Source organism: Rutidosis leptorrhynchoides, chromosome 11 (genome assembly GCF_046630445.1).
Source record: "Rutidosis leptorrhynchoides isolate AG116_Rl617_1_P2 chromosome 11, CSIRO_AGI_Rlap_v1, whole genome shotgun sequence".
Lineage (NCBI taxonomy): Eukaryota > Viridiplantae > Streptophyta > Magnoliopsida > Asterales > Asteraceae > Rutidosis > Rutidosis leptorrhynchoides.
Window position 1 is genome coordinate 164204639 of NC_092343.1, and position 72089 is coordinate 164276727.

The 72089-nt window shown below is 36.0% G+C and overlaps 2 protein-coding genes and 1 pseudogene across 2 annotated transcripts; 2 read left to right on the plus strand and 1 right to left on the minus strand.

The window, feature by feature from the left end:
- Positions 1-22496: 22496 nt before the first annotated feature.
- On the plus strand, positions 22497-24071 carry LOC139875185 (F-box/FBD/LRR-repeat protein At1g13570-like). Its single transcript, XM_071862536.1, has 3 exons — positions 22497-23333; positions 23505-23669; positions 23778-24071. Exons 1-3 carry the CDS (start codon positions 22497-22499, stop codon positions 24069-24071), a joined length of 1296 nt encoding a protein of 431 aa, XP_071718637.1.
- A 5896-nt stretch (positions 24072-29967) lies between these two features.
- Positions 29968-32066, plus strand: LOC139875186 (uncharacterized). Its single transcript, XM_071862537.1, has 3 exons — positions 29968-30301; positions 30537-30688; positions 31941-32066. The coding sequence occupies exons 1-3, from the start codon at positions 29968-29970 to the stop codon at positions 32064-32066; spliced, it is 612 nt and encodes a 203-aa protein (XP_071718638.1).
- Positions 32067-32719: 653 nt separating this feature from the next.
- LOC139875187 (disease resistance protein RPV1-like) lies at positions 32720-36639 on the minus strand (annotated as a pseudogene).
- Positions 36640-72089: the final 35450 nt, after the last annotated feature.

Below are 72089 nucleotides of genomic sequence, written 5' to 3' on the forward strand. Positions count from 1 at the left end.
TTCTTCAATTTAAATCCGTTTTGAGTGAATCAAATTGCTATGGTTTCATATTGAACTCTATTTTATGAATCTAAACAAAAAAAGTATAGGTTTCTAGTCGGAAAAATAAGTTACAAGTCGTTTTTGTAAAGGTAGTCATTTCAGTCGAAAGAACGACGTCTAGATGACCATTTTAGAAAACATACTTCCACTTTGAGTTTAACCATAATTTTTGGATATAGTTTCATGTTCATAATAAAAATCATTTTCTCAGAATAACAACTTTTAAATCAAAGTTTATCATAGTTTTTAATTAACTAACCCAAAACAGCCCGCGGTGTTACTACGACGGCGTAAATCCGGTTTTACGGTGTTTTTCGTGTTTCCAGGTTTTAAATCATTAAGTTAGCATATCATATAGATATAGAACATGTGTTTAGTTGATTTTAAAAGTCAAGTTAGAAGGATTAACTTTTGTTTGCGAACAAGTTTAGAATTAACTAAACTATGTTCTAGTGATTACAAGTTTAAACCTTCGAATAAGATAGCTTTATATGTATGAATCGAATGATGTTATGAACATCATTACTACCTTAAGTTCCTTGGATGAACCTACTGGAAAAGAGAAAAATGGATCTAGCTTCAATGGATCCTTGGATGGCTCAAAGTTCTTGAAGCAAAATCATGACACGAAAACAAGTTCAAGTAAGATCATCACTTGAAATAAGATTGTTATAGTTATAGAAATTGAACCAAAGTTTGAATATGATTATTACCTTGTATTAGAATGATAACCTACTGTAAGAAACAAAGATTTCTTGAGGTTGGATGATCACCTTACAAGATTGGAAGTGAGCTAGCAAACTTGAAAGTATTCTTGATTTTATGAAACTAGAACTTTTGGAATTTATGAAGAACACTTAGAACTTGAAGATAGAACTTGAGAGAGTTCAATTAGATGAAGGAAATTGAAGAATGAAAGTGTTTGTAGGTGTTTTTGGTCGTTGGTGTATGGATTAGATATAAAGGATATGTAATTTTGTTTTCATGTAAATAAGTCATGAATGATTACTCATATTTTTGTAATCTTATGAGATATTTCATGCTAGTTGCCAAATGATGGTTCCCACATGTGTTAGGTGACTCACATGGGCTGCTAAGAGCTGATCATTGGAGTGTATATACCAATAGTACATACATCTAAAAGCTGTGTATTGTACGAGTACGAATACGGGTGCATACGAGTAGAATTGTTGATGAAACTGAACGAGAATGTAATTGTAAGCATTTTTGTTAAGTAGAAGTATTTTGATAAGTGTATTGAAGTCTTTCAAAAGTGTATAAATACATATTAAAACACTACATGTATATACATTTTAACTGAGTCGTTAAGTCATCGTTAGTCGTTACATGTAAGTGTTGTTTTGAAACCTTTAGGTTAACGATCTTGTTAAATGTTGTTAACCCAATGTTTATAATATCAAAAGAGATTTTAAATTATTATATTATCATGATATTATGATGTACGAATATCTCTTAATATGATATATATACATTAAATGTCGTTACAACGATAAACGTTACATATATGTCTCGTTTCAAAATCATTAAGTTAGTAGTCTTGTTTTTACATATGTAGTTCATTGTTAATATAATTAATGATATGTTTACTTATCATAATATCATGTTAACTATATATATAACCATATATATGTCATCATATAGTTTTTTTACAAGTTTTAATGTTCGTGAATCACCGGTCAACTTGGGTGGTCAATTGTCTATATGAAACCTATTTCAATTAATCAAGTCTTAACAAGTTTGATTGCTTAACATGTTGGAAACATTTAATCATGTAAACATCAATCTCAATTAATGTATATAAACATGGAAAAGTTCGGGTCACTACACCAGGTCTACTGGTCTGTTCCAGAAGCATCAGGTCAGTAGGTTTTGGACAGAACAGTGAGTTTAAAAGGGTTCCGGTGGTCTTGGTGCTTGATGTTCATCATGGTTCTCATCCTTGTTGCATATAGCTTCAAGTGTACAACTCATTGATGTATCTACATCATCTTAACCAAGTCTTGACCATCATAACCCTAGTGCAAGTCTAAGACATGAAGCACAACTCACTTAAGAGTTGTATGAAGTTTGATGAACCAAAGTTACATCAAAGTCTTAGATCTAACACATACATGAACTATAAGACTAATAACAAGTTACAAACTTGAAAGTAAACTAACTAATCAAGAACATAAGTAGTAGAACATAGTTCTTAGTTTGATCTTGAAGATCCAAGACTCAAAAGTCTAGATCCAAAGTTATATTTAAAGAAAACTTATTTGTGTGTTCTTGAACTTCCAAGGTTAACTTAATTTGTTCAAGAGATATGAGATCAAGACTAACTTGTAGTACTTGACCATATAAACTAACTACATGAAATTAAAGTGCATAAATTGAAGAAGTAAACTTAAATAAACAAGAAAAGGTTCATGGTTGTTCATACTTTAAAGATTCAAACCAAAGTTTGATCTTTAGAAAGTAAACTTTAAGTTTACTTCAAGAACTACAAGTATGTCTTTCAACCATGAACTTTATAAACTTAGAACAAGTATTAAGTGAAGATCATAAACTAGAGAGTTTATGTCTTGTATGTTCTTGAAGGTTCAAGATAAAAGAAGAATTAAAACTAGAAAGTTAGATTCTTGAAAGTTAATAAAGAATAACAAGTAAGTAAGTAAACAACAATTAGTAAGTATCAAACAACAAATAATGAACAAAAGATGATGATGAATGTGTTCTTGAATTCGGTTTTATTCAAGAGAAAAGGAAGAGGATTAGTTCATAAAACTTACAAGGAAGTAGAGAAAAGTGAGAGAGAATGGTTGAGAGAAAATGAGAGATGAATGTGTGTTTGAATTGTGAAGTGAATACAAGTTAACTAGTAATGAATAATGAACACAAAAACACCCCTAAAGGGAGTCTTGGCTTTGGCATTCTGCAGCAGAAAAGGAAGGGGGAAGGCTAAGTTTAATGGTTATTAGCATGTAAAGTTCATAAAGGTGGTTAATGAATGGTCATGCATGGGGAAGGTGTGCAACTAGATTCTTCATGTCTTCCAAACTAACTAGTTAAGGTTCAAGTAATACTTACACTTTGAAAGAGTGGGCTAAAGGGTCCATTAACAATGTAGGGTGGGCTTGGAAGTCCACTAACATGAGTCCATTACACTAACAAAGCCCAAGTTCAAATAAATCACAAGTTAAACCAATTAAAGCCCAAGTAACTAACTAATAGCCTTAGTTAATTAAAATGATTAATAAATTTAATCATGAATGTAAATAATATCTAAAAATATTATTCGTGAAAGTTCCGGGTGTCACAAAGACGTTTCGGGCCCTTAAAAGTCAAGTACGGGCAATCATGGCAACATGTAAATGTAATAACGTACATTCGTTTAAACACGCGTATTAATAATAGTAATTATTAATAAATAAATGTTGGAAATTCCAGGGTCGTTACATTACCCACCTGTTAAAGAAAATTTCGTCCCGAAATTTAAGCTGAGGTAGATGGAGGAGTCGAGAAAAGGTGAGGATACTTCCGCATCATTTGATCCTCTCGCTCCCAAGTAAACTCAGGTCCTCGTTTGGCATTCCATCGTAATCGGACGATCGGAATCTTGTTACGTTTCAAAGTTTTGATCTCACGATCCATAATTTCAACAGGTTCCTCTACAAAGTGGAGTTTGTCATCAATTGTAAGTTCTTCCAGTGGTATGATAAGTTCTGGTGCAGCAAGACACGTCTTCAAGTTTGACACATGGAAGGTAGGATGAACTGAGCTCAATTGTGCTGGTAGATCCAAACAGTATGCAACGGGTCCAACACGTTCCAAGATTTCAAAAGGACCAATGTATCGTGGGTTCAACTTTCCACGTTTTCCAAAGCGAATCACACCTTTCCAAGGTGCAACCTTCAACATTACACGATCACCAACGTTGAATTCAAAGTCTTTACGTTTAAGATCGGCATAACTCTTTTGACGATCATGGGCAGTCTTAAGTCTAGCTTGAATCTGAGCAATCTTCTCCGTGGTTTCGTGGACTACCTCGGGTCCGGTGATTTGCTTTTCGCCTACTTCGGCCCAACAAATAGGAGATCGGCACTTACGGCCATACAATGCTTCAAAAGGTGCAGCATTAATGCTAGAGTGATAACTGTTGTTGTACGAGAATTCGGCGAGTGGCAAATGCCTTTCCCAGGCCTTTCCAAAATCAATGACACATGCACGCAGTATGTCCTCCAAGGTCTGAATCGTTCGTTCACTTTGCCCGTCAGTCTGAGGATGATAAGCAGTACTCATGTCAAGACGAGTTCCCATGGCTTCTTGCAAGGAACGCCAAAATCTAGAAGCAAAATGGGGATCGCGATCGGAGATGATCGATAAAGGGACACCATGACGAGATACAACCTCCTTGATGTACAGCTGAGCAAGTCTTTCCATTGTATCAGTTTCCTTCATCGCTAGGAAGTGTGCAGATTTGGTAAGGCGGTCAACAATAACCCAAATAGTATCGCATCCACCCACCATCTTCGGCAGCTTAGTAATGAAATCCATTGTGATCCTTTCCCACTTCCATTGTGGGATTTCCGGCTGTTGAAGTAACCCAGAAGGTCTCTGATGTTCGGCCTTAACTTTCGAACAAGTCAAACACTTCCCAACATAAGTTGCAACGTCTTTCTTAAGATTCGGCCACCAATACTGTTCTTTAAGGTCGTGGTACATTTTTCCCGCTCCAGGATGAATCGAATATCGCGATTTGTGTGCTTCATCAAGTATCAGGTTCCGTAGATCTCCATAATAAGTTACCCAAATCCTTCTGGCATAACATCGGAGTCCAGACTCCCTAACCTCGAATCGAGAGACAAGTATGTTCAAATGTTCGTGAGATATGTTCTCCTCCTTGAGAGCCTCAACTTGGGCTACTCTGATCTGGTTGTTGAGGTTCGAATGAATGGTGATGTTCAGAGCCCTAACACGAAGAGGTGCCGTCCTCTCCTTTCGGCTTAAAGCGTCAGCTATAACATTCGCCTTTCCAGGGTGATAACGGAGTTCACAATCGTAGTCGTTGAGCGTCTCGATCCATCAACGCTGTCTCATATTCAGTTGCTTCTGATCGAAGATGTGCTGGAGACTCTTATGATCGGTGAATATAGTGCTCTTAGTTCCATACAAATAATGTCTCCACAATTTGAGCGCAAAGACAACGGCTCCAAGTTCAAGATCATGTGTAGTGTAGTTCCGCTCGTGAATCTTCAATTGGCGGGAGGCATAGGCAATAACCTTTGATCGTTGCATCAGTACACAACCAAAACCACTCTTCGATGCATCACAATAAACAACGAAATCGTCACTGCCTTCGGGAAGCGATAGGATAGGTGCGGAGGTTAACTTCTTCTTCAAAGTTTGGAATGCTGATTCGTGTGCGGGTTCCCAAATGAACTTCTTGCCCTTGTGAGTCAGCGCGGTCAAAGGACGCGAAATTAGAGAAAATTCTTCGATGAATCTTCGGTAATAACCGGCGAGACCTAGGAATTGGCGAATATGCGTTGGAGTAGTGGGGGTCTCCCACTTGCTGATGGCTTCAATCTTGGCGGGATCAACTTTGATACCCTGATCGCTCACAACATGACCCAGAAACTGTACTTCCTTCAACCAAAATTCACACTTGGAGAATTTGGCATAAAGTTGTTCTTGTCTCAAGAGTTCAAGTACTAGTCGGAGGTGTTGCTCATGTTCTTCTTCGCTCTTAGAGTAGATGAGGATATCATCTATGAAGACGATAACAAACTTGTCCAAGTAAGGCTTGCAGACACGATTCATGAGGTCCATGAACACGGCAGGTGCATTTGTCAAACCGAATGGCATCACGAGGAACTCATAATGACCATAACGGGTTCTGAATGCAGTCTTCATCACGTCACTTTCCTTCACCCTCAACTGGTGATAGCCGGATCGCAAATCGATCTTTGAGTAGACACTCGATCCTTGTAGTTGATCAAAGAGATCGTCAATTCGTGGAAGAGGATACCAATTCTTGATAGTCAGTTTGTTGAGTTCACGGTAGTCAATACACATACGGAAGGATCCATCCTACTTCTTCACAAACAACACAGGTGCGCCCCAAGGCGAGAAACTTGGTTGGATAAACCCACGGTCTAACAGCTCTTGTAGTTGACTCTGTAATTCTTGCATCTCGGAAGGTGCGAGTCTATAAGGTGCGCGAGCTACAGGTGCAGCTCCTGGCACTAGATCAATCTGAAATTCTACGGCTCTCGGCGATCGTACTCCAGGCAATTCCTCTGGGAAGACATCAGAAAATTCGTTCACAATTCGAATGTCGTTCACGCTCTTCACCTCAGTTTCTACCGCTTTCACATGTGCTAGGACAGCAAAGCGTCCCTTCTTCATAATCTTTTGCGCTTTCACGCAACTAATGAGGTTCAACTTCGAGGTACATCTCTCTTCATAGATAACCAGTGGTTTGTCATATCCTTGTGGTATGCGAAGTGCTTTATCTCCACAGATAACATCGGCCTTTATCTTGCTCAACCAATCCATACCAATGATCACGTCAAAACTTCCCAGTTTGATGGGTATCAAATCAATTTCGAAATCTGCACTAGCTATGTTGATAATAGCTCCACGACTAATATGGTCAACCTTTTCAAGTTTTCCATTGGCGACCTCGACAAGCATACTCTCTTTTAACGGAACTAATGACCAATTAATCTTATCGCAAAAATGTCTACATACATAACTTCTATCCGCACCAGTATCAAACAAGACAGAAGCTAAAAGATTGTTGATTGTGAATATACCTGTCACCAAGTCGGGGTTATCGCGTGCATCCCTTGCATTAACATTAAAAGCTCTAGCACACGGTGGTTCGCCATCCTTTCGTTTGTTGGGGCATGCGTTTCTGAAATGGCCCGTCTGTCCACATTCGTAGCACTTCTTCGGCCCATTGGTGTTCGGCCTCCCTGTCATCGTGGTAGTCTTGCAGTCTCTACCGATGTGCCCGCTCTTCTTGCACTTCTCACAAATAGCATTACAATACCCGGTGTGGTGCTTGTAGCACCTCTTGCATTGTGGTAGCGTGCCCTTGTAGTTCGGGTTGGAGTTGTTGTTGTTGGGGTTGGGGTTGTTGTTGTTTTGCCTGAACCCTTCATGTCGCTTCGCCGTGTTTTGATCATAGTTTCTACCCCTGTTGTTGTTATTGTTGTTGTGGTTGTTATGGTTGTTGTCCCATTTCCTCTTTTCACTACTACCGGCTTCAAACTTAGCCTTCTCCGGCTCGTCAAGGATGATTTGATTCAGGAGAGTATGCGCCATGCGCATTGCTTCGGGAACATTCGGTGGTTTGGATGAGGTGACATTTCCTTTGATGGACTTAGGAAGTCCCGAGAAGTATTTCTCCATGCGCTTGAATTCGGGGGTGACCATGGTCGGACACATTAATGCTAACTCCAAAAACCTACGATTGTAACTGTTAAGGTCGTTCCCTACGGCCTTCAACTGCATGAATTCAATTTCCATCTTCTGAATTTCGGTTCTCGGACAATACTCATCAATCATAGCCGCCTTGAATTCCTCCCATGGCGTAGCATACGCCTCATCGATACCTTTCACTTGAGCTAACGTGTTCTACCACATTAGCGCGCCGTCTGATAGCGTGCAAGATGCAAACTTGGTCTTATTGTCCTCCGAACAGTTGCTAACTCGGAATACTGATTCAAGTTTTTCGAACCATCTGGTGAGACCAACTGGTCCCTCGGTGCCGCTAAAGTTATGTGGTTTGCAGCTCTGGAATTCCTTGTATGTACACCCATTTCGAACGGGTGGAATAACCGGTGGTGGTGGTGGCGGTGGAGCTTCGAGATTTCTTTCTGCTAGGGCTGCAGCGACCCGTTCGTTGATCATGTCCTCAATCTGGGCGGCGGTAGGTGTGGATCTTCCGTTAGCCATGATATTCTAAACAAAAATTTTGACTCAAGTCAAAATCCAGTATGCAAGTAGTAATAGTACAGTATATAGTGACCAACATGGAATCAAAACATCACATGTTATTAAATAATACATCTAGGTACAAATACCACAGAATCATCGTACAGCAATGTAAATAGAACATCGTGCAAGAATTAAATAACGCAAAGTTCCATTCATTAATAATAATAAGTTTCATACATCTGAATAAGTTCGTACAATACATATGAAATACATGAAACTATATCTAGATTACATCATGAAATCTAAATACAAGGTCCTACGGTGAAGGCGGGTGAACTGCTCCTCGAGCCAACTGCTCCTCGAGCTCAGTGACTCGAGCTCGGAGAGTCTCAACCTCCCTCATCAGTTCCTCGTTAGAGGAAGCTGGTGGGGCAGGCGGTGCAGGTGGGGCAGGTGGTGCCGGTGGTGCCGGTAGTGCTGATGTAGATGGTTCGGCTCCGGATGTAGACGGTACGTCTCTAGATGTAAGTGGTCCGTATCTAAATCTAGGTGGTACGGTTCCAGGAATAGTCAATACGTAATGGGGAACCTTACGTATCTATGGGTCGGCAGGGTATGGCACAACTCGTTTACGAGCAGTAACCCTACGACGATGGCCAAATGCGTCAGTAAAAGCACGACCTCCATTCACCCCTGGAATGACGGTGCCGTCGGAACGGTACCGCTTCTTCGGCGGGGTGGAGGGTGCCTGAATAGGTCTATCAGCAGGATCCTCATCATCGCTGGAGTCGTCTGATGATGAAGAATCGGTGGATGATGAGTCATCCGAATCATGTGGTGGTGACACCGGTGGCTGAGCTGGTAATCCGAAGCGGCCGAAGGCGGCCAACATCTATCTGTGTCTGCCTGGCGGAATCACGACTAAACGTCCGTCGGGAGTGCGTCGGCAAGGCGTGCGCATGTGGTTACGAAAAGGCCCTTCCCCGAACTCTGCGGGGATCTCAATACCACCAATGCTGAGCTGTGACCTCGAGGGTCCGGGAGCAGAAACTGGGGCAGGTGCACTAGTACCATCTCCGGAAGTGGAAGCGCCGCGATCACTAGTGGGTGTCGGGGCCGGTGTATCGGCAGTAGCAGCAGCAGGTGTAGCAGTAGGTAGGGCGACGGGGTCTGAGTCTGTACTACCCGAAATGCCAGCAGGTGGAACATCCGACATCTGAACAAGGAAAAATAAATTTTCCATGTCAGTATGTCATAAAGCAAGCAAATAATAGGCCAACAGTTTAAATCATGTATAACAATAAGTAGCATGGCAATATCAGTAATCGTACGAAACTAGCATGCAATCGAAAGCAAGTAATAGCATGCAGCAGTGAAATCATGTAGTAGCATACGGCATATAGCAGTAACAGTAAGCATTAGCATGTAGTAAGCTCAGCGGAAACAAGTAAACTAGCAAGTTGTAGATTAGTCCTATTAGTGAATCCTACTCGGGTCGGTCTTAGACTCACTAATGCAACCTAATTCCCTATAACCAATGCTCTGATACCAAATGTGATGCCCCGTACAAAACCATCGTGTACGGACCATCAACAACAGGATCATTACAAGGTTAAGTACTATATGCTGTAATTAAAGAAATTGCATTCGCGATAAAAAAAGTGATGTCATAACCGACATCCAATGTTTTACATTTCAAAAGCATGCTTCACTAAGTAGAAGCAAATAATAAGTGTACGTGACCACAATGGTCGTTACAAGTCATAGTTCAAAAGTACGAATGTTTGAATGCAAAGTAAAGTAGTTCATGCGTGGACAACTCTAAGCAGCGGGTTCTACAGCACGACTAGTACACAGCGGAAGCAATCTCAAGCACCTGAGAAATACATGCTTAAAAACGTCAACACAAAGGTTGGTGAGCTATAGTTTAAGTATAACAGTATGTAAGGTAGGCCACGAGATTTCAGTGCTACAAAGAGCGTTTCAAAACAGTATGATAAAGTATATGTTAACCGTGGGCACTTGGTAACTAACTTAACGTTTATACCCCCTGAAAGTACACTTGGCAAGTGTGTATGTCTACGAAGTATTAAACACTCGTTAAATGCTAGCGCGACTAGCCCGAGTGGGGATGTCAAACCCTATGGATCCATATCTAAGATTCGCGTTCACCGGTTCAAAAACCAATGACTAAACGTTACCGAGCTAAAGGGAATGTTTCTGCCGTTATATAACCCACACATATATAAGTTTAAGTACTCGTGCCTAGTATGTAAAACATAAAATCCGCATGTATTCTCAGTTCCCAAAATAAGTTAAAGTAAAAAGGGAATGCTATAACTCACAATGATATGTAGCGGTAAAGTAGTAGTCAGGAAAGGTGTGCAAGTAAATGGTCCGAAGTCCTCAACCTAAGTCAAATAGTACTAAGTCAGTAAATCGTCTTAATAGGTTTAAAAGTATGTAATTAAGGTCTTAAGGGTCATCATCATTCATCATTAAACAAAAGGCATAAAGTAGGTTTCGTTTATGAAAGTAGTTTAAAACAAAGTCTGACTTCAGTCAGTCACCACGGCCTCTACCCTTACTGAATTAAGGTGAGACCAGTGGCCATGGCTCCGTCTATGAGTCCCTTAAGTGTGGTAAAATTTACAGAAGCAAACTTTTCTTGGTTTGACCGTGGCGACGGTCTAAGTGCGAGTAGGTCAGAAATTTCTGCACAACGTTAAAGGACATAGTAACGATCGGAGGGCCATAAATCCTAAACCGTAACTCGGATTAAGACGAGTCCTATATGAAAAGCTATCTACTCGAAAAGTTCTATCTAAAAATCAAGGTTAGAACAGCCCAGGTCTACTGGTCTGTGCCAGAAGCATCAGGTCAGTAGGTTTTGGACAGAACAGTGAGTTTAAAAGGGTTCCGGTGGTCTTGGTGCTTGATGTTCATCATGGTTCTCATCCTTGTTGCATATAGCTTCAAGTGTACAACTCATTGATGTATCTACATCATCTTAACCAAGTCTTGACCATCATAACCCTAGTGCAAGTCTAAGACATGAAGCACAACTCACTTAAGAGTTGTATGAAGTTTGATGAACCAAAGTTACATCAAAGTCTTAGATCTAATACATACATGAACTATAAGACTAATAATAAGTTACAAACTTGAAAGTAAACTAACTAATCAAGATCATAAGTAGTAGAACATAGTTCTTAGTTTGATCTTGAAGATCCAAGACTCAAAAGTCTAGATCCAAAGTTATATTTAAAGAAAACTTATTTGTGTGTTCTTGAACTTCCAAGGTTAACTTAATTTGTTCAAGAGATATGAGATCAAGACTAACTTGTAGTACTTGACCATATAAACTAACTACATGAAATTAAAGTGCATAAATTGAAGAAGTAAACTTAAATAAACAAGAAAAGGTTCATGGTTGTTCATACTTTAAAGATTCAAACCAAAGTTTGATCTTTAGAAAGTAAACTTTAAGTTTACTTCAAGAACTACAAGTATGTCTTTCAACCATGAACTTTATAAACTTAGAACAAGTATTAAGTGAAGATCATAAACTAGAGAGTTTATGTCTTGTATGTTCTTGAAGGTTCAAGATAAAAGAAGAATTAAAACTAGAAAGTTAGATTCTTGAAAGTTAATAAAGAATAACAAGTAAGTAAGTAAACAACAATTAGTAAGTATCAAAAAACAAATAATGAACAAAAGATGATGATGAATGTGTTCTTGAATTCGGTTTTATTCAAGAGAAAAGGAAGAGGATTAGTTCATAAAACTTACAAGGAAGTAGAGAAAAGTGAGAGAGAATGGTTGAGAGAAAATGAGAGATGAATGTGTGTTTGAATTGTGAAGTGAATACAAGTTAACTAGTAATGAATAATGAACACAAAAACACCCCTAAAGGGAGTCTTGGCTTCGGCATTCTGCAGCAGAAAAGGAATGGGGAAGGCTAAGTTTAATGGTTATTAGCATGTAAAGTTCATAAAGGTGGTTAATGAATGGTCATGCATGGGGAAGGTGTGCAACTAGATTCTTCATGTCTTCCAAACTAACTAGTTAAGGTTCAAGTAATACTTACACTTTGAAAGAGTTGGCCAAAGGGTCCATTAACAATGTAGGGTGGGCTTGGAAGTCCACTAACATGAGTCCATTACACTAACAAAGCCCAAGTTCAAATAAATCACAAGTTAACCCAATTAAAGCCCAAGTAACTAACTAATAGCCTTAGTTAATTAAAATGATTAATAAATTTAATCATGAATGTAAATAATATCTAAAAATATTATTCGTGAAAGTTCCGGGTGTCACAAAGACGTTTCGGGCCCTTAAAAGTCAAGTACGGGCAATCATGGCAACATGTAAATGTAATAACGTACATTCGTTTAAACACGCGTATTAATAATAGTAATTATTAATAAATAAATGTTGGAAATTCCAGGGTCGTTACAATAAGTATATAAAAGTGAAGCTTTATTGATGACTTATACATAGAAATTACTTGAATACATAAGTGTTTCTGCCGTCCGAGTGGGTGATCAGTCCTCATGGGTGCAGATAAGCTACACATGATATTTCTTTAAATAAAAGGCGTGCCAAGGGTGTTGTATCAGAACTCCATCCGGTGTTTCCAGGTGGTATGCACCATACTCAGTTATCCCGACAACCCTGTAGGGTCCTTCCCATCTGGGGCCTAACTTGCCGACATCTTGCTGTCGGCTGGCTTCGTTGCTGCGTAATACCAAATCGTTTAATTGAAAGTCCAATGGTTTGACTTTTTTGTCATAGTGGTTTGCGATTTGTTGTTTCTTTGCAGCTTGCCGGATGTACGCTATTGTTCGCCGCTCTTCCAGGGCATCCAAATTTTCTCACAATGCGTCGTCGTTTTGCTGTTCATCGAATTCTGTGATTCGATCAGTTGGAACTAGCACTTCAGCCGGTATGACCGCCTCGGTTCCTTATACCAGACTGAAGGGTGTTTCGTTCGTACTATCTTTCGGCGTTGTCCGATGTGCCCATAGTACATGTTGGAGTTCATCCACCCATCCTTGCCGATGTTTTCCTAATCTAGCTTTTATGCCGGCAATGATGTCTCTTAAGCCAATTAGTCAATTAGTGGTAGTAAAAACGGATTCCATGTATTAATACTAGTTACTAGAATTGAGTTACATCGGGTTTAAGAATTCAGTCTCATTTTGAGGGGTGACGTGGCACATGTCCCTTTCATGGTTGTAACAAACTTTGTCAATCCCGAGGGCTGACGTGGCACCTTTCCCTTTCGTGGGGAATAACATATTCTAACGAACTTCCCTAAATTTGCGGGCTGACGTGTCACGCGACTTGCCCGCGTGCTTGTTCCGTGATCAAGTGGTCATTCCGGGACGAGGTGCCTACTCCGTGGTGACGCACTCTTGTTTCGGGACAACGTGCTTGTCCCGAGAGTGTCCTTATGTCAGTTTAGTGGACCGAGACGATGGTGTCGGTGAGTTGGTTCCGGTTATAGAATTACGATGTTCTCAGTCCAGTCGGGTAGGTTTCGCCTAGACACGTTCTAAGTGTTTCTTGACTATCACGATTATGATGACTGGTCTTGCGATGCCTAGTTACGATTATCTTGACCGGTTGTAAGGTGCCGGTTACGTGTTTTTCATCCAGGTTCTTAGCCTTGCCATTTGTCCGTCATGGAGGAGTATCCGGGAAGACGTCAGACGGATGACGAGAAAAGGAGTTGGAAACCCAGGACTCGTCGTGCCGGGTGTGATTTTTGCCGAGATGCTTTCCTATTTTGAGACGGATCATTATGTGTATCATCAGTTCGCGTCAAATGAATTTGCATGAACATTTGTACCTGACAAGTCGGAAAGCAGACATCGTCATTCTAAAACTCTTGTCTGAATTGTCATCATATGATATAGATCTTCCGAATTAATACTAATTGGAGAAGATCACAAGCTAAAGTGAGGAACGTCCAAGATTAAGAATAAAGTGTTGGATCAAAATAGCAATAGAAGTAATTGTTGGGTAATCTTGAACCCGAGTCTGGTTAGGCCCAAAAGCTTGTGCGGCCCAATTGAAAGTCCAAGAAGGATAAAAAATTATTGCAAGTACTCCAAAATTGTTAGCAGTTGATTTAGAGTCATGCACGTGGGTCGTGGGTTTTACCGTTAATGGACAAACACAAATCTATCTCTGCATATTTACCGTTAATGGAAAATAACTTCACCACGTTCATATATCAGTTTCAACAAACAAGAACCAAAACGATCGGTTTCGGATCACAAAATGACTAAAGGTCAAACACAAGAGAATGTGAATTAAGTACCATAACGTCATGCAGTTGTTAGGATATTAGGACCCAAACAACGCTAGTAATTCTACAAGATTACTAGCCGAGTAGTGATACTATCAAGATCACTCAACCCACTTAATGAACGAAAGATAATAAATGCGAAAATGTAAGAACGACACAAGATATAACGTGGTTATATGCAATCGTTGTGATTGCTTTAGTCCACGGACCAACTAAAGATTGTTATATTACTGAATACTTGAGAGTGGTGCGTTACAATGACTATGAATGAGCTCTATATATAGAGCAAACAAGAAACCAACCAAACTACAACTTGATCTTCAAGTGTGCTAGTAATCATGAAAGATAAACCAACTAGCCATGCTTTACACCCACTAATGACATGATCACAGCCACAATTAGTGGTGTAAAGCAACCCACTAAGCACCTAAAGTGAAAGGAGAATCAATCAAGATCGGATCCCATGTGTGCAAGTTGCCCACTTGCTGCCAGACATCGTGCGCGCCGTGCACACTTAAACGTGCGCGCCGTGCACACTCCCAAACTTCGAGCAAGCCTTCTGATCAAAACTTCTCTAGTGCGCGCAGGGAGCGCGCCGCGCACCATCACCGCGCACAATCAATTTGCTCTATTTTTGATCTGTTTTTCTCTGTTTCACGCTTACCGAAATCTGCAAAATCCGTGCAAGTGTTGAAACAGTTTTTAGTGACACTTTTTCCAGTTTTGTTTAAATGTCTCCACACTCCAACAATCTCCCACTTGGAGACTTTGAACAAGCTCCATTCATATCAATGAATTTACCAAGAACATTAAACCACCTTCGATTACCGCCAAATATCATTTGGGACACGCACGCTCAACACATTCTTCGGATGAGTAGACTTTCGATAAAAGGTCTTCAATACTACTTGTTAAACTTGTAACACCATTCACATCTCTAGCTGGGGTCTTCTCTCATCAATTCATGAGAAGACCAATTGAGGTAATGCAAAACCTCAATTTTTCCGTCGTAACCACCTTAGTAAACATATCGGCAGGATTCTTTGTACCAAGGATTTTCTCCAAGAATAAAGTGCCATCATTTATATGTTGTCGAATAAAATGATACCTTATCTTGATGTGTTTCGTTCGACTATGAAACACCGGATTCTTCCCAAGATGAACCGCACTTTGATTATCACAATACAAGATGCAATAGTCTTGTCTTTTACCCAACTCACCTAAGAAGTTCTTTAACCACACTAGCTCTTTAGAAGCTTCCGCAATAGCCATGTATTCGGCTTCGGTGGTTGACAAAGCAACACTCTTTTGCAATCGAGATAACCAACTAATCGCCGTCTTCCCCATTGTGAAAACATAACCCGTAGTGCTTTTCCCCGAATCATCACATCCACCCAAATTAGCATCCGCATAACCTCTAAGTATGAGATTGTTTTTAGAGAAACACAATCCCATATTAGAAGTACCTTTCAAATAACGAAGCAACCATTTGACCGCTTCCCAATGCTCTTTTCCTGGATTAGACATATAACGACTTACAACTCCCACTGCTTGAGCAATATCGGGTCTTGTACAAACCATGGCATACATAATACTACCCACGGCTGATGCATATGGAACCTTTTCCATATCCTTCTTGTCTATTTCCGTCTTTGGTGATTGACTTTTCGATAACTTTAAGGTGCTTCCCAAAGGCATAGAACGAGCCTTTGAATCTTCCATGTTGAACCTCTCTATTACTTTCTCAATATATTTGGATTGAGACAAGTATAGAGTACCCTTCACACGATCACGCACAATACTCATGCCAAGTATTTGCTTAGCACCGCCAAGATCTTTCATCTCAAATTCTCGGGAAAGTAATCCCTTCAACTTGTTAATTTCGGACATGTTTGAAGCTGCAAGTAACATGTCATCAACATACAACAATAAGATTATGTAAGAAGACTTGAATTTCTTCAAGTAGCAACAGTGATCCGCTTCACATCTTAAGAAACCAATCTTCTTCATAAACTCGTCAAACTTCAAGTACCATTGCCGAGGTGCTTGCTTCAACCCATACAAACTTTTCTTTAGCTTACAAACCCACTTCTCTTTACCCTTTACCTCAAAGCCCTCGGGTTGCCTCATGTAGATCTCTTCAACAAGATCACCATGTAAGAATGCAGTTTTTACATCTAGTTGCTCAAGATGTAAGTCTTCGGATGCAACCATAGAAAGTACCAAACGGATAGTAGTCATTTTAACTACCGGTGAAAATATCTCTTTGTAGTCAACCCCTTCCTTTTGTTGAAAGCCTTTGACTACCAAACGAGCCTTGTACCTTTTCTTGCCATCCATCTCATTCTTGATTCTATATACCCATTTGCTTTGCAATGCCCTTTTATCATGAGGTAACTTCACTAGTGACCAAGTCTTGTTCTTCTCAAGTGATCCCATCTCTTCTTTCATGGCAAGTTCCCATTGTATGGATTCTTTTGTTTTTCTTGCCTCAAAGTAACTTTTGGGTTCACCATTCTCGGTATAGAGCAAGTAGTTTGCTGATGGAGAATACCTAGGATTAGGTTTGGGCACTCTAGTCGAACGTCTTAGTGTAGGATTAACCGAAATGGTTGGACCGGTTTCATTTGTAACCTCCTCATCACTAGAATTCGCACTATGTTCGGAATCATCACCACTTTCCGAATCATCCCCATCATTAGCATTTCCCGACACCTCACCGTCATTCGGCAATTCATTGTTTCCCAAACTCCCACTAGAACCTGAAAGATCATCAATAGAAACATCGTCAAAAGTAACTTGACTCGGTTTAGGACTCCCCGTTTCCGGTTTGCCATAGACCGAATCTTCATAAAAAGTAACATCTCGCGAACGAATTACTTTTCTAGCTTCGTTGTCCCAACAACGATAACCCATTTCATCCGACCCGTAGCCTATGAAAATACACTTCTTTGACTTAGCTTCAAGCTTGTCTTTATCCGCATCTTTGGTCTTCACATATGCATTACACCCAAAGATCCTAAGGTGACCATAACTCACCTTCTTGCCTTGCCATTCTTCCTCGGGAATTCGAAAACCCAACGGTGTTGAGGGTCCCCTATTTATCAAATAAGCCGCCGTGTTAACCGCATCCGCCCAAAACATTTTAGGTAAACTGGCATGTAGTCTCATACTCTTAGCCCTTTCATTTAACGTACGATTCATGCGTTCGGCGACCCCATTGTGTTGCGGTGTCTCCGGTACCGTTTTCAACATTCTAATACCGAGCTTTGCACAATGGTCTTTAAACTCAAGACTACCATATTCTCCTCCATTATCCGACTTTAAGCACTTAACCTTCAAGTTAGTCTCATTTTCTACCATAGCTTTCCACTTCACAAAAGTATTAAATACATCGGATTTAGCTTTAAGAAAATAAACCCATACCTTTCGAGTGGAGTCGTCAATGAAGGTGACATAATAACGAGAACCTCCATGTGATTCTACATTAGTTGGACCAAACACATCCGTATGAACGAGCTCCAATTTCTCCAACTTAGGTGCATTCCCTGATTTCCCAAAAGTCACCTTCTTTTGCTTCCCATAAACACATGGTTCGCAAAACCCAAGTTCTACCTTCTTCAAATCCGGAATTCTCCCACTCGAAACAAGCATCTTCATACCCTTCTCACTCATATGCCCGAGTCTTCGGTGCCATATATTTGATTCGGACTCAACATTAACCGTAGCAACCACCGTGTCTTCATCAAACACTTCAACCATATAAAGTGTTCCACATTTATGTCCACGAGCCACAATACTACTACCCTTAACCACCTTCCATTGGCGGTTTTCAAAAGTAATCGCGTTACCTTCATCATCTAATTGACCAACCGAAATAAGTTTCCTTTTCAATTTAGGAATGTACCTTACGTTCTTCAAAGTCCAATTAGAACCAAGAGTAGTCTTCAAAACAACATCTCCAATGCCCTCTATGTTGAGTTGCTTGTTGTCCGCCAATCTCACCTTGCCTTGATATGAACAAAAATTCTTCATCATGCTTTTGATATGAGTAGCATGAAACGAAGCTCCCGAATCCAAGATCCAAGACTCCATAGAATTTTCAACACTACATAAAAGTGCATCATCACTTTCCCCTTCGGCCAAGTTTACACCTTTCGTGGAACCATTTTTGCAATTCCTTTGAAAGTGCCCTTTTTGATTGCAACCCCAACAAGTAACTTCACTTCTATCTTTTGATGGATGCCTCTTCTTAGACTTCTTCCTACCCTTCTTCTCACCGCGTTCAAATTTTCTACCACGGTTGTCGGTACTTAACAAAGAACCGGATGTCGATTCTCCCGAGTTTCTTCTACGAGTATCTTCACCAAGAATCAAATCCCTTATAGCTTCAAACGCTAGCTTAGTAGTTCCCGTAGAGCTACTAACCGCGGTAACCGTACCCAACCAACTTTCCGGTAATGATGAAAGCAAGATAAGTGCTTTTAGTTCATCATCAAACTTAATCTCTACCGATTCAAGTCTTGAAACGATATTATTAAATTCATTGATATGATCCGTTGCACTCGTACCTTCCTTCATCTTAGTATTAAACAATTGAGGCATGAGAAATACCTTATTTGCAGCTGTAGGTTTCTCATACATGTTAGAGAGTGCTTTCTAGCAAGCAAACGTCGTCTTCTCATTCACAACGTTGTATGCAACGTTCTTAGCAAGTGAAAGACGAATAGCACCCAAAGCTTGACGATCCAAAAGCGTCCAATCGGCATCGTCCATGCTTTCGGGCTTGGTCTCTAACAAGGGTTGGTGTAGCTTCTTTTGATACAAGTAATCTTCAATTTGCATCTTCCAAAAGCCAAAGTCTCTTCCATCGAATCGGTCGATTCTAAACTTCCCATCTTCCGCCATCGTTCCCTTAACGAAACCTTGTGCTCTGATACCAGTTGTTAGGATATTAGGACCCAAACAACGCTAGTAATTCTACAAGATTACTAGCCGAGTAGTGATACTATCAAGATCACTCAACCCACTTAATGAACGAAAGATAATAAATGAGAAAATGTAAGAACGACACAAGATATAACGTGGTTATATGCAATCGTTGTGATTGCTTTAGTCCACGGACCAACTAGAGATTGTTATATTACTGAATACTTGAGAGTGGTGTGTTACAATGACTATGAATGAGCTCTATATATAGAGCAAACAAGAAACCAACCAAACTACAACTTGATCTTCAAGTGTGCTAGTAATCATGAAAGATAAACCAACTAGCCATGCTTTACACCCCCTAATGACATGATCACAGCCACAATTAGTGGTGTAAAGCAACCCACTAAGCACCTAAAGTGAAAGGAGAATCAATCAAGATCGGATCCCATGTGTGCAAGTTGCCCACTTGCTGCCAGACATCGTGCGCGCCGTGCACACTTAAACGTGCGCGCCGTGCACACTCCCAAACTTCGAGCAAGCCTTCTGATCAAAACTTCTCTAGTGCGCGCAGGGAGCGCGCCGCGCACCATCACCGCGCACAATCAGTTTTTAGTGACACTTTTTCCAGTTTTGTTTAAATGTCTCCACAATCCAATAGAAGTAACCCATTAAAAGAAGTTGATGAAGTCAGGCAGTACAGATTGATAAATTTTAGGTTCCAACTGTACAATAACCAATTAGCACGTATAGTCTTGTTTTTTGACGTCTTAAAATACAGGAATACTGAGCGATCCAGTGTTGAGCAGCCGTGGTAATATCTGCAATAATAGCGAACAGACCTCTCTTAGTCTAGATAGTGTTTGAGCTCTGTAGGTGATTCGGGTACAACATACCTCTCTTAGTATCAGTTTATCCAGCTTTTTTACTAAATTTAAGTAAACTAAGTAAATAATTATTTAAACAATGGGCATGAAGGGAATTAAAAACTATAACTGCTGTTGGTTTCCCTAAATGATGTCATAAGCATTTTTAATGGCTTGGATTAAAAGATAATATTCCCATCTAAAGGCTAGTATTTTGACAAGTGGGTTTTTTTGAAAAAAGATAGCATCATAAAAGATTTCTTATTAAGTATAAGAGATATACGTGTTATCCACATTAAGATATAAAAAAACGTAAAATGGAAAATAAATTAAATAGTGAGATCAGTGGTGGATTCAGGAAAAATTTTCACCGGAGGCGAATTTTTTTTTAAAACGTAGGGAATTTTTTTTGGCAAAAATATAGAGTTTTTTGAGCAAAATTTGAAGGTTTTTGGGCAAAATACGAAGGTTTTGGGGCAAAATATGGAGGTTTTGGAGCAAAATATGAAGGGTTTGGGGCAAAAAAAAATTTCACCGGGGCAAAATCGAAAAACTGAAAAAATTTGCACTAAAATTTCGAAATCCATCGGGGGCGGCCGCCCCCCTCCTTAACACTTTAGATCCGCCTCTGAGTGAGATGGAGGTGGAGTAGGTAAATTTTAGTGAAATACCACGGAAGCTTCATAAATATTTAGAGGACTATTCGGTAATTTTTACTCGAGATAAGAATCATGTTTTTGGTGCAGTACCTCCCATGTCACTATTTCAATATCGCGTTTTTAACCCATTAAATCGCAATTAATCAATTTTCAAATGTTAACTGCCAAACACTGAAAATAAATTATTTGCGTTTTGTAATCGTGATAATCAAAAAATCACTAACAAAATGTAACCCCAAACACCCTCTAAGATATACTAGGGACACATGTAAGTGTGAAAATTCTCCTACGTTTACACAAATGGTCATATCCAGCAATACTAGTTCATTCAGGCATGCAATAGATTTATCAAGCTTCCTGAACTTTATTACATTTTAACTTTTTGAGCATCTTTCATCGATTTCAATAGAAGGAATACCTAAAACTCAAATTTAAATAAAGAATATTTTATTAATCTAATTGAAATTGAACAAGGGACCGCCGTTCAAAAAAAAATCTAATTGAAATTGAACAAGGGACCTATTCTGCAATAAAAACTTTTGGTTTTGAAGCATACAAAAAAAAAAAAAAAAAGTTGAGAAGTTGAGGGGTGTTTACTTTAACTTATCAGAAACTACAGCGACCTAAACCCTAAAAACTCTGAACAACTTAAACTCGAAGGCACTGCAATTTGGGCGCTAAACTATAATTGGTACTCCGATGGATTCATCTGTAATTCCGAATACCTGTGAGTTAATTTCTACCTCATAATTTGGTATGATTCTTTCATATAAACGTAGTTATGTTTGAAATGAATTGATTCATGTTGTAATTTTTTAATCGACTTTTTATCTTTGTTAATTTTATTATGTAATTCACACATTCTTTATTCCAGTTGAATTCGTAAATCCTGGTTTAACAATTCGATTAATTATTTTTGCTATACCTTAGCTAGAGATTTATTCAAAAAATATTCAAGTAACCGAAATTGTTACAAGCCTTAAAGTAAAGCAGCAGGTTTGTATATAATGATATTTGCATCAATTAAACTGGTCCAGGAATAAAAGATGTGAAATAGTGAAAGCGAAAATGTAATGCGTTGAAAAATGATAAAAGATAGAGATAGAACCAGTTTTTTTTTTCTTATTTTTTTATTGAAGAACTGATAAGACAGTAAAAATTAATCGTTGGCGCTAGTTATAAGTTATAACTCTGTAGGTATAAGTAGATGATGATGTTGTTATTAATTCCCCATTTTCACTCTCTACTTAGTTTTAAGTTTGTTTGGCCCGCAGCTTGCTTTTCGATAGCAATGTTGCTTTACGATGGACATTATTACAACCATTTAAGATGTACACTTTGTTTATTTCTTGCTCAAATACTCAACTTTATAAGTCTTGATGCCCTCTGTTTATTTCTGCAGTTGCCACGTTTTCTATCTTTGAGATGTGTGTTGATATCTCTACATTTTCCTTCCATATTTTTGATTGCTTATATTTTGACTAACATTCCATTGTATGTTGCAAGGAGAATGTTCAATTTTGATGATTGATGCAAAATGGGCCATACTAATAAGAAAGTTAAGAAAAATGCTTTTAACCATCAATAATAATTATAGCAGAAAAAATATTGTTTTTGTCAGGTGTCGTGTTATTGAAAAGTTCATTTACAATAACACATAAATTAAGAGTATTAGCTATATGTCAACTTGTTTTCCTTTTGAATAACTCATTCTGCGTTTTCTTGAATGTAATGACAGGTAACAATATTGAGGACACACGTTATAACAATACTGAAGTGGATAAAATCAGTTGCTTGCCAGAGAATTTGATTGACTTGATTTTCGAGAAGCTCCCGGTTGAAGATGCTGTGAGGACACACGTTTTATCAAAAAGTTGGAGGTACAAATGGACCAAAATGAGCTCGGTGGTTCTTGATAAACATTTCTCAGAAAAGATTGCCAAAAATGAAGCTTTTGGTCATTATGGGTTTTTTACCATCTCAAACCAAATCTTTAACTTTATCAAGGGTCCTATCTTAAAGTTACATCTCCACATACCAAACATGGCTCTTGATAGCTTCCAAGAAGTCGATCAGTGGATTTTATCCTTGTCAAAAGCCGGTGTTATTAGGGAACTCGTCCTTACTGTTTTAAACCAACGTTATCAACTTCCATGTTATTTTTGTTGTTGTCTAGAATTGAGAATGCTAGAACTTGAAAACTGTATCATTAAGCCACCACTCGATTTTCAAGGATTTCTCTATCTCAAAAATCTATGTGTTAGGAATATTGAATTTGGGACTAACTTGCATGGAGCTATCATGAACTTACCACAACTTAAGATGTTGAAACTGGTTGCATGCACCAATGTTTACAATTTCAAGATCAAGTCTACAAAGTTGTTTTGGTTAGTGGTCTTAAATTGCCCTGATGCAACTTTGCATCAGTTAGTGCATAGTAAATGTCTTGGTGCGCTTTGTATAGCTATAGGTAAACCCATTCAAGGAGTTGAAAGAGTTAATTTGGCTAGCTTGTTAAGTAATATGCCATGTCTTGGGGATTTAATTATCGACGGGTATTTTCTACAGGTATGATTTGAATTTTTAATTCTAATATTTAATTTTTGTTCTTCATCATATTGCCTTTGAGCAAGTGAACTTTACCATTCCACTCCGGCGTATAGTTAGTTCTCATATGTTTTTTCATATCGTCTTCCATATCTTCTTTGGTAACTTAAAATCTCACTTTCACCCTCACAGTTTTGTATTGCAGAAAACATTCCCAAGTGGCTTCCACACCCGGCTAATTGTTTAGAGTATCTCAGCTTACACAACTTTAAATTTGGTGATTTAAATCAACTTCAAGGTGTTTCATGTATGCTTCGTAACTCGCCTAACTTAGAACGACTTGATTTCGATAATCAGGTAAAGAGTGCCAAACGTTTTCTCTTGTATTTTTGTGTTGTGTGTGCTTATATAGTAATTTAAGATAGGTGTTTTAATATACAATCTCACTTTTATTGTATTTCATAGGGTCTTCAAAACGAGCAACTGGATGTGAATCCAGCATCGACTTATTTGGAAGCTTCTGACTGTTTGGACCAGAATTTGAACCGATTGAAAACTATAAATATTATGCATGTAGAAAGATCAAGGCCTGTGTTGGTCTTTATAAAGCTTTTACTTCATCATTCGCCCATTCTTGAAAAAGTATCAATTCGACCCAGTGTAACCGTTGATGCTCTTGAAAAGTACAACTTCGCTAAGGATGTTATGCAGTTCCCACGAGCTTCCGCAAAAGCAGAGCTTTTCTACTTGGATCCTTAACCACAATCCGTTAAGTTTATATTACATTGCATTTTATATGCATACTAGTTATCGTTGACCATCGCTTATGTTATGTTCTCTGTATATACTATATAATGTTAAACCTGATTGGTTTATGCTTTAAGCGTTTGAACAGCTTGCTAGTCAGTTTGATTTGATACAAAATGAGCTCAAACACTCCTTGCATGATATAGTTCTTTAATAGCTTTTTCTTTTTTTATATTTTGAGAGCTGTGCGTAACTACTGGTTGATTCGAACTAATCAAACTACTTGCAAGAATGTTTGAAACACATACTTCATATGTTCTTATTATGGAGACAAGTCCTCAAAATAAATGGCTGGTGAATTTAAGATCAAGAGAATGATATCAAACAAACACTGCATGATACTTTAGTAACAAACATCCATGAAGGAAATATTTCATACACTGATTTGGTTGAATACAATATACATATTACAACAACAACAACAACAACAACAACAACAACAACAACAATACCCAATTCCACTAAAGTAGAGTATGGGGGAGGTTAGATGTAGGCAGTCATTTCCTCTACCCTAAAGTAAAAGGGAAGTCATTCTTCTACCCAGGATACCTATCGGTGCCCAGGTAGAGAAAGTCGTCCCTCCCTATTCTGTAGAGCAGAGAGGCTGCTTCCTAGGGACCTCCAACTAGAAAGAACCATGAAATCCGATATGTGAAGTAAAAATATACAAGTAAAGTTGACAAAATAGAAGTTTTACCATGAATAATGTATACTCCAATACGATATATATAGGTAAATAAAGCATATAACAATATTGAGTAATATAACATATAAGTAAAATATGTGAGTGTCAAATATGCAAGTATAACAAGTCATGTAAGTACAATAAGTATACGTAAACATGTTGGTAAGAAGCATGTAGGTATAATATGCAGTATAAAATAGATGGTATACTATGTAGGCATAGACAAATAAGTATACTATGTTAGCATAAAAACATGTGATATGTAAGTACGTATAAATTAATTGCTATATAATGTAATACAAACATGTAACCATATAGTCCAATAAAGCATGTGAATATGCTACAATAAGTATAGATATATTATATATCCATAAAACATGTCCAGCCAATACGTAAAGTCCCACAAAAAAAAATACATAATAAAGATATATATGAAGTGCACACAAGCAAGTAGGCAAGAAATATAATATAAATATATAAGATAAATAAACACCATGTAGAACCTAGTCATCTATTCTAATTCTACTCCTCCACAAATTCCTATCAGAAGTCATGTCCTCGGTCAATAAGAGCTCCTTCATGTCAAGCTTCAATCTATCCTCCAACCTACGTTTGGGTCTACCCCTTCTCCTTATGCCCCCAACAACGAGAGTCTTGACTCTCCTAACCGGGGCTAGAAGTGGGTGCCTCATAACATGCCCGAACCATCTAAGTCGTCCTTCCCTCAACTTGTTGGTTATGTTCCCAACTTCCAAGTTCTCCCTAAAAACTTCATTTGGTATCATATCTAGCATGGTCTTGCCACACGTCCACCTAAGCATCCTCATTTCTGCCACCTCCATCCTCCTCTCTTGGGCTTTCGTCATTGGCCAACACTCTGAGCCGTACAACATGGCCGGTCTGATTGCGACCTTGAAAAATTTCCCTTTCAATTTAGGGGGTACCTTCTTGTTGCACAACACCCCTTTCGCTGCCCTCCACTTCAACCATCCTACTAGTATACGATGCGTCACGTCCTCATCTATCCGTCCCGATTTGTGAAGCATCAAGCCTAAATATCTAAAGGACTCTTGTGGAGGTAAAATCTGATCCCCAATTCTGACATCCACTAAATCCTCTTGTCCACAATATACATATTACATTTCCATATAATGCTTATACAAACACAAATTTATTTTTGAATGCCAAATGACTTGACGACACACATATACCAGTATCAACAAAAAAGAGCAAAAACATGAACATGTGAACAAAAAGCTTGTACCATAACATCATGCCAACAGTAGGATCTCAATATTTGCGGTAACCCATTAAAAGAAGTTGGCGAAGTCAACATCACGCGAATCGATTAATTTTAGGCTCTAACCCCACAACAAACAGTTAGTCTTGTTTGAAGTCTTAAAAAACAGGAACACCAAGTGATCCAGGATTCAGGTAATTGTTGAACTCGCATTCAAATGGTTTTCGGGTACAACAGACCTCTCCTAGTCTTGCGTTAATTTTCAAATCTGCCATATCATCATCAGCTCCAGTTTTGCCTATATTTATAATTGCTGTAGCAGCACCAGCCTCATCATAAGATGCTCTGTAAAATTCATGTCGATTTCTCAATTAATCAAAAACAAACCACAAAAAAATATCAAATGAACATTTGTACTTGACAAGCCGGAAAGCGGACATTGTCATAACCGGTGAACACGAACAAGGAAAGCGTCACACCCAACAGCAACTTCCATAGCTACAATCGCTCTTTCTTTAGGCACATTATTACCAAAAAACACAACCTTTAAACAGAGAGACGTTAAACCAATTAGTCAATTAGATCCGGTAATAACGGACTCCATGTATTGATAATTAAACCATTTGTAACTTTAGTTTACAAAATTGTAATAATTAAAAAGAAGATCGTACCTTTAGTTTACAATAATTATGTGTACCTAGCTTCATTGATGAATCCTAGCCAATTCAATCACATAGTTCATCTATACCTCACTATCACCGACCCAAAATACACGTTCTCCCTCCCTTTGTTCTACACATGTTGAAAGTCGAGAAAATAAACAGTATCCCATAAAATTATTAATTTCCAAATTACAAGTCATCCCGTTAAGAACACAATACGATATTTCTGTAACCATTCTATCGCTCCATGCAATTCCATCACTTTCACTCATCATTAGTTTATTGTTGCCCTCCTTTCTTTCTGTATCATCGCCATCATATTCTTCTTTGTATATAATATTTGTACCACATTCTTCTATAGCATTGAACAACACTCTAGAATCATCTACTAAAATGATACGTACAAAAACTTCATCTCCATGTTCTAATAGATTGCCACATCTTCAAAGGCTTACCCACCCTTTCTTTTTTGTCATACCATTTTCATCCGTTTTTTCACATGTGTAATTCAATAATAAATCCTTAGTCTTGTTATATACTTGAATCTTCAAATCTTATATGGCCAAATATACTAGACACAAGTTGAAGCTAGTTATTGGTGTTGAATCATTCTCTGGAACTCTAAATGATATTTGTGCTCCCTTTTTATGATACATTGCATGTAGCTGCTGCAACAAGGGATTAGGTTCCCTGTAACCCATGTGCCGAATATACCATATTCATACAATACCTGCATATACACCATCCTCTATCATTCATTTTCATTTTGATTCTCAGTAACATTTATTAATGATATATAAGCCAACGAAACTAAACTAGTTAAAAAGCATAGCACAAAACAGAACAAAGTCGAACATACCACCATTGGTTTAGAATAATCAAGACTACCCAGCTCTATTAATGATCCCAACCCCATTTTTTCTATTATTTTCTTCTCCACATTTTCTATTGAATTCCACTTGAAAAAACCCTCCACCTCCCATAAATTCGGGCATTCGTTTATTTCCAAAAGCATAGCTGGAGATCCTCGAATTGACTGGATCTTTGAAAAGTGGTTAGCGTTGAGATATATAAATGTAGGTAGAATTTGAATACATTTTGGTAAGCTTGTTATATTGTTTCCTTCTAGAATCAATCTCTCTGTTGAAACTAGATTACTCTACTGACAAGTCATTAGGGAAAGAATCGTTAAACAAATGGGAGTGTGAATTCAAGCATCATAAACTTCCAACAACTTCAAGGTTTCGGCAAGCACATATTTCAACATATACAAGGGACGCAAGTGTGGAAATTCTCGTACGTTTACACAATTGGTCATATCCAGCAAGACTAGTTCATTCAGGCGTGCAGTAGATTTTTCTAGCTTTCTTATGAACTCTATCTCATTTTGACCATCTTGCATGTGGAAATCTTCATCGATTTCAATCAAAGAAAATAACTAAAATTTTAATTTAAATAAAGAATATTTTATTAATTTTAGCTGAACAAGGGACCCATTCTGCAAATAAAACTTTTGGTTCTGAAGCATACACATATAACAAAAGTTGAGGGATGTTTACTTTAACTTATTAAAAACTTCATCGACCTAAACCCAAAAAACCTTAAACTCTGAAAAACTAGGCACTCCAATTTGGTCGCTAAACTTGAATCGGTACTCCGATGGATTCATCTTTATTTCCGAATATCGGTAAGTTAATTTTTAATTTGGTTCGATTCTTTCATATAAACGAAATGTTTGACAAAAATTGATTCCTGTTGTTATTTCTATTCGACTTTTTACCTTCTTTAATTTAAATCTGTAATCTGTAATTCAAACATTCTGTATTCCAGTTGAATTCGTAGATCCTGGTTCAGTAATTTGATTATTTATTGTTGCTACACCTCAGTTAGAGATTTATTCGAAAAATATTCAAGTAACTGAAATTATTACTATCAATTTATTAGAAGCCCTAAACATAAAGCAGCAGGTTTGAATCGATTGCTTAAGGTTTGCGCATAATTATACATTGTTTACAAGTCATTTTGTCTATAATAATAGTTGCATCAATTGAATTGGTCTAGGATTAAAAGATGTGACACAGTGAAAGCGAAGCTGTAATTAGTTGAAAATTGATAAAAGGTAGAGGTAGAACCAGTTTTTCTAATTGAAGAACTGATTAACAATAAAAATTAATTGTTGGCACTAGTTATAAGTCTGTAGGTATAAGTAAAAGGATCCTGTTATTGGTCAACATTAATTCCCCATTCTGTACTTGGTTTCAAGTATCCTGGCCTGCAGCTTGCTTTTGGATGGTAATATTAATTTAGGATGGACATTATTACATCCATTTAAGATTACATTACCCTCATTCTTACCCTTAGCAACCTTTTGAACCTTCTTGCTCGAATACTCACCTTTATAAGTTTTGATGACTACTTTTTTTATTTATGCAGTCGTCTCCTCGTTTTCTATCTTTGAGATGTGTGTTGATATCTCTACCTTTCTCTTTAATATTTCATTGCTTATATTTTGACTATCATTCCATTGTATGTTGCAAGGAGAATGTTCAATTCTGATGATTGATAGAAAATGTTACTTCGAACTATATAGTCAGGGCCATACTATTAAGAAAGTTAAGAAAAATGCTTTCAACCATCAAAAATTGCAGAAAAAATATTTATTTTTGTCAGGTGTCATGCTATTGACAAGTTCATTTACAATATACAATAACAAAATTCAAGAGTATTAGCTATGTCAACTTGTTTTATCTATTATGATGAAGTTGTTTTTATTTTTGAATAAACCAGTCTCTGTTTTCTTGAATGTAATGACGGATAACAATACTGAGAGGAGTTTTGTAACTTCTACCATTGAAGTGGATAGAATCAGTTGCTTGCCAGAGAATTTGATTGACTTGATTTTAGAGAAGCTCCCCGTTCAAGATGCTATGAGGACACATGCTTTATCAAAAAAAATGGGGGTACAAATGGATCACATTGAGTTCGGTGGTTCTTGATAAACATTTCTCAAAAAAGTTTGCCAAAAATGGAGCTTTGCATCATAATGGATTAATTAGGATCACAAACCAAATCTTTAACTTTCTCAAGGGTCCTCTGTTAAAGTTACATCTTCACATACCAAACATGGTTCTTGATAGCTTCCAAGAAGTAGATCGATGGATTTTATCCTTGTCAAGAGATGGTGTTAGAAAACTCGTCCTTATTAATAAAAACTGACGTTATCAACTCCCATGTTATTTTTTCTGTTGTCAAGAATTGATAATGCTAGAACTTGAAAACTGTATCATTAAACCACCAATCGATTTTCAAGGATTTCTCTATCTTGAAAAACTATTGCTTAGGAATATTGAATTTGGGGCTAACTTGCATGGAACGATCATCAACTTACCACAGTTTAAGATGTTGAAACTGGTTGCATGCACCAATGTTGACAATTTCAAGATTAAGTCTACAAAGTTGTTTCGGTTATTGGTCTTAAATTGCCCTGATGCAACTTTGCTTCCGTTATTGCATACTAAATGTCTTAGTGTGGTTGCTATAGTTTTCAAAAACCCTATTCAAGGAGTTGAAAGAGTTAATTTGGCTAGCTTGTTAAGTAATATGCCATGTCTTGGGGATTTACTTGTCGACGGATATTTTCTCTAAGTATTATTCGAATCTCAATTTTTTATATTTAGTTTTTAATCTTCATCATATAGTGTTTGAGCAAGAGAACCTTACTATTCCTCTCCAGTGTATAGTTAGTTCTCATATATTCTTTTATATCGTCTTCCATATCTTTCTTTGATAGCTTAAAATCTTACTTTCACTCTCACAGTTTTGTATTACAGAAAATATGCCCAAGTGGCTTCCACACCCTGCTAATAGTTTAAAGTTTCTCAATTTACAAAACTTCAAATTTGGTGACTTGTTTCAACTTCAAGGTGTTTTATGCATTCTTCGGAACTCACCTTACTTAGAACGAATCAATGTGACTAGTCAGGTAAACTATCTTTTTCCTCTGTTTCTCTGTTGGGTGTGCTTCTATTTAAGGTAGGTACTTTCAATGCACGGTCTCCCTTTTAATGTATTTTCAGGGTCTTCGGAACGTGCATTTGGATGTCAACCCAGCTTTAACTTATTTGGAAACGTCTAACTATTTGGACCAGACATTGAACCGGTCAAAAACTATAAATATCTTTTATGTAGAAAGATCATGACCGTTGTTGCTCTTTATAAAGCTTTTACTTTATCATTCTCCCACTCTTGAAAACATATCAATCCGACCCCATGCAACTGCTGATGCTAATGAAAAGTACAACTTTGCTAAGGATGTTATGCGGTTCCCACGAGCTTCCATAAAAGCAGAGCTTCTTTTCTTGGATCCGTAACCATAATTCATTAATAATTTTAGTTGCATTGCACTTCATTTATTTATATCTAAATTATATTTATTTTATAATTATATGTCATTTTCATTTTCCATGTTTTGTATGTTGTGGGACATGTCAATTAATACATAAAATTGGAAAGTTGGTTGATGCAGAATTCTAGTTCTTTGTATATAATGTTTTGGTAAAGTCAATTATTGGTAAGAAATGAGATATTGGTTTACCATGATCATAATTTGAATCATGCAGCTTCACATTGGTCACGAGATGACAAAGTTTTCCTCAACAACCAATGGTTGACACCAAATCAAGATCTTTAAAACTAATGAACAACAACAATTGAGCCACCAATCAAACAAGCTTCCGCACCAACTCTTTGAAAATCTTATCAAGACAATAACATTCAAAGAAACAAACCAAAGTCCAATCAAGGAGGAGCAAGAGAACGCAATAATAGAGGGGGAGCAACAGAATTGATCAATATAGGGGGAGCCAAATTATCACACTACTCAAGCTTCGTCATAACAAAGCTCTTTCTCATTAACAAGACAAGTCAACAACATCATTTCAAGGCAACACAATCAACAATCATACAAGATAATCAACAAATCTTCACTGGCTACCAAAATCAACTGCCTACAAAGAAGACAAGAGAAATCAATTTACATTCACCAAAGACAACTTGAAAGTGTTTGGAAGTTATTCCACATCGGTCATGGACAAAAACAAATATATGCATATAAGTCAAATGGGAAGTCCCTCTATCACCAATTGATTTTAGAAAAGGGTGAACTCTAGGACTTATGTGTCGTACATGTTGTTAGACTATATGATTTATCAATTTGTCATGGTATCAGAGATTAGGTGGACGGTTTGTTCTACAGCGAGTCCGAGTCAGGCTCCCATGAGTGTGGCACCGTCGCTACAAAGAGATTGAGTCAGGCCTTCTTCTTACTGCCATCTCTACAAGCGTTCCACGCCTCGATGTGAGGGGGCGTGTTTGGAAGTTATCCCACATCGGTCATGGACAAAAACAAATGTATGCATATAAGTCAAATGGGAAGTCTCTCTATCACCAATTGATTTTTGAAAAGGGTGAACTTTAGGACTTTTGAAAAGGGTGAACTCTAGGACTTATGTGTCGTACATGTTGTTAGACTATATGATTTATCAATTCTGTCACAAAGCCTTCAATAAGTCTTCCTCAAAGAAGTTCAAAGACTAAAGATGATCAACGACAAACTGCATCTAAGGGGGAGATTGTTAAGTCTAATTTTAGATGCAATTTGTATTTAGTCTTAGGAGTATAAATACCTCCACCTAGCTTAGTGATAAAGCTAACCTTTAGACAACTCTCATTTATACCAATTCCCTCACACCTCACAAACACACACTTAGCCAATTTTCTCAACCCTCACTTTTGTAATCACTCTCTCAACTTGTAATCTTGACATATAGTTGTGTTTAATTATGTGTTTATCATCATCATCATTAATCATCATGTGAATCATACAACATCTATTATCATCTATATACATAGTGCATACATATACATATAGATACAACATATATATACATTCATTTCACTGTTTCATTCAAAATCGTATGCAAGCATGAATTAATCTGGTTTCTAGAAATATCAATCAATTTTGCCAGTAAGCTTCCTCCAGTGGAAAGAACGTATTATCAATCAAAGCTGGCCATACAGGTGACAAAAGGTAATCATCTGAAGATAGTTTAGCAGCAGATACATCTTGAGTGATGATATGATTCCATGACTTGTAATAAGCCAACAGATCTTCTTCTTTCTTGTTTTCCTCACCATACACTAGGCTAATCCCATACTCACTTAAATGTGCATAATCTTGTCCATTACCAAACTGATTCACATATGATGAAGAAGAGTACGAAGAAGCGTAATTAGTTTTTGCATTGAAATGAACACTAACTTCATCGCCAACTTCAAACTCATTGTTCTCAAACATCCAATGGCTTAACCATACTATAACTTCATTAGAATTTGATAAAATATACGCTATAGGTTGGTATATCCAGGAGAAGTTCTTTGTCAAATTCTTTATTGCAATTCTTGGAGGAAGATCCATAGATATGTTTGAGAGAAAACCCACAATGCATACATTTAGCCCACGAATCCGGCAATTCTTTTGATCTGATTGCAAGGTTATTGATGATGACCCATTGCTTCAATGAGTGAAGGACTTTGGAACCTCTTGGCCTTTAAGATATTTGCTGAATATTCGATGTTCATAAAGCATCTGTCATAACCAGCTTTTGTTAATTTGCTTCAATCACTTGAATTTACTTAACATAAGGAAAAATGGGAATATAGATGAAGAGACATTCACCTGTGCTGATTGAATTTTTTCTGGGTAGGAGTAGTCTCCGTAAGAACATGCTATACACAAGCGATGATAATTCACATATTCTAAATTAATCCATCCCAAACTAAGAAGTGTCACTTCGTCAATTTATGATATAGCTTGCATTTTGAACTTGTCTTGAATCTCAGTCAAAGAAATTATATCAGAATAAAAAATAAACCTATGTGATACTGACATTTCTGGATAAAAAGTTACTTTCTCCAATGTTTCACATCCATCGATATACAATCTCGTTATTGTGTTTGGAGCACACAAAATTGTCTTCAACATTTTGCAATTTTCTAAAGTGAGAACCTCCAACTTACATAGGATTCTCACACAATCGGGAAGGGAATCAATAGGATTACCATCTAAATTCAACTCCTTCAATACCGATAGGCCAATAAAATCCACAAGAAACTATTCATTCGACAAGTTATTATCTATAAGTGACAAAGTTACTAATGATTTGGGTAAAGAATTCGAAAAGGATCGCACACTTCTCGGTATAGCCTCCACAATGGCAGAGGAAGACACTTGGGGTTCTTTGATAATATTGTTAGCCTCAAACACTTCTAGGGATTCCATATCTTTATCTCAACTGGAAACTCGCCAAGATTTAAACACCCATTTATCAATAGTTGTTTAAGCTTTTTTAAATTTCTTATGCTCCGTGGAAGCTTTTTCAGCTGACGGCATTCACTCATATTTATGACTACAAGTCTATCACAATTCCCAATCGATTCACTAATCTCAACGAGATTTGTACACCCTGCGAGTGTCAACCGCTCAAGTACAGGGAATGCAGAGAAGCTACCCACTGTAAGAAGCTTATAACAACCACTGAGATTAAGAAGCTTAAGTGACTTGAGCACCTGAATAATTAAAGATGAGTTTTAGTGTTACAAAGATATATAACCAAAAACTAGAAGAAGAAAAAAAGATGTTCAATTTAGTACCTTGGGCGTCTTCCAAAGTTGTTGTAGATTGCTATTCGACATGTCAAGAGAAACCATATTCCCCATTTGTAAATTTGAAGGTATTAAACTTAAAGGAAATCCATGCATACACAAATATCTTAAATCTTTAGGAAAGTTCTTGTACGATCCAATGATTTTTACATAGTTGAGTTGTAGTAGTCTTAAGTTACACATCTCACTAAATGCAAGTGTCTCAAAGACAACTTGTTCATTATCACTAGGAGAACATAAACTTAAAGCCCAACTGATGAAGGGAAATGATCTGAAGTTATCGTAGTCATCGACGTTACTTGAGTCGCGTGAAGTCTCATCCTCAAAGGCTCGCATGTCAAGGACAAGATCTTGAATTTTTGATGTTCCGTACAAATAAAGGAATAGCAAGATATTAAATTAGAAGTTAATGTTATTGTTATATACATCAAACAAAATCGTTAATGAATGCACTCTTAACAGAATTGATTATTACCTTTTTCTGTTGCAACACTGTTGCAGACTCCTCATGATGCCATAACAGACTTCGTTTCCAAGGGGATTCTTGATGGACTACGTATCTCCCCAAATCTTGAAGAATCTGATGCATATTTAACTGATTAGTTAACAGACAAACTGTGAGAAGGCATCTGTTTGTGAGATTCTTGATCCCAGATGATCTGCATATACCACATGCTTTTAATATTTCTTCACAAAATTTTTTCCAACGAAAAAACAAGCAATGAACTTGAAGAGTTCCTTGTCCTTTTCATGTGGCAATGAGTCTAAACTTATTTGCAGCACCTTCTGAACATCATGATTAATCTTACCTAGCGATTCTAAGATATCATCCCATGTAGCGTCTTCATGACGAACAGAACTTCCCAAAACTTTAAGAGCTAGTGGATGCCCATTACAATACTCTGCAACCTTCTTTAGGTCTTTTATGTCGCCTTCTTTGCGTTCATTGTGCCCGAAGGCATGCCAACTTAAAAGCTGCATTGAATCTTTCTGACCCAACCCTTCAAGCAAGAGCCACATATACTTTGGTGGAACTTCTGTTTCAAACAACCTACATTTTTTTGTTATTGATCCATCTTTGGATGTTATTATTATTTTACTTCCAGGATGAAGACCTTTCGTCCCGATTAACGCTTGCAACTGCTCAATTTTACTGATACCGTCTAGAACAAGAAGAGTTCTTTTCCTATGAAGTATTTTTTCAATCTTATATGTGCCCGCATTAGTATCTTGTACGTCCATCCAACTTCTATCTTGAAAGTCTTTAAGGATCTGTTTTTGTAAATCAAGCAATCCATTTGATGATGTACCACATCTCCTTTCGATATCTTCAAGAAAGCAGCTTCTTTCAAATTCGAAATAATGCAACTTAAAGATATAGTCAGCTAAGTAAGTCTTTCCAATCCCGGCCATCCCCCATAGTGTGACAACTTGGGTGTTATCTAATGAATTATCTTTCAAGAAATCTTTAACAATATTAATGACAGACTCCATCCCAATCATGTGTGGAATATTACTCCGTTTGTGTAGATCTAATCTGTTGCTGATCTCTTTAACAATTTCTTCAATAAGTATCGTCTCCAACCTGGGATATTTTTAAATTAATATAATAAAAAAAAGTTTGGTTTCATCTAAAACTACATCTAATGTTAAGGCTATGTTAGGAAAAATTAACTTGTGTGTGGGGCTTTAGATACCTTTGATATAAGTATTTAGCTGGTGTTTTTACTTGGAGCTATAGTTGGCACTTACTTTTAGAAAAGTTTTGTGACCTTCAAATGAAATCTGTGAATGGATGTAATTTAAAGGAGAAATGGATAATATTTCATTGTTCTAAAAAAATAGCTTGTAAAAGCAACTAGTTTCAAACATTACTTAAGCCTACAGAAATCTAGCCTAAGGTTCAAGCACTGCAATGATCATTACTAAATCTATAGGGTTGACCAACTAATAATTGAAATTTTTTCGAAAGAGATTTATTTTGTAGCTCTTTACAAAAATATAAATTCAAATAAATTTTTTACAAAATAGGTAAAACGATGATTCAATTGCATGTTTGAATGTTTTGGGGCCAAACCGATGTTTCAAATGCCGGTTTGGCGATGTGTTTGATTCTCTGTCAAACCGGCAAATGAAATGCTGGTTTGACTCTTTGACTGGAACAGTTTTCGCACCAACCGCCTTATCATTTATTCCCTCAATCCATGACATAAATGTTGCGAACCAAAAGATGCCACGTGTACAAAACGGCAAATGAAAAGCCGGTTTGTATCATTATATAATCCGACCTTTACTTCATCGGTTTGCATCACTCCTTCAATTTCATACACTTTTTTTAAAACACACACACGATTTTGCAATGGATCCCGCCCAACCTCGAGTAACTCCGCTCGATGAATCACTATTATTTTTGCAATCAGCATCATGCCATACATGGCACAACCCTACGGTCAAGAGAAAACGTGGATATAAGGCTAACGAACTCGCAAGTTGACTACATAAGCCAGTGGTACGAACGAGCTCAGAGGGTCTATATTCCTACGTCGGGGGTGGGCACGGGCACGACTGCTCGTTACTTTTCGTGGTACTACGCGCGTACAATAGTTACTATACGTGATATTATGAGACCACTACTCGTCAACCAATATCGTGATTGGGCAACCGAAGAGAAACTTTATGTAAGTAAAATAATTATTTTATAGCATTTGTGTGAAATGAATTAGTTTTAATATTTGTTTACATTTACCTATTGTGCAGGAGGAGCGTTTAGCAAGGACAAGCGCAATGGCTACATCTCAAATGCAACCAAACAGTCAACCAAACCTGCAGGCTTTTGTTGACTTTTCGCGTCATTTGATGGGCGTCACGCATCAAACTCATCATGATCCAGGTTTCCAGTTCTATGGTACACAAAACTACCAATGACCGGATTATGGTTTCCCTCAATATACAAATCAGGGTCAATCATCCAGGGACACCCCGAATCAGAACGTGTCTATAGGGGGATTATGGTTATGGTAGTACCCCTCATCAAACACCAAGGACTCTGCGTTTGATATGGGAAGTCCACCATATGGACATCAAACTCCAAGGAACTCTGTTTGATTTGCGATCTCAACGAACTCAATCATGTGTTCGTCGAAACTCTCCCTTGGCATTCTCAGATATGGGAGATACATCACAAGTTCATCAGAATGTACACGATGCGGCGGATTTAGGAGATGATGAGCCTGACCCACAACCATAACAACTTCGGAGGAGTGACCGGGTTTCAAATCCACCACGATGTGGTACCGGTGGACACAAACATGGGCATAGACGTGGACATTGATTGAGCGTATTATTAATGATTGTAATAGTTTGGTTTTTTTAATGAGAACTCGTCATTATCTTTTATTATAATGAATGTATTTTTATTATATTTTATTATAATGAATAATTTAATAATTGAAAACTCGTTTTACAATCAAATTAATAAACTAAAAATTATTATAATTAAATAATAAAAACATAACATAATATGAAAAATAAAAAAAAACTCATTATTAATAAACTAATAAATAATTTTATAAAAATCATAATAAATATTAAATAATACAAACATAACATAATATATCAAAAAATAAATTACAATCCGGCATTTTGAAAGCCGTTTTAATCTGTTAGGGCAAACGTGGCTTAAATATATTATAAAATGTAACTGGAGGGTAAACGTGATTTACCTATTTTTATAAAAATTTGTTTAAATTTCTATTTCTGTATTATAGTTAGAAAATAAATCTATTTTGGAAAAAATGTTAAAGAAATGTTTTATTACCTTTGCCCTTTGGGAATATAACCAAAATGCTCATTTCTTTAAAGCTTGTTGACTGACAGCCCTTAAAAAAGTTTGACAATTTGCCCTCGCAAGGCGCAAGATGCCTTGCGTCCTTGCGACCTTGCGTACTTGCGACCTTGCGTCTTACCCAGAAAGAGCTGGTTAAATAATCACTTTGCGTTCACTGTTCACCTCACAAAACACACTCATACGCAAGCTTCTCTCTGGTGCCCATTCGCTCGTCACTCGCAAAATCTTCATCAAGCTTCCTTAGATTCTCGCAAACACTCGCAAATCACTCGCAAAATCTTCATCATCATCCTCACATCTTCATCGTGTTCATCCTTCCTTCTTCATCATCACTAAGCTGCAACCTTAATCATTCCATCTTCGATCTTCGAAAGTACAAGCGAGCTAATACGCCACCTACATCATCGAATCACCATCATCGTTCATTATTTCTCAAGAACAGGTTAGATTTTCTTAGATCTATGTTATATTATTCGATCTATGTTAGTTTTCTTCGTTCTTTGTGCTTAAACAAAGTTTTTGCACGCCAACTGTTAGATAAAATGTGTCAATGAAATTTGTTTGTATTTTGTGATTTTGTTTGTATATTATTGAGATTGCGTACGATACCCAGGACTTTTTGCTAGTTTTAAGTTGTAAAATGTGATGACCCGGGAATTTCCGACCAAATTTAAACATAATCTTATATGATTCGACTCGATAAGCAAAGTCTATTAAACCGAGTCTCATTATGTTTGAACTATTTCATGATAACATTTGACCTTTAACTATTTCCGACGATTCACGAACCTTTAATTGTAACTAAGAATGTAAATATAAATAATTATATATAAAACTAATTATATTAGTATTAATGAACTATTAAGTAATTTTGTTATTATAAAAGATAACATTTAATAACTAAAGATTTTCATTTTGAATATATATAGTATATTGTATATAAATGATTCAAACATATTTTACCAACGTTATCAAAATATTAAATGTACAATGTTATACTTTGTAGTTAATTGTTTAATATACATAATTAATCATCTACTCAACATTTAAAACATGATTTTATATATATGGTAGTATACATATATACATAAATATAACTAATTATTATATTATGTATATGTAGAAATTTATAATATATCTATGATGAAATAATGTACTATTTTAATAAATATATATAATATATAATACTTACATATATAAAACATTTATATTTTTCATAATTACATACATAAGTATAATATAATTAGTATGTAAATAAATATTATAATATATTTATATTAAAATGCATAAATATATAATATTCAGTATATGTTACAATACATATTACATAATTATTAAATATTACATAATAATAGATGATATTAATAAATTAAATTTAAATACAAATATAGTTGTTGTAGTAATGTTATTTGTATCGTCAAATATCAATATTTGTATTCATAATATCACTTTATATCATATAAAGATGAAATTGGATGTATAAATTAGATTATTATTACTAATATTATTATTATCGATAAAATATTAATATTATCATAATTAGTATGGTATTATTATTATTATTATTATTATTATTATCATTTTTACAATTATTATTATCATTAATATTATATTTATCATTATTATTAATTTTATTAATATTATTAGATATTAATAGTATTGTTATTATATATTATTATTATTAATTAAAAAAAAACAGTAGGGATCTATATTATACGCTTGACCTCTGTATCCTTTATCTCTATTATTATTATTTTTTTTGTTTCTTTCCTTCTCCCAACTCGTGAACCTGTGTTGACATTTTCTCCATTTTTTATCAACCGATCTCTATTATTACAACATGATTATGTATAATTGCAAATCAAATAAAAAGGAAATCCAATGGGATTAAAGAGCACAGCGATATTTTTGTTTTCTTCTTCTCTGCACGCTCCAATTTTTTTTTCTCTTAATTCAATTTCGAATAAAGTTTCAAAATCTAAAAATGCAGAAAGGTTAGAAATCTTTCTTTGAATCTATCTGCAAAATCTCAACTCTCAAATCTTTATATCGATCTTGAATTTTGAAGTCAAAGTTTAGTTTAAAAAAAGTCAACAATTGTTCTTGAGACAAATTCGCGTTCGTGTATATGTTTCTGATCAAATTGACGATTCCAGTAGTTTTTATACATGTTTAGAAAACTATTTCGTGTTATAAACATTATCTATAATGTTATCTATTACGAAATCAATTTTTTTTGTTTTGTTCCAAGAACCGACGCTGCAGTAGGCCTTTAGTGTTTTTTTTTTATTTTAGAACCCAAATTATTTTTTTTTCTGTAATGTTTTGAAGCTTTAAAGGGAACCCCGATTTTTTATTTTTTTTTGGTTATTGATGTTTTGTTGAATCCATGAGACTTGTGGAGAAGAAGAGGAATAGAAGAAAAACAGTTTATATATAAAATTTAAATTCGATATTAGTACAGAGAATCAGAATTGGTGGGATGGTCGAGAGTGTTTGCGTGTGAGCATGTGGTCACGAGATCGAGTCCAGAGGACGGTAGTTTCTTTTTTTTTTTTTAAACTCTTTTCATGTGAGGTAGTTTTCTTTTCTAATTTTATTATTGTTATTATATATTAATTATTATTAGTATTATTATTATTATTGTGATTGTTTTGATTGTTATTGTTATTGTTATTATTAGTATCATACTTGTTATCATATTTGAAAGTATTATAGACATTACTATTATTATTATGATAGGTATTAATAATATTATTATTAGTAATAAACTTATCATTTTAGTATTTTATCATCATTAGGATTATGATTATGATTATCATTATTATTATTATGAAGGAAATAAAAATATATTATTATCATCAATATTAGAATTTGTACCGGTTTATAAATAATAGTATCATCAGTACATTTACAATTAATAATATCATATTTATCAGTATCATCATTAATATTTACTAGTATTATTATGATTATCATTTATCATTTTATAAATATTAGAACCCTTATTATTAACATAAGTATGGTATTAGTATTAATATTATTTTAGAGTTATTATTATTAGTATCATTAACAGTTATCATTTTCATTTTTTTTGCTATTAGTATTATCATTATTAATAAAATTATTATTATTATTAGTAAATCATTATTATCTAAATTATTATTTTAACAAATAAATCTTTTGTACACTATATATATACTTATGGTATATACTAGGATTGTATTAATAATTCAAATAACAAACTAATAAAATTTCATAAATACAATACTAACCACAAATATATGTATATAAATATATTAATGTCACTATTTATATAAACGTAAATCATTATAGATATATATACATAAAATCGATATATATATAAAATATAACTTAAAATATAATATAAGTATACGTTTTAAAATAAAGGTTAGAATAAATTCTACAAAACTATAATATATAAATAATACATATTAATAAATGAAATTTTGTAACTTACATTATACGTATTAATATATACACAATTGATATAGGTTCGTGAATCCGAGGCCAACCCTGCATTGTTCAATGACGTCATATGTATTTTTACTACAAAATACAGTATCGTGAGTTTCATTTGCCTTTTTACCCTTTATATTTTTGGGCTGAGAATACATGCGCAACTTTTATAATTGTTTTACGAAATTGACACAAGTACGTGAAACTACATTCTATGGTTGGATTATCGAAGTCGAATATGCCCCTTTTTATTAAGTCTGGTAATCTAAGAATTAGGGAACAGACACCCTAATTGACGCGAATCCTAAAGATAGATCTATCGGGCCCAACAAGCCCCATCCAAAGTACCGGATGTTTTAGTACTTCGAAATTTATATCATGTCCGAAGGAGGATCCCGGAATGATGGGGATATTCTTATATATGCATATTGTTAATGTCGGTTACCAGGTGTTCAATCCATATGAATGATATTTTTGTCTCTATGCATGGGACGTATGTTTATGAGAAATGGAAATCTGAAATCTTGTGGTCTATTAAAATGATGGAAACGATTGTTTAAGTTAAACTAATGAACTCACCAACCTTTTGGTTGACACTTTAAAGCATGTTTATTCTCAGGTACGAAAGAAATCTTCCGCTGTGTATTTGCTCATTTTATAGATATTACTTGGAGTCATTCATGGCATATTTCAAAAGACGTTGCATTCGATTCGTCGAGTTCATCAAGATTATTATCAAGTCAATTATAGTTGGATATATTATGAAATGGTATGCATGCCTGTCAACTTTCGATGTAATGAAAGTTTGTCTTTTCAAAAACGAATGCAATGTTTGTAAAATGTATCATATAGAGGTCAAGTACCTCGCGATGTAATCAACTGTTGTGAATCGTTTATAATCGATATGGACTTCGTCCGGATGGATTAGGACGGGTCTTCACATTTGGTATCAGAGCGGTGGTCTTAGCGAACCAGGTCTTGCATTAGTGAGTCTAACTGATAGTCGTTAGAATGCATTAATGAGTCTGGACTTCGACCGTGTTTGCATGTCAAAAGTTTTGCTTATCATTTAGTGTCGAAAAATTATTTGCTTATCATCCTTAAAGTCTAAGACACGTCTTACTGCCTTTATTGCATAGACAGTGTATAGTTAAATTCATATCTTAGCGTATCTGTTATTGTTACCTTTGCCTGACAGCTTCCGTAGATTCCTCCATAGCTTATGGGATTTTAGTATTATATATGCATATGTAAATTATGTATTGCAGGGTACTAATCTACATCCTAAAATCTATTTCTTATCGAAAATCCTTCATCTGATCGTACGAGATGAATCCCTCAACCAGTTCGAGTCCATCAGATTTCGATAGCTATTTCGATAGTTATTCCGACAACTATTTCGATATGGATTTCCACTCGAGCTCCGAAAGCAGAGTAACCGGAATGAATCGATCAATTAGCCATCATCTATTCTGAATGAATTGGAGATGGGTTCGTAGTCGACTTAATCAATGGAAACGCGAAGAAGGCGATCATTTCCACTAACCAAATTCACCTCTTGACAATGAACCTAAAACGTTTACCGGCGAACCTGTTCGAGACACCATTTTCTCTCTCATTTCCAAAGTATCTCATCACGATCATATACTATCTCAGATTCTAAACCTCATTCATCCGCTCGTCCGAACCGACAATCATCCCGGTGTAATAGAAGAAGTTAACGAACTTCGCGCATAAGTTGTAGTCTTGGAAAATATGGTGCAAAACGTACCAGCTTCATCCAAATCACCGGCACCAACAGTACCACCAACAACCCAAATTTCAATATCACATGCCTCAACATCTCAATCTATACCTCGAGTATAATCATCATTCTACATGACATTCTACATCAGTTATCTTCGTTCGACATGGTGATTATGTAATCTCTAATGTTTTAGAGATTATTTATTCTAGTTCCAACTGAAAACTAAATTAGTTTAATATCATGTTAACTCATTAAATTCATGATTACATCTGAAGAAAATATATATGTATATATGTTTTCATAAAGATTGTAATTAAAAATTCTTTTGTACAAACTGTTAATAATAAAAATATTTTAACGGGTAGGTAATACCCGAGGAATATTTAAATTTCACATTAATAAGTTACACTGTATATTCTTCGAATCTGATTCAACAGTTATTCACTATCCTATTTACAACCACCGGGATACTTATCCGTTCACCAAAGAATAACTATTTTCATTCAAATTCAATTTCATATTTGAATTTTGACCTATCAGAATCCAACAAGTGGCATAATGAAGAAATAATGGACACAATAAAAATTGATTAGAAACAGACTAATTAACAATATTAAATTTTATTAAGAAACCACGCTAACAAAATCCTAGCTAACTGTTCCTAGCTAACTGTTAATTCCGTATTACATTTTATTTATCGCAATTTATTTATCGCAATTTATTTTATCGCAATTTATATTCTCGCAATTTTATTTATTGTCATTTAATTTCTGTTATTTACTTTACGCACTTTATTTATCGTCATTTAATTTCTGTTATTTATTTTACGCACTTTAAATATCGGGACACGTATACAAGGTTTTGACATATCATATCGACACATCTATATATATTATTTGGAATCACCATAGACACTCTATATGCAGTAATGATCGAGTTCTCTATACAGGGTTGAGGTTGATTCTATAATAATATATATACTTTGAGTTGTGATCGAGTCTGAGACATGTACACGGGTCACGATACGTATTAATTAATTCAAATATTATATATTAAACTATATATGAATGATTGCACTGTCAACTGTGGACTATCGACTGTGGACTAATAACATTGGACAATTAAAATGAATTAAAATATTGAATATAACATATGAAACTAAACAATTCTTCAAGTTTGCCACTTGATTTCGTCTTAAACCTCATTTGTATCTTCACGATTGCATTCTGCGTTCAAACCTTTCATGATTCTTGAAAACACCTCAATCGATAGGATGAATCAACCGCACTTCATCTACGGAAGGAAAGATTTATGCATATAGTTATGCACCTGAGAAACTCTCGGCAATTGAGTAAAAGTTCAACACGTAGCCGCGTCAGATCCTTTGGCATTTATTAACAAAAACAACTTTGCGATCCCTTTTCAAAATTAGCCAATTTTGTCACAGCTCCAACAAGTCAACTTCGACTTTTCGTACGAAACAACCTTATTATAACGTTTATATATACGCGTGCTCTTTTATTGTTATCAGGTAACCTTTCATATTCCATCATATTACCATCGGCGTTTAATCATCTAAAAACACAATTCTCCTGAAACCACCTCGGATTAATAACCGATGATTCAGATATCATAGCATTAAATGCAGAGGAAACAGAAAAATGGTAGATGGTCTAAACGGACAAAAGTTTGATGATAAAGAAAGGAGTGTTAGGAACGCTCGATAGAAAATTGGGTATTGAAAAACAGATTGAGTTACCCATGAAGGAGACCAAGGACAAATACAAGGACCAAATCCTATATTCAAAGGATTCAGGTAATTCTGGATCCGTTGAAATCTTTAGAGAATTTCTTGCTCCGAAGTCATGTTAAAATCTTGCGGAAAATCTTTCTCCATCAACCGTCGAACTTAGAAATTCCAAAATATCATCATCAATATCTTTGATATTTCTGAGGATATTTTCATAAATATTCTCGTCCGAAATTATATACCTCTTCGTGCTTCCTGTGTATCAATATATTGGAAACATTCAATAGAAAATATAGTACCGAAAAGCAGATTATGCGAAACTATGAAGAAAGCCGTGGATAAATCACAAAGAATAAGTTTGACTTCAAAGAATCCAAATAATTCAATGTCTGCTAAAGTCTATAGTGAATAACTTGCTCCTTACTCTAAACCCTTGCAGACAATAGTTTCTATCATCCTCTGATCTTAGATATTCTGAGATATTATCGTACCTTTCATTATAAATATCCTCCATATTTCTGGAGATATTTTTATAACTATTCTTATCTGAAATCATTAATCTTTTCGTGCTATCAGTATTACATCATATAGAAACTGTTAGTTTCTATATTCTGTAAATTTTCAAGCTTAAAATATGAATGTTATTGTAGTAATGATGGGAACTAATGCATGAGTTAGTATAATATAATGACACTTGATCAACGTGATTATATTACAGTAAGTCATGCTGAGTTTCTAAATGAAACGTGATGATTCACAGATCATAACGTCATCATGTGCCATGTTACATAACTTTTTCATCCTACTTAACTCCGTAACAAATCAAGAAAATGTATTCTTGATGGTTCTATCTTCCGTGATGTTGATAAATTTGAAAATCAAATCGTGCTATCACGTTCCTTCATGCTTAGAACATTATAATCATTCGAAACTCTATATCTATAAATTCTGGACCATTATTCGCTTGACTTGAAGTCGGGAAGAGAAAACAAAAGCATAGAGCTTTGAAATATAAGGGAGAATATAAAGTCCGATAACAACACATAAATTACAAACCGTGTATATCAATGTTTATCGCAACATAAAGACACGGGAGAATTAAAAACATTATAATCCCGAGGGCGAAGTAGAAGAAAGCAGATTCCTCTGGTGGAAGTTGGAAAAGGAGAATGATTGTTGCGATAGTAAGGATGAGGACAAGGATCAGAACTGGATTAATCATTTTCAGAATCTTTTGGATGTATGAACTAAGAAAGAAAGTATAAGAATGGTGAGAATAATGGAAAGGAAGAGCTTAATTTATACTGGAAATATCAGACGTAGTAATCGGGGCAGATCACCGTATTTAATTAAAGAGATCTTAATTTCCATAAATCCCGAAGAATCAGATTTTATAGATCTTCAAGATTTTCTTTAAATCCCTTAAATTCCGGAATTCAACCAAGGCAATGTCAAAAGTTAAGACGCGCCTTATTTTCTAAATTCAAACCTGACTACGTCAAAAGTTAAAAACAAATCTTTGTTTCTCATTTCATCCTTTTGTGAATAGCTTCATTCGCACTCTTCGAATAATCGAATTATTTTTATCCATATTACTCAATGATGATAAAACTCAAGTTATCAACTCATATTCGTCAGGAAAACATATTTATTGTTAGCTATGACGACCTCACTCAAATTTCGGGACGAAATTTCTTTAACGGGTAGGTACTGTGATGACCCGGGAATTTCCGACCAAATTTAAACATAATCTTATATGATTCGACTCGATAAGCAAAGTCTATTAAACCGAGTCTCATTATGTTTGAACTATTTCATGATAACATTTGACCTTTAACTATTTCCGACGATTCACGAACCTTTAATTGTAACTAAGAATGTAAATATAAATAATTATATATAAAACTAATTATATTAGTATTAATGAACTATTAAGTAATTTTGTTATTATAAAAGATAACATTTAATAACTAAAGATTTTCATTTTGAATATATATAGTATATTGTATATAAATGATTCAAACATATTTTACCAACGTTATCAAAATATTAAATGTACAATGTTATACTTTGTAGTTAATTGTTTAATATACATAATTAATCATCTACTCAACATTTAAAACATGATTTTATATATATGGTAGTATACATATATACATAAATATAACTAATTATTATATTATGTATATGTAGAAATTTATAATATATCTATGATGAAATAATGTACTATTTTAATAAATATATATAATATATAATACTTACATATATAAAACATTTATATTTTTCATAATTACATACATAAGTATAATATAATTAGTATGTAAATAAATATTATAATATATTTATATTAAAATGCATAAATATATAATATTCAGTATATGTTACAATACATATTACATAATTATTAAATATTACATAATAATAGATGATATTAATAAATTAAATTTAAATACAAATATAGTTGTTGTAGTAATGTTATTTGTATCGTCAAATATCAATATTTGTATTCATAATATCACTTTATATCATATAAAGATGAAATTGGATGTATAAATTAGATTATTATTACTAATATTATTATTATCGATAAAATATTAATATTATCATAATTAGTATGGTATTATTATTATTATTATTATTATTATTATCATTTTTACAATTATTATTATCATTAATATTATATTTATCATTATTATTAATTTTATTAATATTATTAGATATTAATAGTATTGTTATTATATATTATTATTATTAATTAAAAAAAAACAGTAGGGATCTATATTATACGCTTGACCTCTGTATCCTTTATCTCTATTATTATTATTTTTTTTGTTTCTTTCCTTCTCCCAACTCGTGAACCTGTGTTGACATTTTCTCCATTTTTTATCAACCGATCTCTATTATTACAACATGATTATGTATAATTGCAAATCAAATAAAAAGGAAATCCAATGGGATTAAAGAGCACAGCGATATTTTTGTTTTCTTCTTCTCTGCACGCTCCAATTTTTTTTTCTCTTAATTCAATTTCGAATAAAGTTTCAAAATCTAAAAATGCAGAAAGGTTAGAAATCTTTCTTTGAATCTATCTGCAAAATCTCAACTCTCAAATCTTTATATCGATCTTGAATTTTGAAGTCAAAGTTTAGTTTAAAAAAAGTCAACAATTGTTCTTGAGACAAATTCGCGTTCGTGTATATGTTTCTGATCAAATTGACGATTCCAGTAGTTTTTATACATGTTTAGAAAACTATTTCGTGTTATAAACATTATCTATAATGTTATCTATTACGAAATCAATTTTTTTTGTTTTGTTCCAAGAACCGACGCTGCAGTAGGCCTTTAGTGTTTTTTTTTTATTTTAGAACCCAAATTATTTTTTTTTCTGTAATGTTTTGAAGCTTTAAAGGGAACCCCGATTTTTTATTTTTTTTTTGTTATTGATGTTTTGTTGAATCCATGAGACTTGTGGAGAAGAAGAGGAATAGAAGAAAAACAGTTTATATATAAAATTTAAATTCGATATTAGTACAGAGAATCAGAATTGGTGGGATGGTCGAGAGTGTTTGCGTGTGAGCATGTGGTCACGAGATCGAGTCCAGAGGACGGTAGTTTCTTTTTTTTTTTTTAAACTCTTTTCATGTGAGGTAGTTTTCTTTTCTAATTTTATTATTGTTATTATATATTAATTATTATTAGTATTATTATTATTATTGTGATTGTTTTGATTGTTATTGTTATTGTTATTATTAGTATCATACTTGTTATCATATTTGAAAGTATTATAGACATTACTATTATTATTATGATAGGTATTAATAATATTATTATTAGTAATAAACTTATCATTTTAGTATTTTATCATCATTAGGATTATGATTATGATTATCATTATTATTATTATGAAGGAAATAAAAATATATTATTATCATCAATATTAGAATTTGTACCGGTTTATAAATAATAGTATCATCAGTACATTTACAATTAATAATATCATATTTATCAGTATCATCATTAATATTTACTAGTATTATTATGATTATCATTTATCATTTTATAAATATTAGAACCCTTATTATTAACATAAGTATGGTATTAGTATTAATATTATTTTAGAGTTATTATTATTAGTATCATTAACAGTTATCATTTTCATTTTTTTTGCTATTAGTATTATCATTATTAATAAAATTATTATTATTATTAGTAAATCATTATTATCTAAATTATTATTTTAACAAATAAATCTTTTGTACACTATATATATACTTATGGTATATACTAGGATTGTATTAATAATTCAAATAACAAACTAATAAAATTTCATAAATACAATACTAACCACAAATATATGTATATAAATATATTAATGTCACTATTTATATAAACGTAAATCATTATAGATATATATACATAAAATCGATATATATATAAAATATAACTTAAAATATAATATAAGTATACGTTTTAAAATAAAGGTTAGAATAAATTCTACAAAACTATAATATATAAATAATACATATTAATAAATGAAATTTTGTAACTTACATTATACGTATTAATATATACACAATTGATATAGGTTCGTGAATCCGAGGCCAACCCTGCATTGTTCAATGACGTCATATGTATTTTTACTACAAAATACAGTATCGTGAGTTTCATTTGCCTTTTTACCCTTTATATTTTTGGGCTGAGAATACATGCGCAACTTTTATAATTGTTTTACGAAATTGACACAAGTACGTGAAACTACATTCTATGGTTGGATTATCGAAGTCGAATATGCCCCTTTTTATTAAGTCTGGTAATCTAAGAATTAGGGAACAGACACCCTAATTGACGCGAATCCTAAAGATAGATCTATCGGGCCCAACAAGCCCCATCCAAAGTACCGGATGTTTTAGTACTTCGAAATTTATATCATGTCCGAAGGAGGATCCCGGAATGATGGGGATATTCTTATATATGCATATTGTTAATGTCGGTTACCAGGTGTTCAATCCATATGAATGATATTTTTGTCTCTATGCATGGGACGTATGTTTATGAGAAATGGAAATCTGAAATCTTGTGGTCTATTAAAATGATGGAAACGATTGTTTAAGTTAAACTAATGAACTCACCAACCTTTTGGTTGACACTTTAAAGCATGTTTATTCTCAGGTACGAAAGAAATCTTCCGCTGTGTATTTGCTCATTTTATAGATATTACTTGGAGTCATTCATGGCATATTTCAAAAGACGTTGCATTCGATTCGTCGAGTTCATCAAGATTATTATCAAGTCAATTATAGTTGGATATATTATGAAATGGTATGCATGCCTGTCAACTTTCGATGTAATGAAAGTTTGTCTTTTCAAAAACGAATGCAATGTTTGTAAAATGTATCATATAGAGGTCAAGTACCTCGCGATGTAATCAACTGTTGTGAATCGTTTATAATCGATATGGACTTCGTCCGGATGGATTAGGACGGGTCTTCACATAAAACTCGGTTGATATTTAGACGCAAGGTTAACCTTGCATATTTGCGTAGGACATGTGGTTGTACGCAAGGTTTTGTTTGCGTCTTTGCGTATGGCATATGGTTATTCTTTCATGTGGACGCAAAGTTTTGTTTACGTACTTGCGTCTTTGTTCTAGGTTACGCAAGGTGTCTCTTGCGTCTTTGCGTCTAGATTGCATGATGCACCTAAGGTTAACCTTGCATCCTTGCATCCGTCATTATTGGCACGCAAACTTTGTTTTGCGTCTTGCGTATGAGTGATTTGTCTGCTGATGTTCTTCTCACTTTTACAGGGCTATGTTGAAGGTAAATTGACCATGAAGAATATGTTGACCGTGATACCTCAGGTCAAGAAAATTTTGACTGAAAATCAAGAAAAATTATTCCGAAGTACATGCTTTGGTCCCTGGTTAGATCTTTCATACACGGGTAATGATCCTGGACTAGTACATGCCATGCTCTAACAGAAATGTGAGCGTTCATCAAAATTAGATGCTACTAAGTACCCGGAAGAGCAACAAGATATTTGGTTTACTTTTTCCCCTAATTTTATGATTAGATTTGGTCGGCGTGAATTTTGTTTAGTCACCGGTTTTTTTTTGGGATCCCGGACAGACATGGTCCATTACATCCCTCGCAATTATGAATCTAAGACCGCACCCATTAGATGGCGTTGTTTTCCAAAGCATGCCGATGCCAGCAACATTTTGGTTAATGATATACAAAACATCCTTATCAAAAAATAAGGTGATGTAAAGGTTAGTGATGATGATATCGTTCGATTAGCTACATTTTTGTTAAGTAATATGCCATGTGTTGGGTATTTTGTTATCGACGGGTATTTTCTCAGGTACGAGTTGAATTTTAAATTCTAGGGTTAAGGCTACTCAAGGGCCATATACTTTTTGTTTTGTTCCGATGTAGTCCATATACCCAAAAAAATACTATTATAGGCCATAAACTTTGAAAAAGTGTATCGATGTAAACAAAAGGTAACTTGTTACCGGCTAAACAGGTCACCTTTTGTTTACATCGATACGGAAAATATGTGACCTACATCGATACACTTTTTGAAAGTATGTGAACTACATTAGTACTTTTTTTTGTATAAAGCTTACATTGGAACAAAAAAAAATTATACTTTTTTGAAAATCAACCTACAAAATCGATCAACCTTATTTATCAGGTCAACGGTTTACATTAACACATTTTTTTAAAGTTTGTGGCCTATAATAGTATTTTTTTTTTTGGGTATATGGACTACATCGGGACAAAATAAAAAGTATATGGCCCTTGAATAGCCTTAACCCTAAATTCTAATATTTATATTTTGCTCTTCATCATTTTGTGTTTGAGCAAGTGAACTTTACCATTCAACTCTTGTGTATAGTTAGTTCTCATATATTATTTCGTATCATCTTCCAACCATATCTTCTTTGTTAACTTATAATCTTACTTTCACCCTCACAGTTTTCCATTGCGGAAAATATTCTCAAGTGGCTTCCACACCCAACTAATAGTTTAAAGCTTCTCTAATTACGAGACTTCAAATTTGGTGATTTGTACCAACTTCAAGGTGTTTTATGTATCCTTCGGAACTCACCTAACTTGAGACGACTCGATGTGTACAATCAGGTAAAGAGTGCTAAACGTTTCTCTTGTGTTTTTGTGTTGTGTGTGCATATATAGTAATTTAATGTGGGTTCCTTTTATACACAGTCAGTCTCACTTTTAATGTATTTCCAGGATCTTCCAAACGTGTATTTGGATGTGAAACCAACAATAGCTTATTTGGAAGCTTCTGACTGTTTGGACCAGACATTGAACCGCTTGAAAATTATAAATATAATGGATGTAGAAAGATCAAGATCCTTGTTGCTATTTATAAAGCTTTTACTTGAACATTCTCCCACTCTTGAAAAAATATCAATCCGACCACGTGCAACTGTTGATGTTCAGGAAAGGTACAACTTCTCTAAGGATGTTATGCGGTTCCCACGAGCTTCCTCGAAAGCAGAGCTTCACTACTTGGATCCGTAACTACAATCCACTAATAACTTTAAGTTACTTTATAATTTAGTTGTATTCTGATTGTATGCATCATATATGTTATGGGTTTTCATTAACTCGCAGAGTGGTACTATAAAACCGGTAACCCTCCTGGTATTTATTTATACTTTGCGAGCAGCTAGAATAAAAACTAGATCAAGTGTTCCTTACACAATAGTTGTGTAACAAGCATCTTTGGAAAAAGAAAATTCACAGATTGATTTGTTTGGATAAAATATACATATCACATCTATAGTGTAATGTTTGGATATTCTTGTTATTGTAACTATAGTGTTATAAGACCTTTACCAACCCTCCGTTAGTTTCCCCCTCGTCAGATGATGTGTTAAAAATTGACGAAAACTGACGGCCCCTAATGGAGCGTCAGTTAGTTTTGTATCCATCCGTCACCAAGTGGCACAAATGTGAAGGTGCGTTTGTTTTCTCCCAACCAATCAAAAATTTTCATTAATTATATTTTTAATATTAATTAATTTTTTCCCACCCATTTTCAATCTGATTTTACCACATCACTCTATCCAATATTTGAAAAAAAAAAAAAACTGACATATGGGGTTAAAAAATGTCAGAAATTGACATTGCCAAATCAGATTGCACTTTTTGGCTTAAAAGTGCACAACTGACCGTGATATCACTACCAAGGGTTAGAAATGGTCCAAAAACAATTTTACGGTTGGGTATTGATTGATTGAATACAATATACCCATTTCCCAATAGTGCTTATACAAACATTAATTTATCTTTGCATATTTATTGTGAATGGAAAATAACTTTACTACACGCACATATATCAGTTTTAACAAACAAGAACATGTGGCACAGATACCTTGTCCCATAACAGCATGCCAACAGTAGGATCTCAATATTTGCACTAACCCATTAGGAGAAGTCGATGAAGTCAGCATCACGGATTAATTAATTTTAGGTTCCAACCACACAACAAACAATTAGTACGTATTGTCTTGTTTATAGTCTTAAAAAACAGGAACACTGAGCGATGTGGTGTTTAGAACCCATGGTAATATCTGCAGTAACACCCAACTGGAATCATGATTCAGGTAAATCTAAACTTACATTCAAATGGTTTTCCGGCACAACGGATCTCTCCCAGTCTCGCGTTAGTTTTAAAATCTTCAATATCATCAGCTCGAGTTTTGCCAATATTTATAATTGTTGTAACAGCACCAGCATCATGAGCAGCTCTGTATAATTGCTCCAACCACATTTGTACCCGACAAGTCGGAAAGCGGACATTGTCATAACGGATGAACTAAGAACGAGGAAAGCATCACACCCTGCAGCAGCTTCCATAGCTACAATCGCTCTATCTTTTGGTACGTACATTATCACCAAAAAACGCAACCTTCAAAAAGAGACACCTTAAGCCAATTAGTCAATTAGTGGTAGTAAAAACGGATTCCATGTATTAATACTAGTTACTAGAATTGAGTTACATCGGGTTTAAGAATTCAGTCACATTTTGAGCATGTCGGTATGTGGAAATCACCTTCCCATAATATTTCATGGATTTCAATATCACCATCGGGTCTTTGCTTCATCCCAAAACTCTTATCTAAATTGCTGCTGTCATAACCCAGACTTTCTATTGCTGCTGCCAACTGCAGTCAACGTATACACCCTTATTAATTTGTAACGTCCATAATAGTTATTCTCATGCAGGCACTATTGTAAAGCTCCCCAATTAATCCTTTTTAAGAACAGGTCGATCCTAGTCTTGCGTTAATCGTCCACTCGTGTTTTGCCAATATCTATAATTTCCGTAGCAGCACCAGCATCATGAGCTGCTCTGTGCAATTCATGTACATTTCTCAATTAAACAAAAAAAAAAAACTATAAAAATACCAAAACATAGTAACGTTCGTGATCAAACCAAAATCGTAATAGGTGATGAGATTTCGGGTTTGAGTGCTTAATTTGGAAAAAGGAGTAAGTTGATTGTTTTAACTCCAATAATTGTGCGAACCCCGATTTGAAATCTGGATTCTAAGGGCGTAAAACAATCAAGTAGATTAACCTTATTCGATCGGAATCGAATAAGTTAATATCTTAGTGTGGGTTAACTCGGATGGTGATCGGAGCACCTATCGGAATTAAGCTAACGACTGGAGTGACGTTATCGTAATTGATTTTGGCAGAGTAACGTTTATGCATCCAGTGTCTTTTTTAAATGAATGATTTCACTTGTGTATTTATAGATGTTGTGGAGGGAATGATGACGTGGCACATGTCCCTTTCATGGTTGTAACAAACTTTGTCAATCCCGAGGGGTGACGTGGCACCAGTCCCTTTCATGGGGAATAACAGATTCTAACGAACTTCCCTAAATTTGCAGGCTGACGTGGCACGCGACTTGCCCGCGTGCTTGTTCCGTGATCAAGTGGTCATTCCGGGACGAGGTGCCTGCTCTGTGGTGACGCACTCTTGTTTCGGGACAACGTGCTTGTCCCGGGAGTGTCTTTATGTCGGTTTAGTGGACCGAGACGATGCTGTCGGTGAGTTGGTTCCGGTTATAGCGTTACGATGTTCTCGGTCCAGCCGGGTAGGTTTCGCCTAGACACGTTCTAAGTATTTCTTGACGGTCACGATTATGATGACTTGTCTTGCGATGCCTAGTTACGATCATCTTGATCGGTTGTAAGGTGCCGGTTACGTGTTTGTCATCCAGGTTCTTAGCTTTGCCATTTGTCCGTCATGGAGGAGTATCCTGGAAGACGTCAGACGGATGACGAGAAAAGGAGTTGGCAACCCGGGACTCGTAGTGCTGGGTGTGATTTTTGCCGAGATGCTTGCCTATTTTGAGACGGATCATTATGCGTATCATCAAGTCCCCCCAGTTTGGTAAGGTCAGCTGGGACAGTTGTGTTGCCAAACTTTAAATTATTGTGACCCGCTCACGTGATTTGATGTGCAATAAATGCGCGTTGTGTGCTGTCTTAATCATAGTACTTCTCGTGTTCCAACGCACCTGTTTTGAGTTGGATGGGTCCCACACGGGACTTTTTCCTATAAAAAGGAGCGTTTCTCTTCATTTTATTCTTCCCACCTTCGAGAGTACTTGCTTTGTAAATTACAGAGAAGCGATTTTCTTGTCTTTTGTGGTTTGCATTTTCATCCTTTTTTCTTCAGTATGGGCCCAGACCTAACATTCTTCATGATGTGTTATGTGCACCTAGTAGTGTTGACGAGGCGTATCTCGATAGGATTTGCCACATATGCCCTCAGTTGCGAGGTTTGGAGTTGATCATTCCAAGATCACACCAACGTACTTTAAATTGTGCCATCTATTTGAGGCCGTTCGAGGTTTCAAATTTGAGGTACCCCTTCACCCGCATTTTCACGAAGGTTTTAAATTTCTATAACCTTAGTGTTGCTCGTTTACATCCGAATGGCATTCGTGCGACCGTGTTGTTCGAGATGTATTTCAATGGTTTAGGCATGAGCCTAAGCTTGAATATTTTTAGAAGCATTTTTCGGCTATCGTCCTATCGTAAAGGTTGATATACGTTTACCGACGAAATTGATTTTCTTGAGGAGGCACCAGCGATTGCAGACAATTGGGTGCAATCATTTGTTTTTGCCAAATGTATTGACTTCCCGTTAAAGAACGAACAGTTCTATCTGTTTAGGTATGTGACTGTTCAACCGTCGAGGCAGCTTTCTGAGCTAGGTGAATCGATGGTAGACCAATTGAGGGGCCTGAGGATTCCTCAACGGTCTTATGAGGAGCAGGTGCTGGTAATGGCTAATGTTAGCAACAATTGGACTCATGCTGATAGAATTCCTGTTGCCCGAAGAGGTGGGAGAGGTATCTTACCGTTTGACTCTTCCCGTCTTTTTAGGGTTACCTTGATTTATATGATGATAATTTATATTTTGTGCAGAGTTGACCGTGTCAGAAGTTCTGAAGGCGAAGAGCCTGGATGGCATGGTCTTTACCTGTAAACTGGTCGAAGGGACCACACCTCCAGCCGTCGCAGGATGTCGACTCCTGAAGATTTGGAATCTTCGAATGGTGGCTCTTCGAAGGGCGGACTGATCCGTCGTACCAGGCGTCGGATTGAGCCGGCAGCCGAAGGTATGCGTTGTTTTTTTTTCTTTCTTTGATTTAACTGTATCTTGCGATCAAGGGCATCGTCCCGGTAAAGAGCACGTGGTAGAGATCTCGGATGCTCGTCCTCGGTTGACGACTAGTGTCGGGCAGAATGTTTACGTGCTGCCCGACTGTAATATTGGGCCGTTCCGTGATCTGTTCCGCTGTGAAGCTTCAGACTATCCGGTTTATAAGGAGTATCTTGACTTTATCACTTTTTCGGCTTTGAAAGAGGCGCTGGCCGCGCTTTCCGCTACCCAGGCACGCACAGCATTTGCGTTCCCAATTCTCCGTATTTGCTCAGCATCTTTCGACAGATGAACTGAACCGAAGCGAGGCTGATGCTCGTCGTATTCACGAGCATTGTGTGCTGTTTGAGAATGATAACCGTCGGGTGGCGGAATTGTCAGGGACGATCTCCCGTCTTGAAGGGGAGTTGTTGTCGGCCAAGGAGGCGTTGGGGCCTATTCAGAATGAGCTGCGTGTTTCCCTGGAAGCACAGGAGTCGTTGAGGGCTGCTCTTGCCCAAGAACAGGAGAAAGTTGCCTTGCTCTCTGATGACAACAAAAAGTTATCGGAGAAGGTGTCGGCCACGCTAGGCGAACTCACCCGTCTCCAGCATGGTATTCCTGTGCTTTTTACCCGGCTTCTCAGGTCGTCTATTGTTCGTCAACCATTTGGTGCCTTTATTGAGGCCGTTAAGAAGTTGACTACTTTTGCGGTTTTGAAGGCAGTGTAGTGTTTTCTGCCACCTGGAAGCGCGGCTCAGAAGAAGAAATCTCTTTTGAGTGCTACCTGTGTGGAGGACTGCCATCGGGCACATGAAGCTCTCGGCCGGATTAGTTTTGAGGAGCTAGATAGAATTTGTAGGGATGAGAACTCATCCGTTGAGGATATTGTAAATTACCAATCGTAGAGATATGCACTCGGTTGGGTTTTTGTATATTTGATGTAATTTCGACAATTTTTGGTATGCCGTGTTATAAACTAGTTTACTTTTTCGTTGAGTTGTACTTGTTTGTCATGACAAAAACGTAGATATCTAGACTACGCGTGAGTGTGGTCGAGTTGTTTATACAGTAAAACAGGGCCACCAATGATATGGTCGGACGTCCTTGTTATCCGTTAAGGTTCTTCAAGGAGTGTCCTCGTACCAACGAAAGGTAGAAAGCATTTCTTCTGGCGGTAGGTCCGAAATATGCCAAAGGATATTTGGTGTTACTTGTGTCATATTCAGAGTCACTACAGTGCATAAGTATATAAAGTGAAGCTTTATTGATGACTTATACATAGAAATTACTTGAATACATAAGTGTTTCTGCCGTCCGAGTGGGTGATCAGTCCTCACGGGTGCAGATAAGCTACACATGATATTTCTTTAAATAAAAAGCGTGCCAAGGGCGCTGTATCGGAACTCCATCCGGTGTTTCCAGGTGGTATGCACCATACTCAGTTATCCCGACAACCCTGTAGGGTCCTTCCCATCTGGGGCCTAACTTGCCGACATCTTGCTGTCGGCTGGCTTCGTTGCTGCGTAATACCAAATCGTTTAATTGAAAGTCCAATGGTTTGACTTTTTTGTCATAGTGGTTTGTGATTTGTTGTTTCTTTGCAGCTTGCCGGATGTACGCTATTGTTCGCCGCTCTTCCAGGGCATCCAAATTTTCTCACAATGCGTCGTCGTTTTGCTGTTCATCAAATTCTGTGATTCGAGCAGTTGGAACTAGCACTTCAGCCGGTATGACCGCCTCGGTTCCTTATACCAGACTGAATGGTGTTTCGTTCGTACTATCTTTCGGCGTTGTCCGATGTGCCCATAGTACATGTTGGAGTTCATCCACCCATCCTTGTCGATGTTTTCCTAATCTCGCTTTTATGCCGGCAACGATGTCTCTTAAGCCAATTAGTCAATTAGTGGTAGTAAAAACGGATTCCATGTAAATTTTTGTTAAGTAGAAGTATTTTGATAAGTGTATTGAAGTCTTTCAAAAGTGTATAAATACATATTAAAACACTACATGTATATACATTTTAACTGAGTCGTTAAGTCATGATATAAATTTCGAAGTACTAAAGCATCCGGTACTTTGGATGGGGTTTGTTAGGCCCAAGCATCCGGTACTTTGGATGGGGTTTGTTAGGCCCAATAGATCTATTTTTAGGATTCGCGTCAATCCGTGATTACTAGATAAAATGGGGGTGGGTTCGCGACATACTCACCCTAGTTACTAGAATTGAGTTACATTGGGTTTAAGAATTCAGTCACATTTTGAGGGGTGACGTGGCACATGTCCCTTTCATGGTTGTAACAAACTTTGTCAATCCCGAGGGGTGACGTGGCACCTGTCCCTTTCGTGGGGAATAACATATTCTAATGAACTTCCCTAAATTTGGGGGCTGACGTGGCACGCGACTTGCCCACGTGCTTGTTCCGTGATCAAGTGGTCATTCCGGGACGAGGTGCCTACTCCGTGGTGACGCACTCTTGTTTCGGGAGAACGTGCTTGTCCCGGCAGTGTCCTTATGTCGGTTTAGTGGACCGAGATGATGGTGTCGGTGAGTTGGTTCCGGTTATAGCATTACGATGTTCTCGGTCCAGCCGGGTAGGTTTCGCCTAGACACGTGCTAAGTGTTTCTTGACTGTCACGATTATGATGACTGGTCTTGCGATGCCTAGTTACGATTATCTTGACCAGTTGTAAGGTGCCGGTTACGTGTTTGTCATCCAGGTTCTTAGCCTTGCCATTTGTCCGTCATGGAGGAGTATCCGGGAAGACGTCAGACGGATGACGAGAAAAGGAGTTGGAAACCCGGGACTCGTAGTGCCGGGTGTGATTTTTGCCGAGATGCTTGCCTATTTTGAGACGGATCATTATGCGTATCATCAGTTCGCGTCAAATGAATTTGCATGAACATTTGTACCCGACAAGTCGGAAAGCAGACATCGTCATTCTAAAACTCTTGTCTGAATTGTCGTCATATGATATAGATCTTCCGAATTAATACTAATTGGAGAAGATCACAAGCTAAAGTGAGGAACGCCCAAGATTAAGAATAAAGTGTTGGATCAAAATAGCAATAGAAGTAATTGTTGGGTAATCTTGAACCCGAGTCTGGTTAGGCCCAAAAGCTTGTGCGGCCTAATTGAAAGTCCAAGAAGGATAAAAAATTATTGCAAGTACTCCAAAATTGGTAGCAGTTGATTTAGAGTCATGCACGTGGGTCGTGGGTTTTAAGAAGTTGTTTTAAGTATGCATGTGCACGTTTACATTCAGAAAAGCACGTAGTAGTCTTGACCGAATATTTAGAGGGAGTAATTGTTTGCATCATGTGCAGAGCATGTGCCCATTAAGTAAAATCCATAACATCACAACCCAGACCTTCGATTGGTGCCGCCCACTGCAGTCAACATGTATACTTAATACTTGTAATGTCTATCATAATAACAATACTGAGAGGTGTGAAGTGGATAGAATCAGTTGCTTGCAAACGAATTTAATTGACTCGATTTTTAGAGACGCTCCCCCTTCAAGATGCTGTGAGGACACACGTTTTATCAAAAAAATGGGCGTACAAATGGAAGAAAAGGATGTCCTGTCAAAGTTTTGTGCATTCATAAAGCTAATCCGGTTGGCTTTTTATAAAGAAGCTAATGCAGTATGAGGTGGACTAGGGTTAGCTTCGATAAATTTTCTCCATCCTGCATAACTCCTATCCCTACTGCCTTTGTGCACGGCTTGAACAACTAAATTGCTACACCCATAAAAAATATAAAAAAGAAGTACAAATCAGGATTCCTCAAATAGAAAAATGCAGATAGTATCAACTGAATGTAATGTATTGAATTTACCTGATGAGTGATTGGCTTGAAACCAGTACTGTAAGCTCCATCCGGGCTTTTGCACCAATTATGATATTAGACAGGAAATATGAATGATGTTACTAACAGGGATACATATAATGAGTAAACACAAACAGATTACCAGCAGGTAACAACCACTAAACAGAATATGTCCCTTTATAAACCAGAATATCAGGTGGTTAAAATGGGAAGGTTAGGTAGTTGGTGGGTTGCTGATCAAGTATGTACAAGGTTGCACTACCCTGGAACACTTTTTTGTCCAAACTTTTGTACAAATAAGTGAATAACTAGCTCATCAAATATGATTACGGAATATATAATTAGACATGCAGATTATCAGCAGGTGACAACTACTAAACAGGATATGCCCCTTACTCCCTTTATGAAACCAGACTATTTGGTGGTAAAATGGGCAGGGTAGGTAAATGGTGGGTAACTTAGGTACGCGTACGTGTGAGGTTGCGTTGACCTGAAAGACTTTATGTCCAAATTTTCATGTAAATAACCAGGATATCATATCCAAAATATATGACTTTGATAATAAACTAGTAATATTTTTTGATTAAAGTGATTTAGGTGGTTTTTATGGACCGAATATATACTCTTTGGTAACTTAAAATCTCACTTTCACCCTCACAGTTTTCAATTGCTGAAAATATTCCTAAGTGGCTTCCCCACCCGGCTAATAGTTTAAAGACTCTCAGCTTACGTAACTTCAAATTTGGTGATTTGTATCAACTTCAAGGTGTTTTATGTATGCTTCGGAACTCACCTAACTTGGGACAACTCAATGTGAATAATCAGGTAAAGAGTGTAAAATGTTTTCTCTTGTGTTTTCTGTGTTGTGTGTGCTTATATAGTAACTTAAGGTAGTTTTTTTTAATGCACCGCTAGTCTCACTTTTAATGTATTTCTAGGGTCTTTGGAACGTGCATTTGGATTTGGATGTGAAACCAGCATTAACTTATTTGGAAGCGTCTGATTGTTTGGACCAGACAATGAACCGATTGAAAACTATAGAAATAATCCATGTAGAAAGTTCAAGTCCCTTGTTACTCTTTATAAAGCTTTTACTTGAACATTCTCCCACTCTTGAAAAGATATCAATTCAACCCCGTGTAACTGCTGATGCTCAGGAAAAGTACAACTTCGCTAAGGATGTTATGCGGCTTCCACGAGCTTCCTCGAAAGCAGAGCTTCACTACTTGGATCCGTAACTACAATCTATCTATTAATGACTTTAAATTACATTGCAATTTATATGCATACTAGTTACCGTTAGCTATCTTCCATGCTATGTATGCTGTGGGACCTATGCACAACTCTACTGATCTGTAAATAATGTTTGATGAAACCAGTAACATGATTGGTTTATGCTCTAAGCGTTCGAACATCTTGGTACTCAGTTTGATTTGATACAAAATGAGATCAAAAGCTCCTTGCATGATAGCTCATCAATAGCTCTTTCTCTTTTTATATTTTGAAAGCTGTATGTAACTAATCAACCTACTTGCAAATACTTATGGAGATAGGTCCTCAAAAATAAATGGATGGCGAATTTAAGATCACGAGAATGATATGAAACAAACATTGCATGATATGATACTTTAGTGAATAGTATCTATGAAACTACTATTTCATACATTGATTTGTTTGAATACAATATACATATTACATTTCCAGATAGTGCTGAGACAAACACAAATCTATCTCTGCATATTTACCGTTAATGGAAAATAACTTCACCACGTTCATATATCAGTTTCAACAAACAAGAACCAAAACGATCGGTTTTGGATCACAAAATGAGTAAAGGTCAAACACAAGAGCATGTGAATTAAGTACCATAACGTCATGCAGTAACCCATTAAAAGAAGTTGATGAAGTCAGGCATTACAGATTGATAAATTTTAGGTTCCAACTGCACAATAACCAATTAGCACGTATAGTCTTGTTTTTTGACGTCTTAAAATACAGGAATACTGAGCGATCCAGTGTTGAGCAGCCGTGGTAATATCTGCAATAATAGCGAACAGACCTCTCTTAGTATCAGTTTATTCAGCTTTTTTACTAAATTTAAGTAAACTAAGTAAATAATTATTTAAACAATGGGCATGAAGGGAATTAAAAACTATAACTGCTGTTGGTTTCCCTAAATGATGTCATAAGCATTTTTAATGGCTTGGATTAAAAGATAATATTCCCATCTAAAGGCTAGTATTTTGACAAGTGGGTTTTTTTGAAAAAAGATAGCATCATAAAAGATTTCTTATTAAGTATAAGAGATATACGTGTTATCCACATTAAGATATAAAAAAACGTAAAATGGAAAATAAATTAAATAGTGAGATCAGTGGTGGATTCAGGAAAAATTTTCACCGGAGGCGAATTTTTTTTAAAACGTAGGGAATTTTTTTTGGCAAAAATATAGAGTTTTTTGAGCAAAATTTGAAGGTTTTTGGGCAAAATACGAAAGTTTTGGGGCAAATATGGAGGTTTTGGAGCAAAATATGAAGGGTTTGGGGCAAAAAAAATTTCACCGGGGCAAAATCGAAAAACTGAAAAAATTTGCACTAAAATTTCGAAATCCATCGGGGGCGGCCGCCCCCCTCCTTAACACTTTAAATTCCGAATACCTGTGAGTTAATTTCTACCTCATAATTTGGTATGATTCTTTCATATAAACGTAGTTATGTTTGAAATGAATTGATTCATGTTGTAATTTTTTAATCGACTTTTTATCTTCGTTAATTTTATTATGTAATTCACACATTCTTTATTCCAGTTGAATTCGTAAATCCTGGTTTAACAATTCGATTAATTATTTTTGCTATACCTTAGCTAGAGATTTATTCAAAAAATATTCAAGTAACCGAAATTGTTACAAGCCTTAAAGTAAAGCAGCAGGTTTGTATATAATGATATTTGCATCAATTAAACTGGTCCAGGAATAAAAGATGTGAAATAGTGAAAGCGAAAATGTAATGCGTTGAAAAATGATAAAAGATAGAGATAGAACCAGTTTTTTTTTTCTTATTTTTTTATTGAAGAACTGATAAGACAGTAAAAATTAATCGTTAGCGCTAGTTATAAGTTATAACTCTGTAGGTATAAGTAGATGATGATGTTGTTATTAATTCCCCATTTTCACTCTCTACTTAGTTTTAAGTTTGTTTGGCCCGCAGCTTGCTTTTCGATAGCAATGTTGCTTTACGATGGACATTATTACAACCATTTAAGATGTACACTTTGTTTATTTCTTGCTCAAATACTCAACTTTATAAGTCTTGATGCCCTCTGTTTATTTCTGCAGTTGCCACGTTTTCTATCTTTGAGATGTGTGTTGATATCTCTACATTTTCCTTCCATATTTTTGATTGCTTATATTTTGACTAACATTCCATTGTATGTTGCAAGGAGAATGTTCAATTTTGATGATTGATGCAAAATGGGCCATACTAATAAGAAAGTTAAGAAAAATGCTTTTAACCATCAATAATAATTATAGCAGAAAAAATATTGTTTTTGTCAGGTGTCGTGTTATTGAAAAGTTCATTTACAATAACACATAAATTAAGAGTATTAGCTATATGTCAACTTGTTTTCCTTTTGAATAACTCATTCTGCGTTTTCTTGAATGTAATGACAGGTAACAATATTGAGGACACACGTTATAACAATACTGAAGTGGATAAAATCAGTTGCTTGCCAGAGAATTTGATTGACTTGATTTTTGAGAAGCTCCCGGTTCAAGATGCTGTGAGGACACACGTTTTATCAAAAAGTTGGAGGTACAAATGGACCAAAATGAGCTCGGTGGTTCTTGATAAACATTTCTCAGAAAAGTTTGCCAAAAATGAAGCTTTTGGTCATTATGGGTTTTTTACCATCTCAAACCAAATCTTTAACTTTATCAAGGGTCCTATCTTAAAGTTACATCTCCACATACCAAACATGGCTCTTGATAGCTTCCAAGAAGTCGATCAGTGGATTTTATCCTTGTCAAAAGCCGGTGTTATTAGGGAACTCGTCCTTCCTATTTTAAACCAACGTTATCAACTTCCATGTTATTTTTTTAGTTGTCTAGAATTGAGAATGCTAGAACTTGAAAACTGTATGATTAAGCCACCACTCGATTTTCAAGGATTTCTCTATCTCGAAAATCCTCTCAGGAATATTGAATTTGGGACTAACTTGCATGGAGCTATCATGAACTTACCACAACTTAAGATGTTGAAAATCACACGTGGCGTGAAAGTCCTGATGAAGGGAGAGAAGTATGAAGGTTTATATCATCTGGTGGCGAGTACAAAATGTACTCGTGTCTCGAAGGTTTTGAAAGCGTGCACGCGGGAAACAGGTCGGGAACATGTTGGGACATGTTTGACCAAGGTAGACGATGGTGAGAAGAAAAATCCTACTGTGGTGGGAGAGGTGATTCGAGACTCCTTTCCGGTGTCAACTAGGTAAGTTAACAGGGTTAGCTGCACATAATTATTGGCCATGTTATTTGAATCGGGGTTCAGGATCGAGGTGATTCATGGTGTGTGCAGCGGGGATAAAGGAGGTCATTGGTGAAAATACTTGGCGTTAGTATTTTCGGTGACAAAGATAAGATAAATGTTCGTCAAGGTGGAGATTGTTGGACGGTAGTCTAATATTTGACAAACATTAGTGGACAAAGTTGAATTGTCTTTTGCATATGAAATAGGAGAACTATTATTTGCCATTATTGTGAGGACTTTTTTGGTTCTCATAAACGTGCAAGGTTTTGCATTCCTACAAGTCAAAAGAAGGGTGCTAGTTTCTTTTCACATGGGATTTATTTATGTATATAAAAGTATACATGTGTAAATTGTGAAGCCGTAGGAAGAATAGTGTGGGTATTTTTATGGAGTTGTTTTCATATGTTGGTTTCACATGTCAAAGGAACATCTATATATAGATGGCCATGGAGTGAAGTAAATGTATCCAAGAGTGGGATCAAGTGATTTAATAGAGGATCAAAGTATCACGAATGTAGTAAACATAGTTGATCGATAATATCAATGGAGTGTGTTTCTTTGTGAGGTCGAGAGTTTTATTCTTGTAAGAAGTGTAGTACGGGAAACTTAGATTTTATGCTAAAATCTAAGGGGCTTGGGTTTGGGTTTAACTTATAGTGTACTTTTTCTTGTACCGGGTTCTTTTATATTATAAGAATAAAGGAGACTCTTGGGGTGGACGTAGGCAGGGTTTTGCCGAACCACGTTAAATCGTCGTGTTATCAGTTACTTTATTTGCTTTCTATTATTTCTCGCAAGTTTGTCTCAAACAAATTATATCCTCTCTTCCGCTGGTGTGGGTGCGCTAGGTTAATTGTCATAGCATATACAAAATGAGAACAAACACTCCTTGCATGATATATTCATTAACAGCTTTTTCTCTTTTTATATTTTGAGAGCTGTGTATGTAACTATTGGTTGATTCGAACCAATCAAACTACTTGCAAGAATGTTTGAAACATATACTTCATATGTTCTTATTATGGAGACAAGTCCTCAAAATAAATGGCTGGCGAATTTAAGATCAAGATAATGATATCAAACAAACACTGCATGATACTTTAGCAACAAACATCCACGAAAGAAATATTTCATACATTGATTTGGTTGAATACAATATACATATTACATTTCCATCATACATTGATTTGGTTGAATACAATATACATATTACATTTCCATATAGTGCTTAAACAAACACAAATTTATCTTTACATATTTACTGTGAATGCCAAATAACTTTACTACAAACATATATCGGTATCAACAAAAAAGAGCAAAAACATGAACATGCATGTGAACAAATAGCTTGTACCATAACATCATGCCAACAGTAGGATATCAATATTTGCAGTAACCCATTAAAAGAAGTTGGCGAAGTCAACATCACGTGAATCGGTTAATTTTAGGTTCTAACCACACAACAAACAGTTAGTTTTGTTTGAAGTCTTAAAAAACAGGAACACTGAGTGATCCAGTGTTGAGCAACCATGGTAATATTTGCAGCAACAACAACAACAATAGGAAATTGAAATCAGGATTCAGGTAATTGTTAAACTCACATTCAAATGGTTTTCGGGTACAACAGACCTCTCCTAGTCTTGCATTAATTTTCAAATCTGCTATATCATCATCAGCTCCAGTTTTGCCTATATTTATAATTGTTGTAGCAGCACCAGCCTCATCATGAGATGCTCTGTAAAATTCATGCCGATTTCTCAATTTATCTAAAATAAACCACACAAAAAAATATCAAATGAACATTTGTACTTGACAAGTCGGAAAGCGGACATTGTCATAATCGGTGAACAAGAACAAGTGTCACACCCAACAGCAACTTCCATAACTACAATCGCTCTTTCTTTCGGCACATTATCACCAAAAAACACAACCTTCAAACAGAGACACGTCAAGCCAATTAGTCAATTAGATCCGGAAACAACGGGTTCCATGTATTGATAATTAAACCATTTGTACCTTTAGTTTACAAAATTATAATAATTAAAAAGAAGATCGTACCTTCAGTTTACAATAATTATGTGTACCCAGCTTCCTTGATGATCCTAGCCAATTCAATCACTTAGTCCATCTATACCTCACTATCACCAGCCCAAAATACACCTTCACCCTCCCTTTGTTCTACACATGTTGAAAGTCGAGAAAATAAATAGTATCCCGGAAAATAATTAATTTCCAAATTACATGTCATCCCCTTAAGAACACAATCCGATATTTATATAAACATTCTATCGCACCATGCAATTCCATCAGTTTCACTCATCATTAGTTTATTGTTGCCCTACTTTCTTTCCATATCATCGTCATCACATTCTTCTTTGTATATAATGTTTACTAGCTTTAATAGCCCGTGCGTTGCACGGTGGCTTAAAATTTTGACATAGTAATACGTTAATATTCGTACATATTGTATGTGTTATACGATACTTGCTGCTTGCTGATCAATCCTATATTAAAGATACTTAATTAAAGATTGAGTGCAATGAGATTAAGGTGGTGGAATGAGATGTTGATGATTGTTTTGAGCCCTGATGATCGTCTTTCACTTTAACAATCAAGTGATCAACCACCCCGACCCGGTCTTGATTATTGTTTAGCATAATTCACCTTAACACGATGTAAAAATTCCTTGGGCAAAGTCACAAGTGAAAATTACAAAGGCTAGAGCAAATGGCTGAGAATCAACAACCTATAAATGAGAGGCCAAGCTCCCTATTTATAGTTTTTAGAATATTCGTGGTGTGCGGATTAACTTATTATCCGCATTGACTTAGCGGAAAGAATCCGCAATCTTAATTAATGCGCAATCTGATCCACTAACTTAACTTTCAGCGGATCTTCCAAATCCTTTAAGCATACTTCGCGTAACTTCTGTTTTTAGCCTTTAGCACTTAAAATATGCATATACAATGCTATGTATATGATCAAGTCCCCCCTCCCCCCCAGTTTATTATGGTACATTTTGCATAAAAATGCAGCATGATAAACTCTAAAAAATAAAGTTTGCTGTTAAAAAATATCTTTACAGCAAGTCGCAATGATTTTTTCACCTTTAATTTATTACCGTTTAATTGTGTTAAATAATATATCCTTTGAATAACTTTTGCAATGATAACGCGTAATGCAGCTGTAATTCTGAAAGCCTGTCAAATCGAACAATGCTGTAACGGCAATTTAATTACCGTTGATGCGTTGCAGTAATTCTGACCATTAAAAATTAATCATTACCCTTACGAGTTCTTCGTCTCAATTTTAATTATAAATATCAAAGTGATTCGCCTTACAAATTTTACGCTTTCATAATCAATTTCTTTACAATCAAGCTTTATCGAATTCAATATCCATTATCTTCAATTTAGCGTTTCATACTTTGCGTAATTCAAATTTGTTACCACACCTACTCAAAAATCAAAACGGCATCATCATCTGCAAACACACCAAATGCGTTCATTTCATACATGACGGCTGAAAAAATTGAAACCTTAAAGCAACACTACCCATTGTTAACTCAATTTTTCCCCCACTGCACCATCTGCAGAAGATAGGGCCAATGCCCCGCCCAAAGATATGATTACCATTTACGAAGCCGCTATCTTTCATGGAAACATATGACTTCCATTAACCGCTTTTTTTCTTAGCGTGTGCGAATATTATAAGGTTGCAATTGCACAATTGCATCCAAACACTGTTTATAAAATCATTCTTTTCGAGATGTACTGCAACGCGCTTAACAAACAGCCACTGCTCAAAGTTTTTCGTTCTTTCAACAGAATCACTCCACACGATTCGGGGTGGTTTTCGTTTCGCGGCCGCCATGGCGTGATGACCACTCCCAAAGAATCAATTGGGAACTGGCGTAGTTCTTTTTTCTTTATCAATAACACTGCTCATCATACTAGCAACATTGTTAAAACTTTGGTGTACCGAGCTTGATGCACACGCGAATGATAAAGTTACCCCAGAAGATTTTGAAAAGGGGACTCTCAATTTGATCAAGGGTTCCGGCCTAATAATGCGATCATATAGCAATGTTCCGCTTTACATCGGAAGGGTCTCCATATACTGGTTATGGGGCGATCATAACGCCTTACTAATTGACGCATCGAATAATAGTATAGCGCAAGTAATTTTCTTTTGCGCAAAGCTTTATTTTATTTTATGTTTGTAAAAATTAACGCACACATAATTTTGCAGAAGTTGGTCTTGACCAATTGATGAGAACAACGGATGTTCCAGCCATCAAGCCTGCGTGCCGCCCAAAAGAAGGCAATAGAGCAATCATCCCAATTGATGAACCGATTCTGAATACCTTTATCATTCCCGGTGGCGAAGACGGGGGAAAGCGTAAAGCCGCAACCTACGAGGTTACCACGCCCCGCAAAAGACGTCTACGCACTATAGCGGAGCAAAAAGCAAGTAGGTTAGCTTTATTCCGTATAACTGCGCATATTATTTTAATGTTATGACTGCATTTATTAATTCATTTTATTTGCTTATCCGCTTTTAGTTGTTATTTCAGGCTGTTCTGAGGAGGCGGAGGAGGTGTTTAACATAGGTGGGGATATCTCAGAAGGTATTTTCGAAACACCTGGTAACGAAGATTTGACCCTTCCCTCCGAAGCTGAGACATCAAACCGTGATGAAGATGCCGCAGATGCCACAGAGGAAGAGTATGCCAATAAACTTTACAGAAAACTCTGCAAATTTGTACCAAGAAGTGTGCACGCAAAATACAGTGAACTTAAATTCGCAGAAGCCAAAAGACAGCGAATAAAGAATTGCTTTAACGCGATTTGCTTAACCGTGGACAACGTCGAACGGTTCAACACCATTTTAGAACATTATGACAAGAAGTGCGCAGTTGCTCAAGCTCAACGCAAGAAGATTCAAAACCTGGAGCTAAAACTAAGAAGACTGAAGATGCACTTAAACATTCTCAAGATGAAGCTTCCGCTCTAAAAAATAGAGATGAATTTGCTGAAAATCAGTTTTCGCAGCTTGTCAAATATCTGCCCGAACTTGGTGACAAAGTTATGGACTCCGTGCCAGTGATAGAGAAGTTCAAAGCATACGCACAAGCGTCTAAACTCACCACTCGTTGCGAATGGTATGAACTGCTTTGACGACTTGGCGACCTTTCCCAGCCGCTTCCTTCTGACATTGCCAATGAAATATGCCCAATAGAAGAGGCGCAAGAAGCATTGGCGAAGTCCAAAAAAGAAGTCGAAAAGGTTACCATTCCAGCTTTAGAGGAGATTAGTCGGAAGGAGAATGTAACCTTTGAAGAAATTAAGGCACTCGAGCTATAGTGTTTTTGTTTGACTTGTGTATTTGTAATCGCAATCATGCATTGCGTCTTTTGTATTTCAACACGCTTCACATAGCGTTTATGAATGTAGTTTTATATTTCGCAGTTGCAAATCTATTTATTTATATAGCGCTTTACTCAATATATTCATAACCTAGACTTGTCCTATGCAATTTCCAACTTTTATTATTGTGCATATAATAAGTATGTACTTTCGCGAAACAATTTGTACTTGTATAAATTTATACATTATGAATCTTCTAAATCCGCCAAAGCGATCCTTAGGTAAGTTGTTAGCATTGCGAAGCATCTAAGTATGGTAAGATCAAATACTTAAGAAATTTTACCCTTTCGCAATATTTATTACTTAGAACAAATGGACAATTTCATCATATGGCTTTAAAGATAATATTTAATGAAAATCCGCATTGTTAACGCTTAAGTATGCTTTATCATTACTTAGCGAAATAATGCCATATATTTCAAAAATTTTGCAAACACTTAACTGAATTTTGCATAAAAATGTTTCTCAGTTTTGTGATACTTAAGCGCTTGTATTCTGCAAGATTATTACTGCGCGAGGCCACACGCAATGTTTTCTTCTTTGTATAGAAACAATCGCTAAAACACAAATTCATTACTTTATATTCGCACTTTTCAAGAAATGACAATCATTAATAAAAACAATGCGACGCAATGCGCATACACTAAAACATGATTAAGTAATCAATCATTGAGATGTTTATCTATTGCAAACATTTACACTATTCAACGAGCACCGCATACCCTTCAATACCAATGCTTTCTCGTGCAGTAATCATCGCGCACATTGGTTCAATTACCGCCGAAGTTAGCGTACCAATGCCCCTGAAAGTAGAAAACTTCACCATTCCATGCAACGTAGATGATATTGCACCAAACATGCGCAAAGCAGTGCGCCCAAGAATCATGTTAAACCTAGACTGAATACGCATTACATAAAGGTTTAACAAGGCTTGCCGCTTTAGCAGTTCATCACGATCATCTATCAATTCAATTTGCAATTCCAACTGGCCCATAGGCCAAGTTGATTCTCCTGAAAAACCAGCTAGCGAAACCACAGTAGGTTTTAGCAAAGCCTTAATATGCGCAGGAAATTTGTTGAAGCACTATTCATACATGACATCCACACTGCTACGAGTATCAACATGCACCTTCATTATTATAATACCAGTGTTCGCAATGTGACATGAAACCACCACTAGTTTATCAAGATTCGCGCTCAAGTTTATAGTAGGGAAAGTAATAGAGGCGAATTGCCAATTCGCGAATTGCTCAGATACTTGAAACAATGACATTCCGCTTTGAACTTCCACTACATTAATAACCTGTATTTCACGGAAATTCTCTTTCTTACTTACCATTTTAACAC

Coding starts and splice junctions, on each gene's coding strand:
- LOC139875185 (XM_071862536.1), top strand. CDS start 22,497: ATGACAGGTAACAATATTGAGGACACACGTTATAACAATACTGAAGTG. Junction 23,334..23,504: donor TCGACGGGTATTTTCTACAG/GTATGATTTGAA, acceptor TCACCCTCACAG/TTTTGTATTGCAGAAAACAT. Junction 23,670..23,777: donor GACTTGATTTCGATAATCAG/GTAAAGAGTGCC, acceptor TGTATTTCATAG/GGTCTTCAAAACGAGCAACT.
- LOC139875186 (XM_071862537.1), top strand. CDS start 29,968: ATGCTAGAACTTGAAAACTGTATCATTAAACCACCAATCGATTTTCAA. Junction 30,302..30,536: donor TAATTTGGCTAGCTTGTTAA/GTAATATGCCAT, acceptor TTTGTATTACAG/AAAATATGCCCAAGTGGCTT. Junction 30,689..31,940: donor GAATCAATGTGACTAGTCAG/GTAAACTATCTT, acceptor ATCAGAGATTAG/GTGGACGGTTTGTTCTACAG.